This window comes from Rattus rattus, chromosome 4, assembly GCF_011064425.1.
Source record: "Rattus rattus isolate New Zealand chromosome 4, Rrattus_CSIRO_v1, whole genome shotgun sequence".
In the NCBI taxonomy this organism is placed as follows: Eukaryota; Metazoa; Chordata; class Mammalia; order Rodentia; family Muridae; genus Rattus; species Rattus rattus.
In genome coordinates, this window is record NC_046157.1 from 4699716 (window position 1) to 4769760 (window position 70045).

General features: G+C 41.5%; 1 long non-coding RNA gene across 1 annotated transcript; it reads right to left on the reverse strand.

The window, feature by feature from the left end:
• Positions 1-36635: 36635 nt before the first annotated feature.
• Positions 36636-43777, reverse strand: LOC116897798. Its single transcript, XR_004387627.1, has 2 exons — positions 43241-43777; positions 36636-37081 (listed from the first exon to the last, which is right to left on the reverse strand). It is a non-coding gene; the product is annotated as an uncharacterized LOC116897798 (long non-coding RNA).
• Between the last annotated feature and the right edge of the window lie 26268 nt (positions 43778-70045).

Consider the following 70045-nt stretch of genomic DNA (forward strand, 5'->3'; position numbering starts at 1 on the left):
TTCCTGGCCCAAGAGGAATCTGCCTAGTGCCCTCTGGATACAGGAACCTAGAAGTAGAGAGGGGCAGGACTCTTCGAGTTTCTGCCTGAGCCCAGAGCTGAAACCCAGTCGCCTAGAGCTCTGACACACCTGAAAGCAGAGGTAAGACCTTCAGGACACACAAACCCAGGAGCAGCACTCTTTTCCCAGATCCGGCTGAAAGAAAACAGGTCTAAAGGAGGGCTGATACACAGGCTTACAGGAGGGTCAAGAAGCTGTCAGAAACAATTTTCTAGACAGATACTGGGTACTAAAGTTAAATCAGGAACAGATAAACCATCTAAACAACCCCATAACTCCTAAAGAAATAGAAGCAGTTATTAAGTCTCCCAATCAAAAAGAGCCCAGGACCAGATGGGTTTTGTGCAGAATTCTATCAGATCTTCATAGAAAGACCTCATAACAATACTGTCCAAACTATTCCACAGAATAGAAACAGACAGAGCACTACCCAATTCCTTCTATGCTGAAGGGACTTGCAACCCCATCAGAACAACAATACCAACCAACCAGAGTTCCCAGGCACTAAACCACTACCCAAAGACTACACATGGAAAGAATCATGGCTCCAGCTGCAGAATGACCCTGTTGGGCACCAATGGAAGTAAAAGCCCTTGGTGCTGCCAAGGCTGGACCCTCCTAACGTAGGGGAATGTCAGGGTTGGGGGAGGAAGAGGGTTGGCTGTGGAAGGGGAACACCCTTATAGAAGAAGGGGGGAGATGGAATAGGGAGCTTATGGCCAGGAAACCGGGAAAGGGAATAACATTTGAAATGTAAATTTAAAACATCCAATAATTGATTAATTAATTATCCAATTAAATTAATTTTAATTAATTAATTAAAAATTTATGAAATCCCATTTGTCTATAGTTGATCTGAGAGCCTGAGCCATTTGGTGTTCTGTTCAGGAAATTTTCCCCTGTGCCATTGTTTAGATGCACTTTCCCACTTTCTCTTCTATTAAATTCAGTGTATCTGGTTTTACGTGAAGGTCCTTGATCCACTTGGACTTGAGCTTTGTATAAGGAAATAAATATGCATCAATTTACATTCTTCTGCATGCTGACTGCCCCTGGAGCCAGCACCATTTGTTGAATATGCACTCTTTTTTCCACCGGGCAGTTTTGTCTTCTTCATCAAAGATTAGGTGTGTGGGTTCAATTCTGGGTCTTCAATTCTATTCCATTGACCTACATGTCTGTCTCTGTACCAATACCATGCAGCTTTTTTATCAGTATTGCTCTGTAGTAGAACTTGAGGTCAGGGATGGTGATACCTCCAGAGGATCTCTTATTGTTGAGAATAGTTTTCTGTATTGTGAGGTTTTTCGTTGTTCCAAATGAATTTGAGAATTGCTCTTTCTATCTCTTTTGATTGGGATTGCATTGAATCTGTTGATTGCTTTTGGTAAGATGGCCATTTTTACTATGTTAATCTTGCTGATTCATGTTTATGGGAGATCTTTTCATCTTCCAAGGTCTTAGATTTCTTTCTTCAGAGACTTGAAGTTCTTATCATACAGATCTTTCACTTGCTTAGTTAGAGTCACACCAAGATATTTTATATTATTTGTGACTATTGGGAAGGGTGTCATTTCCACAATTTCTTTCTCAGCCCATTTATCCTTAAAGTAAAGGAAAGTCACTGATTTGTTTGAGTTAATTTTATATCCAGCCACTTTGCTGAATATATAACAAGGACGTATGCTCCACTATGTTTATAGCAGCCTTGTTTATAATAGCCAGAAGCTGGGAACAACCGAGATGTCCCAAAACAGAGGAATGGATACAGAAAATGTGGTAAATTTGCACAATGGAGTACTACTCAGCGATTAAAAACAATGACTTCATAAAACTCACAGACAAATGGATGGAACTAGAAAATATCATTCTGAATGTGGTAACCCTTTCACAAAGAATACACATGGTGTGTACTCACTGATAACTGGATATTAGGCAAAAAGTTTGGAATACCCATGATACAACTCACAGACCATATGAAGTTCAAGAGGAAGGAACACCAAAGTATGGATGTTTCAGTCCTACTTAGATGGGGTAACAAAAATAATTGTGAGAAGTAGATGGTGGGACCTGGGAAGGAGAGAGAAGAGGAAGGGAAAGGGAGGGTGGGATCAGATGTGGGAGATAGGGGAGATGTACAGAGGGAAAGAAAATTGAATATACATGTATAGCCGTGGGGGATGGGGAACTGGAGGTAGCCACCAGAAAGTCCCAGATGCCAGGAAATTAAGAGGCTTCCAGGACCCAAAGAATATGGCATTAGCTGAAATACCCACCAAAGGGGAGAGATAACATGTAGAGACCATATCCAGAGGTTAGGTATGGTCCCCAGTTGAAGGATGGAGCCATCCACCCATCTCAAAACTATTAACCCAGAATTGCTCCTGTCTAAAGGAAATACAGGGACAAACAGTAGAGCAGAGACTAAAGGAAAGGCCATCCAGAGACTGCCCCACCTGGGGATCCATCCCATATGCAAACACCAAACCCAGACACTATTGCTGGTTCCAAGAAGTGCTTGATGACAGGAGCCTGATATAGCTTTCTCCTGAGAGGCTCTGCCAGAGCCTGACAAATACATAGGTGGATGCTTGCAGTCAACCATTGAACTGAGCACTGGTACCCCAATGGAGGAATTAGGGAAAGGACTGCAGGAACTGAATGGGTTTGCAACCCCATAGGAAGAACAACAATATCAACCAACCAGACCCCCAAGAGCTCCCAAGGACTAAACCACCAACCAAAGAGTACACATGAAGGGACCCATAGCTCCAGCTGCATGTGTAGCAGAGAATGGCTTATCTGGCATCAATGGTAAGGGAGGTCCTTGGTTCTGAAGACTCAATGCCCCAGTGTAGGGAAATGCCAGAGTGGGGAGGCAGAAGTGGGTGTGTGGGTGGGGGATCACCCTCATAGAAGCAGTGGGGAGGGGAATATGATGGGGAGGGGTTGCAGAGGGGAAACCGGGAATGGGGATAACATTTAAAATGTAAATAAATAAAATATCCAATAAAAAATATTGACATAAAACTACCCAGAATAAACATCTTTTTATTTGTTTGTTTGGTTGGTTGGTTGACTTTGTGAATTCCTGGAACTCACTTTATGACCAGGCTGTCCTTGACCTCACAGAGAGCCACCTGTTTCTACCTCCCAAAGGCTGCAATTAAAGATATGCCCCACCACACCTGGTGCAAATATCCTTTTATCTGAGGTTGCCAGGATGGTCCATATCTAGGGTGGGGCTTCCCAATCCAATAGCCTATCAAAAAAATGCCTCATAGATGGACCCAGCAGCTTACGTCTTAAATGAATTCTGATCCAGTCAAGCTGACAAGCGAGAATACACGTCACAGAGGGAAGTAGTAGAAAACATGTAACAAAGAGTAGAGGGAGGGAAAAAACTAAGGACATATAAAAGAAGACATACAGAGGCCCACTGTACAATCTAATTTTAAAATGTAATTTTTTTTTAAAAAGTAATTTGAACAGAGGTGCCCTGAATAGGTGGGTAATGATATCCCCAGAAGGTACCAAACGAAAGCTGCAGTACCAGGAGTGGGTCCTGGTGCATGTTGTTGGTCCTAGAGGCCTAAGAGATCCCCAAAGTAACATAGTCTACTCCCATTATTTTTAGTTGCCTACCAGAATTGTATGTGGGAGAGCCGAGTGATGCAAACAATCCACACTTTGGTTTCGTGACGTAGATAAATCAAACTGGAACAGAGATGGGAGCTTCTTTTATGCTAGCTAGCTTTCATAGTGTTGGAAGATGCTACCCAGTCCTCAAGGGAAGAAAGCATAGTAACAGTCCGGTTCAGCTGTCAACTCTGTGTGTGCGTAACCGTTCTGCCGAGCAAGTCGTGTCCACTGGTGCAATTGGATTTAAGGCCTTTTTTGATGAGAGAGTACTCCTAGTACTAAATCTAGTCAAAAACCCACAGTCGGGGGAGCCTGAGAAACCAACAACTAAGATGTACAGGTTGTGGAACTGTTTTCTAAATACTTGAAATTATACCTATAAATTAGTGCTGCACTCAGTCTTAGAAAAACTCCTTTTTGCAACCCTTTGGCAGAGGTTGGTACAAAGAGTCTTAATTGCTCAAGGTACTGGTAGTAAATGATTATTGAGAGCTCAGCCCCAAACAGAACATCGGTATCACCAAGAAAGTAGAAGTAATGTAGGATCCGAAGGATTCAGCCAGGACTACTGTAATCCTGCAGTCATGATCTCACTGCATCTGTGACTACCTTCACAAGACCTGAACAAGAAAAGCCCTTGAATGTCCAAAGAATGACCTACCATAGCTGTACTGTTAGCCTCTAATGAGTGAATTGACTAAGTATACAACAAGCAAAAGTAAAAAGACAAACAAAATGTAGCAGATGGATAACTTGCTATCATCAAGTTGGACATTTCTGACATCTAGCAGAAATCAAATGGAGAAGCTGAGGCAACAGCTGAAGTTTCTGATTGAAGGTCTCAGCGACAGTAGAACGCTAGTTACCCTTGTGGGAGGCCTCTGCAGGAAATGATGAAGCTGGCCTGGTCTAACTACCTTGAGAAGCATGCATCAGGGGTTTTAAAGGTTTGAGTTCACAGTTCCTGAGGCACGGTGTGCCTTTCAGTTCCTGAGAAACTGAGACACTTCCTCATGCAGTGAAGCATTGAGGCCACCTGTGTATCTGTGTCCCTTAAACATCAGCAAAACATGTTAAAGTTTGGCAGCATAATTAGTCCTGGACACTGATTTGACATGCCCTGTCTATCTTGCAACTATGATTGTATTCTGTTTTGATTAAGTGTACAGAGAGTCTGATTGCTTGGAATAAACTTGTCTCAACCCCAGTCTTGCTGAGACCCCTCCAAATTGGCCTGGTTTTAATTCCCACCAACCATATCAGGAGACCCTGGTTTGGTAGGTAAGTGCTGGCTCTAATAGGTGGTACCTAAAGAGATACAAGAACTAGGAAGTAGCAGAGAGCAGAAGAACATTAAACTGGGCGCTTACAACATCCTACTAGCAATGATGGCAGACGCTGTGCTAGTCTTGCTGAAGTTACTGAGAGATTGCCGGGCAGAGCAAAATCAATACCGTCTCCATGGGTGAACTTCTCACCACAACTTTTTTTTTTAATTTTTTACAATTTTTATCTTGCTAGAAAACTAACAAATTCACTTTTAATTTTTTAAAAGCTAAGTTTCCATCTCAGAGTAATTAATACCACCCTTTCTTTTTTATTAATAATTAACCAATTAATTAATTTATACACCAAACATTTTTATACCATTGAATAAACATTAGTAACCTTGGTAAATATTTTGCCTTCTAGTTGCTATAAAGGTCACGGAGTTTTTAACCATCTTTGTGATTCTTTATCAGTGTCCAGAGCCAGCTTTTAGAAGCCACTTGAGTCAAACACACTCAAGTCTGAGACAAGGGGCCGTCTTTTTCTCAGTCTACTTTCAACAGGAACATGAACAGTACATGAAAAGTTACTGTAAGTCTTACAGCTCTCAGCAGGGACAACGGGGAGGGAGGTTTCAGCAGGTGGTCTGCTGAGGAGTCCTGGGAATTGGATTTGGAAGAGCAGAGAGCTGAACAGCTTCCATTAACTTTCTACCTGCTTCCCTGGTGAGAGTCAACCATACCGTTTTTAAGACCTTTTGTAAATCCTGGGGACTTTCTCTGTGTTTCTCCTGTTCAGTTTGTGTTGTTTGGGTTTTTGATTTTGTTTTGTTTTGTTTTGTTTTGTTTGTTTTCTTGTATCTCTGACTGAAGTAGCTCTGTGCCTTCAGAGATCCTAATACCTAATTACATACATATCTCACAAAACACTATGGTAATAGCGTCAAATTAGGTGATCAGTTTCCTTATGTCATAGTGTTACCTCATAGCCTTCTCGATCAAGATAACTGTGGCACACAGGAGGTATTCAGAAGGCAGGCAAGAAAGTGAAGCTCTTCTGTTGAAACCCAAACCAGCCATAAAGTGAGGTCACTGTGAACGTCAAGGACAGAGGCATTTTCCTCCTGCACTGAGCATCCTGCCATTTTTCTATTTATCAATTCCTTTCTTACTCTATGCTATGCTATGAATCCTCTGAAAACTAGGAACCATTGTAAACTGGGAAGGGCTACGCTGCTTCTTAGCCAAGTAACATTCAAAACTATGCAAACGATGATAAATAGGACTCGGTGAAGCAAAAGGCTGGCATTGGTCTTTGGAACCAGAACCAAAAATTGGAGATCAATATTCAGGTCAAATTTACTGTTTGGAACCCTCTTGCCCTTGTCTGTGCTTGAGTAGGAAGGAATGGAGGAGTAGGTATAAGCCATAGCTGGAAGGGGACAGACTAACTGGCCTGACAGCTACTCCTTCACAGGAGACAAACAGGGTGGGGGAAAACAACGTTTCCTAGTTTACCAGAAATTAACCAAGGAACAGAAAATAGAAAAGAGAACTGAGGCCCAAACAATATAACTTTCTCTCTCTCTCTCTCTCTCTCTCTCTCTCTCTCTCTGATTCAGAGGCAGTCGGGTGTAAAACTCACTGGGACTTAAAAGAAGGAAGTGAAGTACCATGAAATTCTGAAGGTTGGCTGAAGGTTGGCTGTTAATGGGAAGAAGTTTGCTAAAAATGATGATCATTATTCTGAAATGCAAGTGAGTCACAGGGGTACTCCAAGTTTAACTACATGAACTCGCGAAAGGAAAATCCACAAAGAGAAGTAGAGGTTTCTCTCTCTTCATCAGTGTGCCCCACTATCCTACCACGAACATTTAGAATGAACCAGTACCCAAACTAGAAATCCTACAGATGTTTCTTGAAAATAGATGTTAGGGCACCGAACTCAGTAGAGACCAAAAACCAAAACCAAACCAACCATACAAACAAACAACAACATTTTCCCATTTTGCAGGCTCATGAGAGAAGCAGAAATAACTTATTTTCATATGTTGTAGTATTCTAAACTTGAGAAACTCGGAGATTTAGAGAAATCACAAAAAGGCAACAGGGAAAGCAGCCTAGCTCAGGAGTGCTTCTGCTGAAGATAGGCGATCAGACAGAAAGCCTAAGAATGAGTAGGAATCTACAAGGGCTGGGAGGGGCGTGTGAAGAATGGCGTCAGAGAAGCTCAGGGAAGGCATCTTCTCAGTGCAATGAGCAACTCCCTCAGAGGCACACATTTGTAAGTGTGTTTGCATTCATGCATATCAGACATAGATCAAGGTGAAAGAGCTCAAGGAACTGGTGACATAAAGTGTACTATTGAAACTTTGAAAAGGTGTGTTAAAAAGGTGTGTTCTAGTCTTCCTGGAAGGCAAAAAGAAAAAAAAAAGGCCATAAAGTCTCTGGAGAGAAGGTTTAATTAAGGTAATTCACACCCTAGTCTTCACAGATGGGCTCCGACTCCAGGTAGCCTTTCAATTTCAAAGCTGGTGTTGACCTCCAGATCGTAGAAGACAGGTGTAAATCAGGACATACACTTGGCTACTGTGTAAGTTCTTAGCCAGCTGCAGTTCATAAAGTCATGAGCAATACATGCGTGAAGGGTCATGCAGATGTGAAACATGTCTTAAAGGAACAGAAATGATAGATGTGGGAAAAAAGCGTTCATGTTGAAGACTGGGGCTGTGAGTCTTTTCAATTGTGGCTTTTTAGATGTCCTGAATCCATGCTTTCATTTCTCCACTGGACAATGACAATTATAAAATCTGCCCCTAACCTTTATAGTTAGGGAATATATAGAGAGAAATTCTATAGTTTTTGGTCTGATCAGAATTCTTTGAACATTGGCATGGTTTGAATGTGCTTGGCCCAGAGAGTGGCATGATTTGGAGGTGTGACCTTGTTGGAATAGGCTTGGCCTTGTTGAAGAACTGTGGGCAAAGGTTTTTAAGAGCCTCATCCTAGCTGCTTGGAAGCCAGTCTTCTAGTGGCCTTCAGAATAGAATTCTCAGCTTCTCCTGCACCGTGCCTGCTTGGGCACTGCTGTAATGACAATGGATTGAACCTTTGAACCTTAAGCAACCCGCAATTAAGTGTTGTCCTTTATTAGAACTGCCACGGTCATGGTGTCCGTTTAAAGCAGTAAATCCCTAACTGAAACAGCATTGATCGCATATGACAAGCAACATTCGTTAAAAAGCCAGACGAACCCTAAACTAGGACAGTGAATCAGTAACCCAGGCACGTCAGCAATCCAATCAGCTTTTCTCTGCAATGTTTATTAAGGACTTCCCATGTATGCATCATGGTCATAATAGATACTTGCTTGCTAATACACTGTTCACACGTAGTATTTCTGAATGCTGCTGAGTTGCCAGTAAGCATGAACTATGCCAATGGAAAATTTTATTTTCCATCCAATCCTACCTCATGAGATGTATGGAGCGAGCACAGTGAATCAGAGAGCAGAAAAGTTAGAAGTCATGTAGTTCTTATAAACTAGGATGTAGGATGAGTTAACATTGAATAAATCTCTTGCCTCCTACATCCTGCTCAACAGAATTGTAAGAATTCTTTAGAGTCTCTCGAAGAGTGTTGTTACATAAAAGGTAATGTTTATTAGCTAGTGTAACACCAATGCTAAATGCATACACAACATTACTGCTCATTATTGTAGTTAGATGAGATCTCACATCTCAACTACAAGCACTGAGAGAACAACCAGAAATGACCAAGAGGATTTTAATCTGAAAAGCCCACCCACAGTGACCTCTCCAAACAGTGCCACCAACTGGGTACCAATTGTTTAAATGCTCAAGACCATGAGGGGTATTTCTCCTTCAAGCCACCACATTGCACTTCCTGACCCCAACGGCCATAGTTACGTCATAATGAAAATATATTTAGTCCAACTTCGAAAGTCTCCATAATCTCTCACAGTTTCAACACTGCCTAAAATCTCGGTGTCTTCTGAAACTCAAGGTAATCTCTTAACTATAACTTCCTGTAACATCAAAAAAAGCAAATTGCACACCCCCAAGATAAAATGGTGGAGATTACACATTACCATTCCAAAAGGACCCAGAGAGGATATGGGGACATAGTGAGGAAATACTTGGCCAAAGCAAGACAGAGCTCAGCAGGACAAATGCCAGACCCTGTAGCTCCATATTCAATGTTTGCGATTTAAATTTCATGGGATTTGAATGGTTCCCCTGCAGCTTTGCTGCCTGAAGCATACATCTCTCTCTTGGGCTGTCTCCGCCTTCTGAACAGTAATAATCTATGCTGTTTGGAGGATTTCCTGGATGCTTATCAATGACAGTTGTCAGACCTAGTATTGGGAATTTTGCTAGATAATCTATGCCTCCTGGACAGAGCATTGTAGCCACAGTAACTGACCCTGGGCTCCAACCTCATAGGTAGCAATGAGTAGCCTAGTAAGAGCACCAGTGGAAGGAGAAGCCCTTGGTCCTGCCAAGACTGAACCCCCAGTGAACGTGAGTGTTGGGGGGAGGGTGGGGAGGGGAAGCCCGAGGGGGAGGGGTTAGGGGGATGTTGGCCCGGAAACTGGGAACGGGAATAACAATCAAAATGTAAAAAAGAAATACTCAAGTTAATAAAGATAAAAAAAAACCCTACACATATATTATATGTACGTTTACATACACACTATATATAATTTTAGATAAATAGAAAACACGTGGGTCCCCTATGGCTTTTCCCCACTTCCTGAGTGTGATTTATTCCTTCCTCTTTCTTTGCGTTGGTTTGCCCCACCACCACCACCGAACTCACTTGAATCTTTCCTTTTTGTAGTCAACGGAAGAAAACCTACATAGAGCAAGGTGCATGGGGTTTTCTGTTTATGGACCCTTATTAACCACACATAAGACACTTACTGCCACCTTGTGATGAAACTGAAGTAATACAAGGGAGGGAAAGGGATTGTCCCAAAGTCCCATTCAAGGAAGAAAACAAATCTCTTTAGTACCAAGTAAAAATGACATCTTAATAAAAATAAAATCGCTCCCCCTTTTGTGGTCCTTCCCCCTGCATTAAATGGAAGAGCTCTAGCTTACTGCAGAAACAGAAACAGGTAAAGCCATAAATAGCAAATGAGAGAAAGCTGGTGAAAGAGAGGAAGACCACCCTCTGAATCACAATAAGACCTACAGCAGCTGCCGGAACACAAAACAAGCATAGACTCCAATCCCCGGGGCACCAGCCCACTACCTGCTTCTATTGATATCCTCACATCCTACCCAATTTCTGTTTCAAGGCCACAAGGACCTAGACATCCTGGTAGGCAGACGCTGATGTGTGCCCATAAATGAACCCTGAGAGGGTATGGGCACCAGCTGTCATGAAGGATCTGATCTCAGGGAGAAAGACTCAGGATTCTGGGACATCCACAGGGGGATGTGAGGAGCAGCCACCACTATTTGCCTCTTGATGTCAATGTTTCCTCTCTCCTTCCCAAATAACAGTTTTTAATCTGGGAAATGATAAAACTCCAAGACTTCACACTTTTGATATATAAAAGTCTAAAAAAAATAGTAATAAGAGCAAAAATAATCCAGCCGTGATGTCCTAAGCCTATAAACTTAGTTCTACATATAAGCAAAAGGAAGTTCTTCTAGGAGTACTATTTCTTCATGTTTCTATCTAAGTACATGTGATGAGAGTATATTCTTTATTATTTTACTATAATTATGTTTCTTTTTTCACTTTTGCGTTATTCTGGGAAATCCATACGCCTAAATGTACTTTGTCTCTATTTTTAAGTACTTTCCAAAGGATTAGAAATATTATGAGTGATGGAGATTTGGAAACGATTGCTTCAAAGAATAAATATCTATCAAAAGAAATAGAAAGGGAGATCGGAGAGATGGCCCAGTGGTTAGGAGCACTGCTGCTCTTAACTCGAATTCAGTTCCCAGCACCTACGTGAGGTGGCTCATGACCACCTGTAACTCCAGCTTTAGCACCCAGCACCTCTGGCCTTTGCAGGCACCTGTGTTCATATGCACTCACCTATAGACACACATAAACATGCAAAGAAACAGAAAAAGATTACTCATCATAATTGAGCAAAAGGTTTTTATGGGAAATGTTGATAAATGACAAATTTACTCACTGCCCTCTTTGCCTTAACCACTCCCCATGTAGCAGTTAGGAACTTCAGTGCTTGCTTTCATAGATATCCCCTTGATGGTTGCTCCAGCAAACATTATACGACAGATTTCTGAAGTAGGGCGTAAGCAGAGTTAGTAAATGTTTTTAGAAATCTTTAACAAAGTTAAACCAATATTACTTATTCTCCTCCTATCTGCTTTAGATCATAGACCGAGACTTAACAAGTAAAGAAACAAGATATTCAAAAGGCATGCTAGCCTGATTGAGCTCTGGTCCAGTACCAAAAATGTCTTATTATGAGCTTTTTTTTAAAAAATAGTATTGAATACATTCTCTCATATCCTGATGCCATGTTCAATATTGTTGACAATACAGGGACAAAATGAAATTCAAAGCAAACTGTCAATGGGATGTCTCTGAGTCTAAAGCCTAGAGCGGTTTCATGCACCATGTGCTCATATTTCGCAAGCAAACCTTGAGCTTATGAAAACCTTCATCAGTTACTTTTCTGTTGCTACAATAAAATACCATGCAAAGGCAGCTTAAAAAAGGAAGAATGGCCTCAGAGTTTCAGTGAGATTGGAATCTACGATGACTCAGGTAGTGGGAGGAATTGGAAGCTGAGAGGACACGCTGCAGCCACGACTGACAAAGCACAGACAGCCAATGAAGTAAGATGACAGTCGAAACTCTCAAAGCCGAGCCACCTCCCCAGCTGACGACACCAGCCAGAATCAAGTCTCGAAGTGCCCTAGCCTGTTTAGGACTCGTCTCATTTAATCAGCCACGTAGCCCTGGCTCACCAACGGCATGCATAGTTGATGGCATTCAGGGATTAGGCCAGTTTGGGTAGGAAGTTATCTCCTCGTTCTGATTTTGGAAAGCACACGGTTACAGCTGTCGAGAAAATTTCACCCAAATCAGTAGGATGAGAGGTTTGATGAAAGCTGATATGAAGGGGGTATTAGGGAAAACATTCTTCGATGAGGGGAAGGGAGCTGGAGAACAATTCAGAAGGAAAGAGAAATGAGAAACAATAAGAGTTAGAAATGTTGTTTTGAAAAAGGGAAGAGATCAGGGACTAGACAAGGCTGCCCACTCTCTCCCTACCTATTCGATATAGTAATCAATGTCCTAGCCAGAGCAATCAGACAACAAAAGGAGGTCAAAGGGATACAAATTGGAAAAGAAGAAGTCAAAATATTACAATTTGCAGATGATATGATAGTGTACTTAAGTGATTCCAAAAGGTCCACCAGAGAACTACTAAGCCTGGTAAACAACTTCAGCAAAGTGGCTGGATATAAAATTAATTCAAACAAATCAGTAGCCTTCCTTTACTCAAAGGATAAACAGGCTGAGAAAGAAATTAGGGAAACAACACCCTTCACAATAGTCACAAATAATATAAAATACCTCAGGGTAACTCTAACCAAGCAAGTGAAAGATCTGTACAACAAGAACTTCAAGTCTCTGAAGAAATAAATTGAGGAAGATCTCAGATGATGGAAGGATCTCCCATGCTCATGGATTGGCAAAATTAATATTGTAAAAATGGCCATTTGCCAAAAGCAATCTACAGATTCAGGGCAATCCCCGTCAAAATTCCGATTTAATTCCTCATTGAGATAGAAAGAGCAATCTGCAAATTCATTTGGAATAACAAAAAACTGAAGATACCAAAAACTATCCTCAACAATAAAAGAATTTCTGGGGAATCACCATCCCTGACTTCAATCAGTATTACAGAGCAATAGTGTTAAAAACTGTATGGTATTGGTACAGAGACAAGCAGGTAGATCAGTGGAATAGAATTGAAGACCCAGAAATGAACCCACACACCTATAGTCACTTGATCTTTGACAAAGGAGCTAAAACCATCCAAAATGGCAAGATAGCATTTTCAACAAATGGTGCTGGTTCAACTGGAGGCCAGCATGAAGAAGAATGCAAATTGATCCATTCTTATAGCCTTGTAAGAAGCTCAAATGGAAAACAGACCTCCAAATAAAACCAGATACACTCAAACTAATAGAAGAAAAAGTGGGGAAGAGCCTCGAACACATGGGCACAAGGGAAACTTTCCTGAACAGAACACCAATGCCTTATGCTCTAAGATCAAGAACCAATAAATGGGACCTCATAAAATTGCAAAGCTTCTGTAAGGCAAAGGACACTGATGTTAGGACAAAACAGCAACCAACAGATTGGGAAAAGATCTTTATGATTCCTGTATCAGAGAGAGGGCTAATATCCAATATAAACAAAGAACTCAAGAAGTAAGACTCCAGAGAATCTAATAACCCTATTAAAAAATGGGGGACATAGCTAAATGAAGAATTCTCAGCTGAGAATCAAATGGCTGAGAAGTACCTAAAGAAATGCTCAACATTCTTAGTCATCAGGGAAATGCAAATCAAAACAACCCTGAGATTCTACCTCACACCAGTCAGAATGGCTAAGATAAAAAAACTCAGGTGACAGCAGATACTGGTGAAGATGTGGAGAAAGAGAAACACTCCTCCATTGTTGGTGGGATTACAAACTGGTACAACCACTCTGGAAATCAGTCTGGAGTTTCCTCAGATAATCAGATATTGCATACCTGAGGACCCAGCTATACCTGTCCTGGGCATATACCCAAAAGATGCTTCAACATGTAACAAAGACACATGCTCCACTATGTTCATAGCAGCCTTATTTATAATAGCCAGAAGCTGGAAAGAACCCAGGTGCCCTTCAACAGAGGAATGGATACAGAAAATGTGGTATGCAATGGAGTACTACTCAGCTATCAAAAATAATGACTTTATGAAATTCATAGGCAAATGGATGGAACTAGAAAATATCATCCTGAGTGAGGTAACCCAATCACAGAAAAACACACATGGTATGCACTCACTGATAAATGGATATTAGCCCAAAAGCTCGAATTACCCAAGATACAATCCACAGACCACATGAAACTCAAAAACAAGGACCACCAAAATGTGGATGCTTCAGTCCTTCTTAGAAGGGGAAACCAAAATATTCATAGGAGGAGATACAGTAACATAGTTTGGAGCAGAGACTGAAGGAATGGCCATTCAGAGCCTGAACCACCTGGGGATTCAGCCCATATACATACAGCCACCAAACCCAGACAATATTGCTGATGCCAAGAAGTACATGCTGACAGGAAACCTGATATAGCTGTCTCCTGAGAGGCTCTGCCAGAGCATGACATATACAGAAGCGAATGCTCGCAGCCAACCATTGAACTGAAAATGGGGTCCCCATTGGAGGAGTTAGAGAAAGGATTGAAGGAGCTGAAGGGGTTTGCAACCCCATAAGAACAACAATACCAACCAACCAGAGCTCCCAGGGACTAAACCACTATCCAAAGTGTACGCATGGACAGACCCATGGCTCTAGCTGCATATGTAGCAGAGGATGGCCTTGTTGGGCACCAATGGGAGGAGAAGCCCTTGGTCCTGCCAAGGTTGGATTCCGCCAGTGTAGGGGAATGTCAGGGCAGGGAGGCGGGAAGGAGGGGGTGGGTGGGTATGGGAACACCCTCATAGAAGAAGGGGGAGGGGTGATTGGATAGGGGGTTTGTGGATGGGAAACCCGCAAAAGGGATAACATTTGAATTGTAAATTTTTTTAAAAATAAAAAAAAATGGAAGAAAAAAATGTGACTTTGTTTATACTTACTGTTACAGAATAAAATTGATACAAACTATATTGTCTATGGTGCAACTACTACCAAGATGCCTTTGAAGCTTCTATAGAGCAAAGGAAATTGCCAACTGTGTTACAAGGAAATAGAGAATCTTTGCCATCTATACATCTGACTGAGAATTGATATGCAGGATATATCATCCCTTAGATTTTTAAGGAAATTAAAATTAAAATTACTTTGTTATTTTGTGTTATCCCAATCGGGATGGTCAAAATGAAGAAAACACTTGGCAACAAAAGCTAGCTGGGATATAGAGAAAGGGAGACCTTATACAACCCCACCGGGAATCAGTGTGGAGAATTCTCAAAAAGGGAAAAATAGATCTACCATATGACCCAGATATACCTCCCCTTGGCATATGCCCAAAGGATTCAAAGTCCTACGCCAAAGATACTTGAGGGCACTGAGCCTTGCTATCAACAGTAGCTAGGGGCTAGAAGTAACATAAATGTCCTTCTGCTGATGAAAGGATAGTGAAAATGTGCTCCACACACACCACGGAATACTCTTTGGCCATAAAGAAAAATGAAATTTGCAGGTAAGGAGATGAAACTAGGACATGTTATATTGAGGTAACACACGTGCAGAAAGACAAACAGCACATGTACTCTCTCAGATGCAGTTCCCAGCTCCGAATCTTCAGATGTATGCATATAACCTGGAGTAACCACAGAAACCAGGAAAATAAGAAGGACCATGGAAGAGAGAGGAAGCTCTAGAGGGGAAGAGCAGAATGAGGGTGATATGAAGGGGGTTTAGGGAAAACATTTTCCAAGTGGGGGAAGAGGGAGCTAGAGAACAATACAGAAGGAAAGAGAAGTGAGAAACAGTAAGGATGCCTGGAAACTCATTAGGAATCATAATGTTGTATTTACCTAAAATGAAACATAATATATTTCTCTTCCACCCTCTCTGTGTTTCTCTCTCTAGGTGTGTAAATGTCTGTGTGTTGTGTTTGTATGTATGGTTGTGTGTTTGTGTCCGTGTGTCTGTATGTCTGTGTGTCTGTGTCTGTGTGTCTGTGTGTGTGCATGTGTCTCTGTGTGTGTCTGTGTGTGTATGTGTGTGTGTCTGTGTGTGTGTGTGTGTGTGTGTGTGTGTGTGTGTGTGTGTGTGTGTCTGTGTGTGTGTGTGTGTCTGTGTGTGTTTTTGTGTCTGTGTGTGTGTCTGTGTGTGTCTGTGTGTGTGTCTGTGTGTGTCTGTGTGTGTGTGTGTGTGTGTGCGTGTGTGTGTATGAGATGACTCACATCACCTGGGATGATAATATTCCTCACAAGAGGGTAATAACAGCCATGAAAAATCTCCTTCTGAGTCATTGGTCAGAGGAGTCTAAGAGATTCTTCCAAACAACTGCTAAGATAGGGAATGTTTTAGCCTTCCCCAAGGATGAGCCACCTCTGATTGGTTATTCAAACCAAGCAGTCAGCCAAAGAAATATACATACAAGTAATACTGAATGGTCTCAGTAGGTGATATTTTTATTCATTTTTATGTAACAGAAATGGTTAAAAAAAGAAGAGAATATGAATTTGAAAGTTAGAAGGATGTGAGACCTAAAAGAGATAGAAGGAATTAGAGAGACAAGAAAAATTATTCCATTTTAATGAAACTTTTTTAAAGATTGCTTTGTTGTTGTTGTTTTTCTATCAGATATAAAAGCTGAAAAGAGTAAGTGACCATTGATGTCACTATTACATGCTTGGTTTGGTCTAAATATTGCAATTCAGGATTTGATGTGTAATATTTAGAGTCAAGTGATTCTCACACAATAAGTAAGGAGGAACACTTAAGTGATAAGTTTCCAGGATAAAATTTAGACTCAAAACTTGTTTTTCTTTTTATTTTTTTGTTGCTGTTGTTGTTGGATAATTTTTTATTTACATTTCAAATGTTATTCCCTTTCCCAGTTTCCTGTCCATAAGCCCCCTATTCTTTCTCCCTCCCCTTCTTCTAAAAGGGTGTTCCCCCTCCCTACCCACCCCCTTTACTACCACTCCCCATACATAATCCCCTACACTGGGGATCTAACCTTGGCAGGACCAAGGGCTTCTCCTTCCATTGGTGCCCAGCAAGGCCATCCTCTGCTACATATGCTGTTGGACCAATGGTTCATTCCATATATAGTCTTTGGGTAGTGGTTTAGTCCCTGGAAGTTCTGGTTGGTTGGCATTGTTGTTCTTATGGGATTGCAAACCCCTTCAGCTCTTTCAATCCTTTCTCTAATTCCTCCAACCGGGGTCCCGTTCTCAGTTCAGAGGTTTGCTACTAGCATTGACCTCTGTATTGGACATGTTCTGGCTTTGTCTCTCAGGAGAGATCTATATTCGGTTCCTGTCAGCATGAACTTCTTAGTTTCATCAATCTTATCTAGTTTTGGTGGCCGTATATATATGGGCCACATGTGGGGCAGGCCCTGAATGGCTGTTCCTTCAGTCTCTGCTCTAAACTTTGCCTCCATATCCTCTCCTATGGGTACTTTTGTTCCCCCTTTTAAGAAGAAGCAGTTTGGTCATCCTTCTTGAGCTTCATGTGGCCTGTGGATTGCATCTTGAGTAATTCGAGCTTTTGGGCAATATTCGCTTATCAGTGAGTGCACATATGGTAATATGTGGTTTTCTGTAACTGGTTTACCTCACTCAGGATGATATTTTCTACTTCATTCCATTTGCCTATGAATTTCATGAAGTCATTGTTTTTGATACTGAGTAATATTCCATTGTGTAGATGTACCACATTTTCTGTATCCATTCCTCTGTTGAAGGGCATGTGGGTTCTTTCCAGCTTCTGGCTATTATAAATAAGGCTGCGATGAACATAGTGGAACATGTGTCTATGTTGTATTGAAGCATCTTTTGGGTATATGCTCATGTGAGGTAAAGCTTCTCAGGTAGTTCAATGTCCAATTTTCTGAGGAACCTCCAAACTGATTTCCAGAGTGGTTGTACCAGTTTGCAATCCCACCAACAATGGAGGAGTGTTCCTCTTTTTCCACATCCTTGCCAGCATCTGCTATCACCTGAGTTTTTTATTTTAGCCATTCTGACTGGTGTGAGCTGGAATCGCAGGGTTATTTTGTTTTGCATTTCCGGGATGACTAGAGGTGTTGAACATTTCTTTAGGTGCTTCTGGGCCATTCCATATTCCTCAGCTGAGAATTGTTTGTTTAGCTCTGTACCCCATTTTTAATAGGATTATTTGGCTCTCTGGAGTCTAACTTCTTGGGTTCTTTGTATATTTTGGATATTAGCCCTCTATCAAATGTAGGATTGGTAAAGATCTTTTCCCAATCTGTTGGTTGCTGTTTTGTCCTAATGACAGTGTCCTTTGCCTAACAGAAGCTTTGCAGTTTTATGAGGTCCCATTTGTCGATTCTTGATCTTAGAGCATAAGCCATTAGTGTTTGTTCAGGAAATTTTTCCCAGTGCCCATATATTCGAGACTCTTCCCCACTTTTTCTTGTATTAGTTCGGGTGTATCTGGTTTGATGTGAGGTCCTTGATCCACTTGGACTTAAGCTTTGTACAGGCAATAAGAATGGATCGATTTGCATTCTTCTCCTTGCTGACCTCCAGTTGAACCAGCACCATTTGTTGAAAATGCTATCTATTTTCCACTGGATGTGTTGGGAGCGATGCCCTTAAAACCCTCCATTATTGATGTTAATATTATGGTTAGAGTTAAGTATGACTGGGTTCATGGAAAGTCCCCAGCCAGTTGCAGAAGTACAAATCTGGTGGTCAGGATGCCCAGTAATATGACAAACCTGTAACCTTTCTGAGAAACCAACATCCTGTTGACATCAGCTGACCACTGTCAGCTGTGTCCTTGACTTGCATAAATGTTTCCCACTTCCCCCCTCTCTCTACCCCTGTTATGATATAAATTCAGCCTTGAGAAAAAATAAAATTGTCGCCTTGATCAGACTCTTGTCTTGGTGTCCTTCTTCGTGTCTCTTGTCTCCCATTCTCTTCCACCCTCGCTGACTGTCATGCAGGATGGGACAACTGGACGAGACATGGATGGTTTTAGCTCCTTTATCAAAGATCAAGTGACCATAGGTTAGTGGGTTCATTTCTGGGTCTTCAATTATATTCCATTGATCTATCTGCCTGTCTCTGTACCAATACCATACAGTTTTTATCTCTATTTCTCTATAATACTGCTCGAGGATGATTCCCCCAGAAGTTCTTTTATTGTTGAGGATAGATTTCGCTCTCCTGGGTTTTTTGTTATTCCAAATGAACTTGCAAATTGCTCTTTCTAACTCGATGAAGAATTGAGTTGGAATTTTGATGGGGATTGCATTGAATCTGCATTTTGCTTTTGTCAAAATGGCCCTTTTTACTATATTAATCCTGCCAATCCATGAGCATGGAAGATCTTTCCAACTTCCAAGATCTTCTTCAATTTCTTTCTTCAGGGACTTGAAGTTCTTGTCATACAGATCTTTCACTTTCTTGGTTAAAATCACACCGAGGTATTTTTGACAGCAGAGACAGGCAGATCTCTGAGTTCAAGGCCAGCCTGGTCTGCAAAGTGAGTTTTAGGGTAGCCACGGCTACACAGAGCAACCCTGTGCAGCCTTGTGTCATAGCAAAACCAAAAAAAAGTCAGAGATCCTCTTGTTCTCATAGTCAGGATTTCCATAATATTATAAGTTAATAGCTATAATATATATGCAGAAGACCTGTTGCCCTGTGCTTGTAAGCCCTATGCTTGCTGTTTCACTCTCTGTGAGTTCATAAACAACTCTCTTAGTTGATTCAGAGGGCCTTGTTCTCCTGGCATCCTCTTACAATATTTTCAGCCTTCTCTTTTGTAAGATTCCCTGAGATATAGGGGTGGAATTTGATGGAGAACTCCAATTTAGCCTCTCTCTCTCTCTCTCTCTCTCTCTCTCTCTCTCTCTCTCCATAATGTCTGGCTAGGAGTCTCTTCATCTGTTCCCATCAGTGGCTGAAAGAAGTCTTTCTGATGATGGCTGAATAAGGCACTGATCTATGAATGAAGCAGAGTATCATTAGGAGTCATTTTATTAATTCCTTTATTTTTTAAGACCAATAGTGTTTGGTTTTATAGAAGACCTCTAGGATATCTAGTCTCTGGTTCTTGGTTACCCACACATTGTCAGGTATTGGTTCATTCTTGAGGAGTGGACCTTAAGTCAAATCAGACATTGGGTGGCTATTCCCATAAAGTCTGTGCCATCATTTTCCTAGCATATTTTGCAAGCAGGACAGATTATAGGTCAAAGGTTTTGTGGCTGGGTCTCTTTCAGTAGCCTTCAGAGTACTTTCCTGCATCAAAGAGACTAGAACACAAAGGCTCCAAAGAGACACAAGCTCAGCTTCTCTGTGTTCTATGAGTTGTGTGGATGTTTTTAGCGATGGGGTTTCACTCTCAGTGAGCAGAGAGCAACCCTTTGTCTTAACAACAGCCTGGGTTGTTTGTAGATTTCTATGTGATTTCCATGACAACCAACTCAACTGAATGCAACTCAGTTCAATTTGGAAGAGTACAGATTTTTAAAGTATGTCTTCATGATTCTCTGTATTTCTTTAGTGTCTGTTGCTATTTTTCCTTTTAATTTCTGAATTTGTTAATTTAGATATTCTCTCTATGTCTTTTAGCTAGTTGAATAAGGGCTTATCTATCTTGTTTTATTTCAAAGAACCAACCCTTCATTTCATTGTTGCTTTTTGTTGTTCATTGTCTCTAGTCTACTGATGTCAGCCCACGGTTTATTTCTTGCTATTTCTTCCTCTTGGGTGTGACTGTTTCTTTTCTAGAGCTTTCAGGTGTGCTGTTAAATCGCTACTATGAGGGGTTTTTTTTTTTTCCATTTTTTTTTATGTAGACGCTTAATGGCTATGAACTTTCTCCTTAGTATCACTTTCATTGTGTCCCATAAGTTTGTGTATGCTGTGTAATAATTTTCATTGAATTCTTGAAAGTCTCTTTTTTTCTTTATTATTGTCTTGACTCATTTTTCATTCAATAGAATTGTTCAGTTTTCTTGACGTTGTAAGCTTGCTGTTGTTTCTGTTGTTTCTGTTTAATCTGTGGTGGCCTGATAAGATGAAGAGAGTTGTTTACTTTTTTTTAAAAAGATTTATTTATTATATGTAAGTACACTGTAGCTGTCTTCAGACACACAAGAAGAGGGCATCAGATCTCATTACAGATGGTTGTGAGCCACCATGTGGTTACTGGGATTTGAACTCAGGACCTCTGGAAGAGCAGTCAGTGCTCTTAACCACTGAGTCAGATCTCCAGCCCGAGTTGTTTACTTTTATCTGTGGAGACTTGCTTTATGTTCAAGTATGTGGTCAATTTTGGAGAAAGTTCCATTAGCTGCTGAGAAGAAGATATATTCTTTTGTGTTTGGGTGAAATAGTCTGTAAATATCTAGTAGGTCCATCTGGCTTATAATGTCTGTTAGCTCCAATATTTCTGTTTAGATTTAGCTGAATGGCCTGTCCGTTGGTGATAGTAGAGTATTAAAGTCTCCTCACTCTATCAGTGTTGGAGGGTCAATATGTAATTTAAATTGCAGTAGTGTTTCTTTTACAAATTTGGGTGCCTTTGTGTTTAACATTTAGATGTTAAGAACTGAAAAGTCCTCTTGGCTAACTTTTCTTTTGATGAGTATGTAGAGCTCTTATTTCTTTTGATGAGTTTTGGCTTGAAGTCTACTGTGTTAGATATTAAATAGCTACACCAGCTTGCTTCTTGAGTTCATTTACTTGGACTATCTTTTTCCAACCCTTTACTCTGAGACAATATTTGTCCTTGGTATTGAAGTATGTTTCTTAAAGGCAGTGGAAAGATGGATCTGGTTTTCATATCCATTCTCAGTCCGTATCTTTTTATCAGGGAATTGAGACTATTGATACTGAGAGATATCAAGAAAAAGTGATTGCTGATCCCTGTTATTTTGATAATGTTTGTGGTAATGGTGGTGGTGGTGGTTGTGTGTGCATGCATGTGTGCCTGTATGTGTTTGTGTGTGTGTGTGTGTGTTTCTTTCTTTCTATTTTATTTTGCTGGTGTGAGATCATTTATTTCCTGTGTTTTCATTGGTGTAGCTAACATCAATAGATTGGAGTTTTCTTCTAACACCTTCTGTAGGGCTAGAAGCAAATCAAGGCTCTCAAAACCTTGAGAAGTCAAATGTAATTCTAATAGGTCTTCCTTGATATATTATTTGTGTTTTTTTTCCATGCAGCTTTTAATATTCTTTCTTGTTCTGTATGTTTAATACTTTGGTCATTATGTGGTAAAGGAACTTTCTTTTCTGGTCTAATCTATTTGATGGTCTGTATGCTTCATGTACATTTATAAGCATCTCCTTCTTTAGGTTAGGAAATTTTTCTTCTATGATTTTTGTTGAAAATATTTTTGAGCCCATAAGCTGAGATTTTTGGCCTTCCTCTATTTCTATTATTTTTGGTTGGCTTTGGCCTTTTCATAGTGGCCCAGATTTTCTGGATATTTTTTGTCAGGAGCTTTTTAGATTTAACATTTTGTCTAACCAATGTATTAATTTCTTCTCTCATGTCTTCAATGCCTAAGTTTCTCTCTTCCATCTCTTGTATTCTGCTAGTGAAGCTTGCCTTTGTAGTTCCTGTTCTAATCCTAAATTTTTTTACTAAAACTCAAAACACACATTGAACCCCACACAAAAATAGTGGGAGACTTCAACGCCCCACTCTTTCCAATGGACAGGTCATTGAAACAGAAATTAAACAGAGACATAGAGAAACTAACAGAGGTTATGAACCAAGTGGATTTAATAGATATCTACAGAACATTTCATCTTAAAACAAAATAACACACCTTCTTCATAGCACCTCATGGTACCTTCTCCAAAATTGACCATATAATTGGTCACAAAACAACCCTCAACTAATACAAGAAGATTGAAATAATCCCATGCATCCTATTAAACCACCATGGCCTAAAGCTGGTCTTCAATAACAGTAAAAGCAACAGAAAACCCACATACATGTGGAAACTGAACATCTACTCAATGATAATTTGGTCAGGGATGAAATAAAGAAATAATTTAAAGACTTTTTAAAAATTAATGAAAATGTTGGCACATCATACCCAAACTTATGGGGCACAATGAAAGTAATGCTAAGAGGAAAATATAGCACTAAATGCACTGGTAAAGAAACTGGACAGATCTTACACTCGCAACTTGACAGCACACCTGAGCGATCTAGAACAAAAAGAAGCAAACTCACCCAAGAGAAGTAGAGAGCAGGAAATCATCAAACTCAGGACTAAAATCAACCAAACAGAAACAAAGAGAGTAATACAAAGAGTCAGCAAAACCAAAAGCTGGTTCTTTGAAAGAATCAAGAAGATAGATAAACCCCTAGCCAAACTAAATAAAGGGCCCAGAGGCAGTGTCCAAGTTAACAAAATCAGAAATGAAAAGGGAGACATAACAACAGAAACAGAAGAAATTCAAAAAATCATCAGATCCTACTACAAAAGCCTATACTCAACTAAATGGAAAATCTAGATGAAATGGAATATTTTATAGACAGATACCATATACCAAAGTTAAATCAAGAACAAGTAAACTTTCTAAACAGGCCCATATCCCACAAGAAAATAGAAGTCATTAAAAACCTCCCAACCAAAAAAGAGCCCAGGGCCAAATGGATACAGTTCAGACCAGACCTTCAAAGAGACCTGATACAAATATTCCTCAAATTATTCCATAAAAAAGAAATAGAAGAAACACTACCTAATACATTCCATGAAGCCACAATTACTCTGATACCTAAACCACCCAAGGACCCTACCAAAAAAAGAGAACTTCAGACCAATCTCGCTTATGAATATCAGTGCAAAAATACTCAATAAAATTCTTGCAAACTGAATCCAAGAAAACATCAAAACCATCATTCACCATGATCAAGTAGGCTTCGTCCCAGGGATGCAAGGTTGGTTCAATACATGAAAATCCATTAACGTGATCCACCATATAAACAAACTCGAAGAAGAAAATCATATGATCATCTCCTTAAATGCAGAAAAAGCATTTGATAAAATACAACACTCCTTCATGTTAAAAGTATTGGAGTGATCAGGAATTCAAGGCCCATACCTAAACATAATAAAAAGGAATTTGCTGCAAACCAACAGCCAATACCAAATTAAATGGAGAGATATTTGAAGCAATCCCACTAAAATCCAGGACAAGACAAGGATGCCTATCTCTCCATATCTATTCAATATAGTACTCAAAGTGCTAGCTAGAACAGTAAGACAACAAAAAAGAGATCAAAGATATAAATTGGTAAAGAAGAAATAAAAGTATCACTATTTGCAGATGACATGATAGTATACCTAAGGGAATTCAAAAATTCTACCAGAGAACTTTTATAGCTGATAAACAGCTTCAGCAAAGTGGCTGAATACAAATTAACTCAAATAAATCAGTAGCCTTCCTCTATACAAATGATAAGCAGGCTAAGAAAGAAATTAAGGAAACAACTCTTTTCACAATAGCTACAGATTATATAAAATATCTTGGGGTAGCTCTAACCAGATAAGTGAAAGATCTTTATGATAAGAACTTCAAGTTTCTCAAGAAGGAAATTGAAGAAGAGCTCAGAAAATGGAGAGATCTCCAATGCTCATGGATTGGCATGATTAACATAGTAAAAATAGTCATCATAACAAAGGCAATCTACAGATCTAATGCAATTCCCATCAAAATTCCAATACAATTCTTCAAAGCCATGGAAAGAGAAAATCTCAAATTCATCTGGAAAGGCAAAAAGTCCAGAATAGTGAAAACAGGTCTTAACAATAAAAGAATGGCTGGGTGAATCACTATCCCTGACCTTAAGCTCTACTACAGAGCAATAGTGATTTAAAAAAAAAAAACTGCATGATATTGGTACATAGACAGACAGGTTGATCAGTGGAATAGAATTGAAGACCCCAAAATAAAACCACACACTTATACACACTTGATCTTTGACAAAGAAGCCAAAAATATACAGGGGGGGGCATCTTCAATAAATGGTGCTGGTCTAACTGGCTGTCTGTAGGTAGAAAAATGAGCCCGCCTGCAGCAGCTCTCTGCTCCCAGAACCCGTGGGAGAGAGACCTCACCGCCTGGTCAGGTGGGCACTCCTGAGGCTGCAGAGCTGAAGAGACCACCAACACTGCCCACCCCTGCCCACATCCCTGGCCCAAGAGGAAACTGTATAAGGCCTCTGGGCTCCCGTGGGAGAGGGCCCAGGAGCGGCAGGACCCCTGCCTGAGACACCACCGGAACCTGAAGGAAACAGACTGGATAAACAGTTCTCTGCACCCAAATCCCGTGGGAGGGAGAGCTAAACCTTCAGAGAGGCAGACACGCCTGGGAAACCAGAAGAGACTGCTCTCTGCACACACATCTCGGCCGCCAGAGGAAAACACCGGAGGCCATCTGGAACCCTGGTGCACGGAGGCTCCCAGAAGGGGCGGCGCAGATCTTCCTGGTTGCTGCCACCGCGGAGAGCCCGTGGGCAGCACCCCTCGAGCGAACTTGAGCCTCAGGACCACAGGTAAGACCAACTTTTCTGCTGCAAGTGACCTGCCTGGTGAACTCAAGACACAGGCCCACAGGAACAGCTGAAGACCTGTAGAGGGGAAAAACTACACGCACGAAAGCAGAACACTCTGTCCCCATAACTGGCTGAAAGAAAACAGTAAAACAGGTCTACAGCACTCCTGACACATAGGCTTATAGGACAGTCTAGCCACTGACAGAAATAGCAGAACAAAGTAACACTAGAGATAATCTGATGGCGAGAGGCAAGTGCAGGAACACAAGCAACAGAAACCAAGACTACATGGCACCATCGGAGCCCAATTCTCCCATCAAAACAAACATGGAATATCCAAACACACCAGAAAAGCAAGATCTAATTTCAAAATCATATTTGATCATGATGCTGGAGGACTTCAAGAAAGACGTGAAGAACTCCCTTAGAGAAACACAGGAAAACATTAATAAACAAGTAGAAGCCTACAGAGAGGAATCGCAAAAATGCCTGAAAGAATTCCAGGAAAACATAAATAAACAAGTAGAAGCCCATAGAGAGGAGACACAAAAATCCCTGAAAGAATTCCAGGAAAACACAATCAAACAGTTGAAGGAATTAAAAATGGAAATAGAAGCAATCAAGAAAGAACACATGGAAACAACCCTGGATATAGAAAACAAAAAGAAGAGACAAGGAGCTGTAGATACAAGCTTCACCAACAGAATACAAGAGATGGAAAGAGAATCTCAGGAGCAGAAGATTCCATAGAAATCATTGACTCAACTGTCAAAGATAATGTAAGCGAAAAAAGCTACTGGTCCAAAACATACAGGAAATCCAGGACTCAATGAGAAGATCAAACCTAAGGATAATAGGTATAGAAGAGAGTGAAGACTCCCAGCTCAAAGGACCAGTAAATATCTTCAACAAAATCATAGAAGAAAACTTCCTAACCTAAAAAAGAGATACCCATAGGCATACAAGAAGCCTACAGAACTCCAAATAGATTGGACCAGAAAAGAAACACCTCCGTCACATACAATAGTCAAAACACCAAGCGCACAAAATAAAGAAAGAATATTAAAAGCAGTAAGGAAAAAGGTCAAGTAACATATAAAGGCAGACCTATCAGAATCACACCAGACTTTTAGCCAGAAACTATGAAGGCCAGAAGATCCTGGACTGATGTCATACAACCCTAAGAGAACACAAATGCCAGCCCAGGTTACTGTATCCTGCAAAACTCTCAATTAACATAGATGGAGAAACCAAGATATTCCATGACAAAACCAAATTTACACAATGTCTTTCTACAAATCCAGCACTACAAAGGATAATAAATGGTAAAGCCCAACATAAGGAGGCAAGCTATACCCTAGAAGAGGCAAGAAACTAATCATCTTGGCAACAAAACAAAGAGAAGAAAAGCACACAAACATATCCTCACATCCAAATATGAATATAACAGGAAGCAATAATCACTATTCCTTAATATCTCTCAACATCAATGGCCTCAACTCCCCAATAAAAAGACATAGATTAACGAACTGGATACGCAACGAGGACCCTGCATTCTGCTGCCTACAGGAAACACACCTCAGAGACAAAGACAGACACTACCTCAGAGTGAAAGGCTGGGAAACAACTTTCCAAGCAAATGGTCGGATGAAGCAAGCTGGAGTAGCCATTCTAATATCAAATAAAATCAATTTTCAACTAGAAGTCATCAAAAAAGATAAGGAAGGACACTTTATATTCATCAAAGGAAAAATCCACCAAGATGAACTCTCAATCCTAAATATCTATGCCCCAAATACAAGGGCACCTACATACGTAAAAGAAACCTTACTAAAGCTCAAAACACATTGCACCTCACACAATAATAGTAGGAGATTTCAACACGCCACTCTCATCAATGGACAGATCATGGAAACAGAAATTAAACAGAGACGTAGACAGACTAAGAGAAGTCATGAGCCAAATGGACTTAACAGATATTTATAGAACGTTCTACCCTAAAGCAAAAGGATATACCTTCTTCTCAGCTCCTCATGGTACTTTCTCCAAAATTGACCATATAATTAGTCAAAAAACGGGCCTCAACAGGTACAGAAAGATAGAAATAATCCCATGCTTGCTATCGGACCACCACGGCCTAAAGCTGGTCTTCAATAACAATAAGGGAAGAATGCTCACATATACGTGGAAATTGAACAATGCTCTACTCAATGATAACCTGGTCAAGGAAGAAATAAAGAAAGAAATTAAAAACTTTTTAGAATTTAATGAAAATGAAGTTACAACATACCCAAACTTATGGGACACAATGAAAGCTGTGCTAAAGAGGAAAACTCATAGCGCTGAGTGCCTGCAGAAAGAAACAGGAAAGAGCATATGTCAGCAGCTTGACAGCACACCTAAAAGCTCTAGAACAAAAAGAAGCAAATACACCCAGGAGGAGTAGAAGGCAGGAAATAATCAAACTCAGAGCTGAAATCAACCAAGTAGAAACAAAAAGGACCATAGAAAGAATCAACAGAACCAAAAGTTGGTTCTTTGAGAAAATCAACAAGATAGATAAACCCCTAGCCAGACTAACGAGAGGACACAGAGAGTGTGTCCAAATTAACAAAATCAGAAATGAAAAGGGAGACATAACTACAGATCCAGAGGAAATTCAAAAAATCATCAGATCTTACTATAAAAGCATATATTCAACAAAACTTGAAAATCTACAGGAAATGGACAATTTCCTAGACAGATACCAGGTACCGAAGTTAAATCAGGAACAGATAAACCAGTTAAACAACCCCATAACTCCTAAGGAAATAGAAGCAGTCATTAAAGGTCTCCCAACCAAAAAGAGCCCAGGTCCAGACGGATTTAGTGCAGAATTCTATCAGACCTTCATAGAAGACCTCATACCGATATTATCCAAACTATTCCTCAAAATTGAAACAGATGGAGCACTACCGAATTCCTTCTATGAAGCCACAATTACTCTTATACCTAAACCACACAAAGATCCAACAAAGAAAGAGAACTTCAGACCAATTTCCCTTATGAACATCGACGCAAAAATACTCATCAAAATTCTGGCAAACCAATCCAAGAGCACATCAAAACAATCATCCACCATGATCAAGTAGGCTTCATCCCAGGCATGCAGGGATGGTTTAATATACGGAAAACCATCAACGTGATCCATTATATAAACAAACTGAAAGAACAAAACCACATGATCATTTCATTAGATGCTGAGAAAGCATTTGACAAAATTCAACACCCCTTCATGATAAAAGTCCTGGAAAGAATAGGAATCCAAGGCCCATACCTAAACATAGTAAAAGCCATATACAGCAAACCAGTGGCTAACATTAAACTAAATGGAGAGAAACTTGAAGCAATCCCACTAAAATCAGGGACTAGACAAGGCTGCCCACTCTCTCCCTACTTATTCAATATAGTTCTTGAAGTTCTAGCCAGAGCAATCAGACAACAAAAGGAGGTCAAGGGGATACAGATTGGAAAAGAAGAAGTCAAAATATCACTATTTGCAGATGATATGATAGTATATTTAAGTGATCCCAAAAGTTCCACCAGAGAACTACTAAAGCTGATAAACAACTTCAGCAAAGTGGCTGGGTATAAAATTAACTCAAATAAATCAGTAGCCTTCCTCTACACAAAAGAGAAACAAGCCGAGAAAGAAATTAGGAAACGACACCCTTCATAATAGACCCAAATAATATAAAGTACCTGGGTGTGACTTTTTAACCAAGCAAGTAAAAAGATCTGTACAATAAGAACTTCAAGACACTGAAGAAAGAAATTGAAGAAGACCTCAGAAGGTGGAAAGATCTCCCATGCTCATGGATTGGCAGGATTAATATAGTAAAAATGGCCATTTTACCAAAAGCGATCTACAGATTCAATGCAATCCCCATCAAAATACCAATCCAATTCTTCAAAGAGTTAGACAGAACAATTTGCAAATTCATCTGGAATAACAAAAAACCCAGGATAGCTAAAACTATCCTCAACAATAAAAAGGACTTCAGGGGAAATCACTATCCCTGAACTCAAGCAGTATTACAGAGCAATAGTGATAAAAACTGCATGGTATTGGTACAGAGACAGACAGATAGACCAATGGAACAGAATTGAAGACCCAGAAATGAACCCACACACCTATGGTCACTTGATTTTTGACAAAGGAGCCAAATCCATCCAATGGAAATAAGATAGCATTTTCAGCAATTGGTGCTGGTTCAACTGGAGGTCAACATGTAGAAGAATGCAGATCGATCCATGCTTATCACCCTGTACAAAGCTTAAGTCCAAGTGGATCAAGGACCTCCACATCAAACCAGACACACTCAAACTAATAGAAGAAAAACTAGGGAAGCATCTGGAACACATGGGCACTGGAAAAAATTTCCTGAACAAAACACCAATGGCTTATGCTCTAAGATCAAGAATCGACAAATGGGATCTCATAAAACTGCAAAGCTTCTGTAAGGCAAAGGACACTGTGGTTAGGACAAAACGGCAACCAACAGATTGGGAAAAGATCTTTACCAATGGTACAACAGATAGAGGCCTTATATCCAAAATATACAAAGAACTCAAAAAGTTAGACCATGAGGGAAGACAAATAACCCTATTAAAAATGGGGTTCAGAGCTAAACAAAGAATTCACAGCTGAATGCCGAATGGCTGAGAAACACCCTAAAGAAATGTTCAACATCTTTAGTCATCAGGAAATGCAAATCAAAACAACCCTGAGATTTCACCTCACACCAGTGAGAATGGCTAAGATCAAAACTCAGGTGACAGCAAATGCTGGCGAGGATGTGGAGAAAGAGGAACACTCCTCCATTGTTGGTGGGATTGCAGACTGGTACAACCATTCTGGAAATCAGTCTGGAGGTTCCTCAGAAAATTGGACATTGAACTGCCTGAGGATCCAGCTATACCTCTCTTGGGCATATACCCAAAAGATGCCCCAACATATAAAAAAGACACGTGCTCCACTATGTTCATGAGCCTTATTTATAATAGCCAGAAGCTGAAAAGAACCCAGATGCCCTTCAACAGAGGAATGGATACAGAAAATGTGGTACATCTACACAATGGAATATTACTCAGCTATCAAAAACAACGACTTTATGAAATTCATAGGCAAATGGTTGGAACTGGAAAATATCATCCTGAGTGAGCTAACCCAATCACAGAAAGACATACATGGTATGCACTCATTGATAAGTGGCTATTAGCCCAAATGCTTGAATTACCCTAGATGCCTAGAACAAATGAAACTCAAGACGGATGATCAAAATGTGAATGCTTCACTCCTTCTTTAAAAGGGGAACAAGAATACCCTTGGCAGGGAAGAGAGAGGCAAAGATTAAAATAGACGCAGAAGGAACACCCATTCAGAGCCTGCCCCACATGTGGCCCATATATACAGCCACCCAATTAAACAAGATGGATGAAGCAAAGAAGTGCAGAAGTGTAGTTCGCTCCTGAGAGACACAGCCAGAATACAGCAAATACAGAGGTGAATGCCAGCAGCAAACCACTGAACTGAGAATAGGACCCCCGTTGAAGGAATCAGAGAAAGAACTGGAAGAGCTTGAAGGGGCTCGAGACCCCATATGTACAACAATGCCAAGCAACCAGAGCTTCCAGGGACTAAGCCACTACCTAAAGACTATACCCTGGACTCTGACCTCATAGGTAACAATGAATATCCTAGTTAGAGCACCAGTGGAAGGGGAAGCCCTGGGTCCTGCTAAGACTGAACCCCCAGTGAACTAGACTGTTGGGGGGAGGACGGCAATGGGGGGAGGGTGGGGAAGAGAACAACCATAAGGAAGGAGAGGGGGGCGGAGGTTGTTTGCCCGGAAACCGGGAAAGGGAATAACACTCGAAATGTATATAAGAAATATTCAAGTTAATAAAAAAAAAAAAAAAGGAAAAATGAAAATAGATCCGTAGTTGTCACTATGCACAAAGCTCAAGTCCAAGTGGACCAAGGATCTTAACATAAAACTAGACACACTGAATCTAATAGAAGAGACAGTGGGAAAAAGTCTTGAACTTATTATTGGTACAGGATAAAATTTCCTAAACAAAACTCCAATGCTCTAAGAATTGATAAATGGGACCTCATGAAACTGGAAAGCTTCTGTAAGGCAAAGGACACTATCAATAAGACAAATTGGCAACCTATACATTGGGAAAAAATCTTCACTAACTCCACATCCAATAGAGGGCTAATATCCAAACTATATAAAGAACTCATGAAGCTAACCACCAAAAAAACAAGAAACAAAAAACAAAAACAAAAACATAAGCAAAAAAAAAAACCCAAAACAAAACAAAACCAAAAAACCCAATAAAAAAAAATGGGGTATAGAACTAAACTGAGAATTCCCAACAGAGGACTCTCGAATGGCTGAGAAGCACCTAAAGAACTGTTCAAAGTCCTTAGTGAGCAGAAAAATGCAAATCAAAGTGACCCAGAGACTCTACCTTACACCAGTCAGAAAGGTTAAGATCAAAATCTCAGGTGACAGCACATGTTAGTGAGGAAAGAGGAACACTCTTCCACTGCTGGTAGAATTACAAACTGGTACAACTACTCTGGAAATCAATCTGGAGGTTCCTCAGAAAACTGGAAATAGACCTACCTAAAAACCCATAAATACCACTCTTGGGAATATACCCCAAAGATGCTCTACCATGCCGTGGGGACACATGTTCCACTATATTCATAGCAGTCTTATTTGTGATAGTCAGAAGCTGGAAATAACCCAGATGTCCCACAATAGAATAATGGAATAATGGATGGGGTTGGGGGTGAGGGGAACATGATCTGGTATTGGTTGGAGGGATAAAAAAAAGAAGCCCTGAGGGCCAGCAGATAGAATGGAAATAGGTGACCTCAGATGGAAGTAGGTTGGGAGGACCATCTAGAATGTACCAGGTACCAAATACCCAGGAAGTGACAGGCTCTCAGGACTCAAAGCAGGGGACCCTAGGCGAAATGCCCTGCAGTGGGGAGAGAGAACTTATTGAGCCCACCTCCAGCAGAAAGACAGGGCATCCATCAGGTGAGGAATGGGATTGCTATCCGACAGTCAAAACTCTGACCTGTGGTGGTTTGTCCTGGAGTTCCGGAGTTTGCCAGTGCCATGTTAAGTCATATGATATCTCAAGCAGGGGAATTTAACAAAGAAACAGGGAAGTAGCCTGGGCTAGCAGGCTGTAGGTCCCAGGCTGTGTGATAAGTAATGGCAACTCAGAGAGTTAGAGATTAAAAGCTGCTTTTTAAAGAAAGTTGTTTAGAAAATCTTTCAGGATACATATCTTTTTAACGTGGGCTCCACAGGAATTTTGGGTTGAAATCCTAATTAGACAAACTACTTCTTAATTACAGGTATTATTAAAAGGTGATTAAGTTTGTTTTTAGAAAGAAGAGAGTAAAGAGATTACCTGAATCAGGTGGGGATTTTCATCCACAGTTCAGAACTTAGATAGGGAAAAATTGGTCACTAACTCCAAATAGAGAGTTGTGATGAATGTCTGTAACACCGGGCAGAGTGAATGCAGACATATAGAAGTTATTAAGGTTAAAGAAAAATCTGTGGCTCCGGGTAGAGAGCTTAACAGATGGATCTATTTTGGGCTGAAGTCCTGAGTTTTAAGTGGCATATTGGTTTTAGAATTGATAGAAGGTGTTTAAGTTTGTTTTAAGGAGAATAAAGAAATTGCCCGAATCACATGGGGATTTTCATCTATGGTTCGGAACTTAGATAGGAAAAAAATTGCTCACTAACTCCAAGTAGAGAGTTGTGATAAATGTCTGTAACACCAGGGAGAGTGAATGCAGACATATATTATAGAAGTTATCAAGGTTAAATTAAAATCTGTGGCTCCAGGTAGTGAGCTTAACAGATGGATATATTTTGGACTAAAATCCTGGTTTAATATGTTGCTTATTGATATTGGAATTGATATAAGGTATTTGGTTTGTTTTATGAATTACCCTGCTAAAGGCCATATGGCTCGTTGATGCCGGCTAGCAAGGGTTTGTGGTTACTTTTTATATTTACCACAACAGGAAGCTCAGATTCTCTTAACATGGGCTCCATAGGAATTTTGGGTTAATTTCCTGATATCACAGAGTACAAAGGTCTATCAGGCTCATCGTTTAGCTTACTTCCTTTTTTAAAAGTTGTTTAATCTTCATAATGGGTGTGACTTTGAGTTTTATGGTTATATTATTACTCTGGGAGAGAGTGCAAGATATAAGCTTTTCTGTTTACAGACTAAGGAACACAGCATTGTGGGAGAAAGATTTTGTCTTTGTGTTTTTAAAAAGTGTGATTAGGCTCTAGAAACCTCACAGAGTCATGCTGATCAGATTTGATAGAAGTAGGCCGCCTGAAAAAATTAATTCAGGAGAATCAAACAAAAAGATATCTGTATTCTAAACTTTTGTCTTGAGAGCTGTATTTTACAGAGTGTGCCTACTTGGATTCCTGGTCTCAAGAACTTTCAGCTGTGTCCAGTCAGGACATATCAGCTACAGCATTTGCTTCATTCTTCCTACCCCCTATCACCAAGGATATCTCAACGCCCATATACAGCTTGAAGAAGTTATAGAGGAGTCGTCGCCCCAATTCCCTGGACTTTCGGGGGCTGAAAGTGGTTATTCTACAGTTGTTTTTATGAGGAATTTAAAATTGGTTGTAATTTAACAGGGAGGAATTAGCTAGATTGAGTTATACATCTCATTTGTTAACTAAGCTAAAATCATTGCTTTGATATAGAATTTATTTGTTAAAAGTTTAAAAGTACAAGGTTTAGAGCCAGTCCTTCTACTGATGCCATTACAAACTTCTGAGTTGATTACACATGTGAGTTAAGGACCAAATAGCAAACATATTGCTGACTTTGTGAGAGTACTTTCAAGATATTATTAAGATATAAAGACAACAGTCCAGATTGTCTTACATAGATAGATGGTTTTCAAAAACATCAGAAATCCACAAAATTTGAGATTTAAAGTTATTTATCTTTTATTGAGACATCTGCTCCTAACAGTTACCCTTTGGTGGATTTAATCAAGAATTTGAACACCTCTACCTCCAGGTGAGGCAATACTTTGTGGCTAGGCAGCCACTAGACAAAACTGCCTGTTTCATCTACAGACTAATACTGTCCAGAAAAGGACAAAGTATATAGAATAGTTGACTGATAAACTCTGCCAAGACAGGGTGATCAGCCCTTCAAAATCTACATTTCAAGAGTCTGTCAGTTGATTTTGGGCCAGAAGGCTAAAGACTTGTGCTCACATGTTGCTAACAGGGGACTGTGCTAGTGGAGATTTGTCTCTACAACATGCCTCAGTTCCAGAAGCCGTGTTAGGCTTCCTGTATGTATAGATATTTGGGCATTCTCAGATTTCTGATGGAGTTGAAGACTGATTATAGTCTCATAGCCTATCAGGCTGTTTAACTCTGAATATACCTATTTATCAGATAGTATATAAGCTAGCCAAGATATAATATAGATTTTAATCCTTTCTTAAGCTGGAATGGATAATTAAATGTTCTGTTTAACTGATATTGTGATGAACTGGGTGTTGAATACATCATATGGTTTATAAATTATAGAATGGTAATAATTGTACTCAATTTATATATAAGTGAAAAGGCTTTTTAACTGGACAAAAAGGGGGAAATGTTGTGGTTTGCCCTGGAGTTATCTGTATTTTGATGCTAATTCCACTGCCCTAAGGACAGCTGCCTAGTCAGGTACTCAGGAATCAGGTGACTTCACCAGAACCTTCTCCCCATTGAATTTGTAAAATACAGGTGAGGGGCAGGTACAGGATAGAAGGAGGCCTGTCATTGGAGGAGAAGGAAGGATGGGCGGGAGAGAAGTTTGAAGGAAGAGGAGGAGACTGGAACAGAAAGGAAAAGAAAAGAGGGAGAGAGAGAAGCTGTGGCAAGACAATATGGTGGGTGACATTAAGATTCCATGCTGTACCTTTTCAGGTTGTTACAAACGTTCTTAAGGGATGGATGGTACTGGGCATTGTGTGTTTAAGTGGGCAATTATATCTTACCAATTGGGTCAAAGATAATTGTGTTGTGTGTTCTTTTATGTGACAATTTGAGTGTAGCAAAGTGTGTGGCGACAAGAGACACTGGGCTACCGAGGATTTGGATTATGTTTCTGCCAAGATATCTAGCAGACATCTTGGGGCACTGCAGTGTTGGACTTAGTGAGCTAAAGACAACAATACATTTTTATTCTTTATATGTTTACAACAACACTGACCCATATTTCTTCCTGTCTGAAATAAATGCAAGAATGGAAAGGGAGAAGACCCTGAGGAAAAGAAGGTCCAGCGAGAGGCCCAAAGGGAGATCCAGCTCAAGGGGAGGCCCCAAAACCCGACACCATTACTGAGGCTATGGGGTGTTCACAAAAAGGGACCTATCCTGGCTGCCCTTTAAAAGCCAACAAGCAGCTGAAAGAGTCAGATGCAGATATGTGCACCCAACCAATGGACAGAAGCTGCTGACCTCTGTGGTTCAATTAGGGGAAAACTGGAGGAAGCTGAGGAGTTGAGCAACTCTGTAAGAGGACCAACAGTCTCAATTAACCTGGACCCCCGAGATCTCTCAGACACTGGATCATCAACCAAGCAGCATACACCAGCTGAGATGAGGCCCCTAACACATATACAGCAGAGGACTCCCAGGTCTGGGTTCAGTCAGAGAAAATGCACCTAACCCTCAAGAGACTAGAATCCCCAATAAATTCAGAGGTCTGGTGGGGTGGATGGGTTGGCACATCCTTGTGGAGACACTGGAGGTAGGGGAGCAGGGAGGAGGTATGGTATGTGGAACTGTCCAGATGGCGGACCAGGAGGGGAATAAAATCTGGAGTGTAAAAATAAATAAACAAACAAATAAATAAATAAATAAATAAATAATTTAAAATAATTTAAAGTGAAAATGTGATTAATAAAGACATTTGGGTATCAACCTTTACACATGCCCATATGGGTGAGCTGTGTACATTTTACACACACACACACACACACACACACACACACAAAGAGGGTGCAGGGAGGGCAGGCAGGGAGAAAGAATGAAAACATGAAACTCCCTTAGTTTACATAATGTGTGCTCTTTATCTTTTATTTTTATACTAACAAAATTTTGTTGAATACAAGCAGACTGCACAAATATTAAGTGTATAATTGCTAAATCTAGACAAATATTGACACAATCATGGCATGATACACATTAGAAATGAAACACTCCCGCCCTCACACGAAGTCCCTGATGGCTTCGGAGTACTCCACAGGAACCTCAGCATGTGGCCCCACGTGGCCCCAGAGCTCAGCCCTGGCAGAGCACATGCAAGCCCTGAACATTTATTCTCTTTATGCTCACCAGGACCAGGAGGAGACCCCACATAGCTCTCTTAGTTGATGGCAGGGAAAGACCAGGCAGCTGTCGAAATTCTATGACGGTTTGCAGACTGCAGCACAGCAGACATCAGGAATATGCCCAGCTTTGGAGAGCAAGGAGGTGCTGTTTATTGGAAGTGCTTAGGTAAGAGAAAAGACCAATTAATCAAGTTATTAAATGCTTCTCATAGAGTGCGAATCTTTTGTTTTTAACAAAATCTTAAATGTTCAATTTTACCAATAAAGACTTGGGAGCCAAATGCTGGAGCAAAAGCCTGCTAGTTCAGAGAAGCAGGGAAAGCATCCAGCTGACCCTTCCTCATCAGCCGACATCCCAAAAAGTTGTGCTTCTCCTCTCTGTCATGCTGTTTGTCACAGAGCTGACTAACACACCTTCCTGAACTCCCTTACCACTGAAACTGAAAAGGGCATTCTGACCATTTCTATAACCTTTGATAATTCTGATACTGGGTGTGGGAGCCATCACCAGTGTTAATTTCAAATGAAAACCCATCAAAGACCTAGAAAATATTAAGAAAATATGTAAAACATCCAATCTCTCCAAATTAAAAAAAAAGTCCTGTTTTAGTGCTAGCATTCAGGGTGCTCTGCCTGCATTTTAAACTCTCTCCAAAGGCTTCTCAAACACTAGAATTTTTTTAAAATTTTTTTTAAAGATTTACCTTTAAAGAGAGCAAGTGTGTGTGTGTGTGTGTGTGTGTGTGTATGTGTGTGTGTGTGTGTGTGTGTGTGTGTGTGTGTGTGTGTGTGTGTGTGTGTGTGTGAATGCAGGTCTCCACAGAGTCAGAGGTCTTGGGGATGGGCATGAATGTAACTGGTTGTAACCCGGTGGATGTGAGTGCTGAAACACAAGTCATCCTCTGCCAGATCAGTGTGTAGTCTTAATTAAACCTGAGCCATTTCTTGAAGACCTGAACATTAAAATGCAGACTATAGGTAACTCTGTACATTTCTTTCATATGTGTAGATATTTCATGAAGTTTCTACAGTATAGGTTTTCACATGGTTTTTCAAAAGGCCTTTAGTGTTATTGGTCCCTCCCCACATTTGATCCTTTACCCTGTTCTCCCATCCCCCACCCTAAATAATCCTCCCATTCTAGTTTCCCATTTGTTTCTCCATAACACTACATTCTATTTCCCCTTCCTTGGGAGGTCTTCCTCTCTCCCTTTATCCCTTCCAACGTCACTGTTCTAGCAAGTTTTATGTCAACTTGACACAAGCTAGTCATCTAAGAAGAGGGAACCTCGATTGGAAAGAAATGCTCCTATAAGACTGGGCTATAAGCAGACAAGCCTTTAGAGCATTTTCTTAATTACCGATTGATGAGGGAGGCCCACCCCTGGGCTGGTGGTCCTGGGTTCAAATAGAAAGCAGGATGAGCAAACAATGAGGAGCAGGCCAGTAAGCAGCACCCCTCCATGGCTTCTGCATCATCTTCTAAGTTCCTGCCTAGTTTCTGTCTTGGCTTCCCTCAGTGTATGTGAACCATCTAGGATAATTCCATTTCCTGTTATGAACAGAGCAGCAATGAACATGAATGAGTGTCGGACCTTCCTGGGTCCCCTACAGTGTTTGCCCCCGGCTGAAGCCCTGCTGATGCATGTAGAAGCCTTTTGTTCCTAACAAAGGAAGGCCCTGGCCCTGAAGCTGCACACCTGGGTGGTACACCTGGGCAATAATCGGTTCCTGTCTTTTGTTTCTGAGAGCTTAAGCCGGTTTTCCCACTGTGCTTCCTGAATTTTCCACCTGGTGTACTTGGGGTATATATTCGGTGGATAAAGCAAACGATTTTGCATTCTCGTGACACGAATGACCCGAGTATGTGTTTCTTTTTAAACCCATAGGCTTGCGCCCGGCTTTCAGTACCTCGTCGGTGTGGGCACCAACAAATGAGAAAGTATCTCTGCAATAAGATGGAGACTCCTTGGCATGTATGCCTAACTAGACATCATGCCACCAGGTAAAACTTACAGTGCTAGGAATGGGTCTGTCTAGCACTAAGGAGACCTGTGGAGAGCCTTACAAGCTACAGTCATGGTTATTGGTTGACCTCCACACCCCGATGGCACGATCCTATTGCTGAAGATAACATTGACTGATGTCATTGGACGCAAAGTCAATCTGGTTCTCAACTAGAAACTTCACCCCTACTGACTAGCATTTCATTGCTCTGGAAGATACCCTGCATGCTATAGGAGGAGAAAGTGGCTGTGAATATCGCCCAGCTACAAACCCTGAAACCTACAACGACCTGCCTACAGTGCAATTGTGGCACAGATGTTAGGGGAGGAGTCAGCCACTTTTTGTTTGAATTTAAGGTGTGAGTGAAAGGTAAAAGTTTAAAATTGCCCCCTAGACAAAAGTTGAAGCCAAAAGAAAGAAAAATAGTCAGGCCCTGGAACGGACTGTTCCAGCTGACCACAGAAAGAGTAATTGCACGAGCTGGTTCAGATAATAGCAGGACTAAACAATCATGAGAAACAGGAGGTTCTTCCTTGTGATTCGGTATAGTTTTTCCTTTAAATACCCCTTCTCCCAGCCATTCCAGGTCGAACTCCTCTACCCCTGCGTGGGATACGAGTCTCGACCCCAGCGCTCTGGTTTCTGTCGTCCTTATCAATAAACCTCTTGTTGATTGCATCAAGATCAGTCTCTCGTGAGTTCTTTAGGGGGTCACGTCATCCTAAGACTTGAGTGAGGGTCTCCCCGCTCCGGGAGTCTTTCATAAGATGGAGCCCACACCTGACACTGCTAAAGTGACAAAGAACCAGGGATTAGATAAATCATGGGCCTAAGGGAAATTCCACTTTTATTAATCTCTTAAAAAACATAACAATAAAATTATTTTTAATGACACATTGTTATACTCATAGATCAGTGTTTTGCTCAGCCCCCATCAGAGAATCTTCTTGCAAAAGGTAGGAATTAACAGAGACCTACACCTGCGCAGTGTGCTGAGAGCGAGACGTTGGAGCACTTAGTCCTAAATGTGATTTCTCTACCAAGCCCCTCCCCCACAGAGATCTGTGCAGAAGAGACGGAAAGATTATAAAAGCCAGAGGCAGTGGATGAGTCCAAGGAAACAGTGACTCCCAGTCCAAGAGGTCTAATGAGTCCAAGCCAGATGGGACCCCAGCACTGAATGGGGAAGTGGACACCAGGTTGCAACAGATGACTTCTGGGAGAGGGAAAATCAGTTTTCTCTGGTAAAGTGCCACTGGGATCAGCCACACCCTAGAGCAGTCCACATGCCTAGGAGTAATTGACCAACACAAAATCAGTTTTGTTAGCCTGCAGGCGATTACACTAGGCTCCTCCCAAGGACCTAGCAACTGTTTATGTCATCACCTTCCTGGGCAGGTATAGGCAGAATATTAAAGACTGATCAAGGGTTGGGGATTTAGCTCAGCGGTAGAGCGCTTGCCTACCGAGCGCAAGGCCCTGGGTTTGGTCCCCAGCTCCGAAAAAAAAAAAAAACAAACAAACAAATAAAGACTGATCAACACCCCAGTTCATGTACTCTGTGTTCCCACAGGTTCCTGGCTGGTGTCTTCCTCCCTCCCTCCCCACCTCCCCCACACCACACACTTTCACTCTCTCCTCCTTTCTGTCTTCTGCCCCTCTGGCCCCATTTCTCTGCCCTAGCACCTTTCCTGCCTTCTGTCTGCCTCTACCCCTTCTCCAGGTCCTCACTCCCTTCACTTCTCCCAAACAAACCTCCTTTATACCAGATCTGTTGCATAGTGTGATTTCTCAGGGGGCACCTTGGCATGGGATCAACCATCACCACCACCACCCGTATTTTATTTCATAGCAAGCTTCGTGAGTGTTTATAGTAATAGTACTAGTAGTAGTACTTGTTGTGGTTAGATTTTTGTTTCATTTAATTTTGTTGGGGATTTTTTTGTCTTATTGGGTTTCTGTTTTGATTTTTGATTTTTGTTGTTTGTTCTTGAGTGGGAGAATACATGAGGTTGGGAGGATAGGGTAGAGAGGTAGAGAGGATACCGGGATAGTTAGGAAGGGGAAACATGATCAAAATACATTGTATAAAGTTTCTTGAATGAAAAAATAAAATACAACAGAGTCTCCTCTGGGCTGTGTTGCCCGGCTTCAGTGGCAGAGGATGCGCTTAGTCCTGATGAGACTTCGTGTGCCATGGTGTGTTGGTGGGGAGCGGGGTGGGGGGGGGATGCTCCCCTTCTCCTCAGAGAAGGGAAGTGGAGAATGGGAGAGGGGGAGGGGTGGGACTGGGAGGAGAGGAGGGAGGGGGCTACGAATGACATGTAAAGTGAATAAGTAAATTAATGAATGAAAATATAAAATAAAATGCAGATTCCAGTTTACTGGGAATCCAATTTACTGGCAAATATTCTGCATTTCTAACATTAAAATAAATGTTAATGCTGTTGATTCCGCTTGGAATAAAGCACACACTGGTTCCTAGTCTCTATACAGGTCTCTGCTCTTTCTCGTTGTGTACGGAATTGAGCTCAGCAGAGAAGCTGTTTGGGGCTGTCTACTAGACTGTCCCGTATATTATTCAATAAAAATCATTTTCTAGCTGTACACAGATATTTCTGGGAACTGAAGCCTCAGGCAATGTAAGCTTTGGGCCTAACATTTCTTCTGTGACCATTTTAGGGTTAACAGCCTGAGGAATTTATCAGTCTTAGCTCTGACTAACACCCTAAGACGTTTCTCTCAAACAAACTCTACAGTTCTTAGTACAAGTGAATTTTAGTAAACTTAGGGCAAAGATTGAATTCCAGACCTATAAAGATTTTGTGTGGTATATAGTTGAGCACATGTGTAGGAAAGCAAAGTGTGATTGTGTAGCAAATACATTGTGACGCTTGCGTCTGAAAATGTAACCCACAGCCTTACACAAGTACAGAGGCTTATGCAGCACCTGCAGGACTGACTTCTGTCAGAAAGCAACACTGGAGTTTACCAGAGAAGTACATTTCTCCTTTTAATAATGCACTCCATTCAAAGAAACAGACTTCAAGCGTCAGTGAAGAAACTGGAGCAACAGAAGCACTGGGCTTAATCTTTTTCTTTCCAAGACCAAAGAGAAATAAATGTAACGTAAACATTTTCAGAGCATAGAGGGGGGAAAAAGGCCTCCCAATAGGGAGGCCCTCCAAGGGACTCAGACTCAGGAGGGAGAACCACCACAGCAGGGAGGCCCTCCACAGAGCAGAACCCGGGAAAACAAGCCAGAGCTTCAGTTAAGAGTATCTGCCTTGGGGTTGGGGATTTAGCTCAGCGGTAGAGCGCTTGCCTAGCGAGCACAAGGCCCTGGGTTTGGTCCCCAGCTCCGGAAAAAAAAAAAAAAAGAGTATCTGCCTTGCTAGCTTCCAAGTCCGTGAGAGAGACACAGAGAGGTCTCTCCTTGGAGCCCACGCAGGGGGAAGTGCTACCCTTCCTACTCACCCCATCAGTGTGTTACTAGGTCACATGTCTAACAAGAACCCTTCCAGACCCAAAGCTTTCCTTCGGCCCATCAAGATCATCACGTGCATTCTTATTTTCATTATATAAGAGTAACACATTCCAGTTCCTTCTTAAATAGAAAGTATAACTGAACAAAAATTTTAAAACACTATTCTTTTACCCCGATGAACCAGTTATCACACTGATAGGTGATATTCAATATGCATGTAGATAGGCACTCACGTCTGCGCTTTGAAAGTGAGCCTTCACGGCTGCAATATTCTATCTTATAACCTGGTTCTTTCAGCTGATAATCTATTTTTATTGTGAAACTATCTAAATAAGTGACTATTTCCAGGGTTATAATAGTTAAACTGGTGCTTCTTTAAAACTCTTTTTAAAACTCCTTAACATAGCTGTAAAATAATTCTTTTAATTTAATTCTAAAATTTCTTAGTGTTGGCATTTTGTCTAGGCTCCGCCCCACAGTTACCTGGCAACAGCTTGGTGTACCTGACTCACTAAAAAGGGGGCTCTTTGCCCCCTCCTCACTCTCTTCTCTTCTTACCCCTTCTTCTCTTCCCTCTCTGCTACTACCCCCTCAACTCCCCTCCCATTCCCTAAATAAACTCTATTCTATACTTGTGGCTCGTACTTCAGGGGGATGATGCCTCAGCATGGGCCGCGCAGAGGCACCCCCCTTCCCCCACACCATACTGCACCTCCACATATCCCTGGCTTCCTTTTTTTTTTTTTTTTATAAAGCACAACACTTAATTAAGCTATTATTCTAGTAGCCATGAGAATAAATGGAAAAAATGCAAACGCACCGTTACCTTCATTTGCCCTGTACTCCAGGCTGGTGCAGCTCCCCAAGAATCGATGATAGGCCCGCATTTCTGCCTCTGCTATCCGCACCACCGTGTACGGTGAGTATCTGGGGTCTGGTTCCTCACACTGCCTGCACAGAACAGAGATGGAGTTCCAGGACGTGAGGCCACCTTCCCCGGCCTCCATCCTGCTCTGGGCACTCACTGCATTCACAGAATGCTTAAACCCCCTCCTACCTAATCTCTCTGAAGATCACTCAAGGTCTCTTCTTTGCCGAGAGCTGATCCTGGGGATTAGTGGGTGCTGGCAGATTAGGCTTCCACAGACTTCCAGAATTCGTTTTGGAAACAGAAGGGAAGCTGAAGGATGAAGACCGCATCGCGTCATGAGATAACAAGCCACTGGTTAAATAACAATTAAATATCATTAAATTAAATTTTAAAACATGGATAAAATTTTGAAAGAATATTCTTTGGAGGAATATTTCCGCTAGGTCAGTTTCATTCAGTTTTTCTCCCAAGCTCTCCAGGCTGCCTGCTGCCTCGGGGAATTTACCATCTGAGGAGGCCCCAAGCTGACACAGCAAATGGTAAACCCAGCTGCTCCCAGGGAACAGCTGCGTGTCAGTTTCCAAGTGAAGGATGCTCTGCCCTGCTGTGGTATGCAAGACCCGCCCTAGAACCACAAGAAAAACGACTTCGACTTCGTGTTGCAGAGCTTAGCTGGTCAAAGACGCAGGAAAGAGGCTGCCTTTTCCCCGAGGCATTTCATTCTGTTTTTACTGATTAATGTTGTGTTCTAAATAAATCTGTTGTGGCATTGCCCTCACTAAGGGGTCCAGGCAATCCAGTCTGAGTTCTTAAATAGCCTATAAAGGAACAGTACACTCTCTTAAATCGGTTGTATTAGTAAAAATAATTGTAAAATTTGAGGGTTAGCAGTATCTTAAAAAAGGAAAAATTTTTAATAAATCGCAAACCATAAACTACACATTGGCTATCAGTATACAAATTGAAAGCTTGATTTTAACATTTTAAAAACAGCGGCTACAGCGTGTAATTCAATAATCTGTGCTGAAGCATGGGGAAACTCAAGAGAATAAACTAAATAAATGATCTAATTACATATGCTGCCTTCTCATTAGATGAGCCATCTATAAATACAGTAAGCACATTTTCTATGGGCTACATGCATAAATTTACAGAAAATACAAAAGCATGCATAGAGGAAAATTATTAATTTTGCCTGAAAAGTTTGCACATGCCATATATCAGTATTCTCTAATAACCAATTTAATTGCTGTTTGGAATAAGGTATGTTTCATCAAGTTCTTTTTCAAAATACTTCCATGACTCTATCCTACAATCCTGTATTAACACAACAACAGCTTCATAATAGGGCATTAAAACTTTCTTTGGAGATGAAGAAAGATGAGGTTACATCAATGGTCCCTTTTGCCAAAGGACTGCTGTGGGTACAAATAACCAACGATTGATCATAGTCTATATAATTCATGTATTATTGTTGACACATAGCTTTCTCTACTTTCTGTAAAGCTATTCCTCCCTCATCAGTTAATTTTCTAGGGGAATTAGTATTTGTATCTCTCTAAGGAATATCAAACAGAGACTTAAGTTCTCCTGTGGTGAACTTAAGGTGAGGTCTTAAGCCTGTTAGCATCCCCTAACAGCTTTTGAAAATAATATAAAGTATCTTGAATTTTCTGTGCCACAATTTGTTTAAGATATACCTGATGTATCAAACATTGTAAAGGATATTGTCTTTGAATCTTTTCTGGAGCAACAACCACTCCCCAAAATTTTAAAGCTTGTTGTATAAGAGCAAAAGCTTTTAGTAAAACTCCTTCAGAGGGATCAGCTAATAAAATACCATCCATATAATGAATAATATACACTGAGGAATTCAAAGTCCTAACTTCTTGTATTGAAACAGTGACAAATTTACATAATGTAGGGCCATTAGCCATTCCTTTGCAAAACTTTCCAATAATAACACTTCATGGGCTCTCCAAAATTATAAGCAAGCTCACTAAATGTAAACCTTTCACAATCACCAGGATGTAAAGAAACAGCATAAAAACAATCCTCCAAATCTATAATGATTTTATATGCATTTCTTGAAATGGCAGTTGGAGTAAGCAAACAGGCTGTAACACTCTCACAAGTTCCATAGCCTCATCCACCCTTTGTAAATCCTGAAACAATCTCCACCTGTTTGATTTTTACTTAATTACAAATACGTGTGAGTTAGAATCCTGAGCCTGTGATGGAACTACAAACTGCAGCCAATGGAACACTGGCTATTTAAGCACAATCTTTAAGTTTCCCTTGCAACACCAGAGCACAACCACAACTTTGGAAAGCAAAACTCAACCTCCAACAAACAATCTAGTCTCTCCAAAATCAACAAGTGTATCACTCCCATGTTACAAAGTTTGGCTGCCAATTCCTGCACACTAAAGGGCGATGGTGCAGCCTCCAATACCTCAAAGAGATACTTCTCTAAATCTTATCTTTTATAAATCTGGTTTCCAGGATAAGAACAAAATATTACCCAAGTTAGAGGTATCTTTAGAGACCTGTTTCCCTGGGTTGACTCATGCCACGTGTTGTCTAGAATGGCTCCATCTAAATTACCAGTTTTAAACCAACTTTCTGTTACCAGTGTTACAAATTTTTAACCATACCCAATAACTTAAAAGCCAATAATCTATAAACAACACATGTAGAGCATAATTATACATTTAAAACCAATCAGGAACCAAAAAATGAAGTGGCTACACATATCTTTAATATTTAGACCAAACACAATTCTTACTTTTTCTAGCTGTAAATTTTAAAGGGAGCACTTTGACATCTGCTAAACCCAGTAATCACAGTCAGAGATTTTTCTAAGAGAAACAATCATCAGATCCCTTTCCACAGAAGCTGAGAAGATGCTGGCCCTTTTAAAATCCACTTGTGTGACAGCCCCTTGGGGGGCTTCTCCAGCCGAACTAGACTCCTAGCTATAGGTGCAGGGCTCCAAAGACCCATTGAAACTGGTTTTTATTTATTTTTTTAAACAAGTTAAAACTAAATCAAGGGGTGAACAACCAACAAATAAAGTTTTAACCATTTTTTTGCTTTTGAACATGAAACACAGAACAACATTCAAGCAATGAAACAAGAAACAGACATAAACTGACAGACGTGGACAGCTTGCTGCACCAAGGACAGACAAATAGACATAGAGGGAGAGAACTAGATGGTGTCCCACCAAGGGGACCCAGATATCCTACCTAAGGGACCCAGAACCAGGAATAAGCACTTCTCCAATAGGAGCCAGCAAGGAAGCAGGACATCTCCCAACCTCCTTCTGTCCCTAGGAGAGCTCCGAAAAAGCTTACGCTCATTTTCCTTCTCTTTTCCAGAGAGTTGAGGAGGACTGTTTTTCTCAAACCCATTCTCTCTCTTGTCTAAGGTGTCAACTGTCTCTATTCAGGGTCCAAAGACTAAAAGCATCTATGAGAATTGACTTTGCTTCTCTAGATTTTAGCATAACTCTAAAAGAACACATACACAAAAACTAGAAAAGACCTTCACGTACAGAGTGGCCCTCTGATCTCCCAAAGAAAGCCTCCCTGTGTTCCCAGCAGCAACTGCCACCAAGCTCACGCCTAAGCCAAAGACTCCCAGCTGGACCAGTCAGAGCTCCCCCTTCTTTCCCCCTTAGCTCCAGGCTAGATCCAGCCCCGCAGGCCTCCACTCTGTTCTCAGCTCTTCTGCAGTATTCCAGGGATGCCTGGATGCCCAAGAGCCTGAGAACCAGATGGGCTGGGCCTCCTTACAAGTCCAGGACACGCCCACCCCCACCCCACCGGAGCCAGCTCCAGCTGGGCCCCTGGGAGTCTTTGGCTCAGGCAGTAGGCTTAAGTTTGGTGGCAGTCGCTGCTAGAAACACAGGGAGGCGCCCCTTCAGAGATTAGATGGACACCTTATAGGTAAAGGCCTTTTCTGTGGCTCCCCATGGCGGATCCTGATGAAAAGAGACAGGCCATGGTTTTAAGGCATTTATTGCCATGACGGAAAGTGGATGAGTAAAACCATCTCAGGGTGGGCCTGAGATTAAATACCTTTTGCAGGGAGGAGTGTCTGGGAAGGAAAGTTTTATTGGCTAAGCCTCCAGGGCTTATAAAGGAGATCTGTCTTGAGCCTATGTGACCTGTGGTCACATCCTCTACCTGTGGAGGGACTTGGGGCATTGCTCTTACGTGACTGATGGCCACAAAACTATGGAGGTCTGCAGGCTAGTGATGGGCCTGGTTTCCTGGGAGTCAGGCAAAACTACCGCTGTCTCTTCATGGCCACTGGGATTCAAGCCTCCTCAACCAGGAACCAGGGTGCCTTTCGCTGTCCCACAGTCTCTATTTATAAGAAATATTGGTCTGCAGCTTTGTTGTATATCATCGTCTCTATTTATAAGAAATATTGGTCTGCAGCTTTGTTGTATATCATCGTCTGGTATGGAGATTAGGATAATACAGAGAATGATTTAGTAGCTATTCCTGCCTCTTCTGTTCAATGGTGGTGATGTGGTAGTGGTAGAATAGAATTGCTATTCATTCATCTTTGAATATTTGTCACAATTCTCCAGTAAATCCTCCCATTTCTGAGCTTTTCTGTGGGACTGATTCTGTTTATTCACTTGCTTGCTTGCTTGTGATTTTTGTTTTTAAACTAGTAATTCAGTTTCTTCACCCGTTATATTTCTGTTTCGATCTCATCTTTTTCCATCAATATCGTAGTACATTTTCTCCTGCTATATAGACTACCATACACTGAGTAATTAATATTAAAATTTGATTTGGCTTACACTTCTGAAGTCTTAGAAGACCAGGATCCAGGTCTGGTGAAGACTTCCTTGTTTAGTTATCTAACAACGCAATGGAGGAAAAAGGAAGCGATCAAACTGACAGTCTCAAGCCCTTGCCCATCAGATTAATCTATTCATGGCAGTGGAATCTTTATGACCTAAACACCTCCATCAGACCACACCCCCATCAGACCACACCTCCATCATTCCTCACCTCCATCCACACCTCCATCAGACCACACCTCCATCAGACCACACCTCCATCAGACCACACCTCCATCAGACCACACCTCCATCAGACCACACCTCCATCCTCACCTCCATCAGACCACACCTCCATCAGACCACACCTCCACACCATCCCTTCAGACCACACCTCCATCATTCCTCACCTCCATCAGACCACACCTCCATCAGACCACACCTCCATCATTCCTCACCTCCATCAGACCACACCTCCATCAGACCACACCTCCATCAGACCACACCTCCATCAGACCACAACCCCCTCTAGAGACTCAGATTCTAGGACCTGCTGTGGACCACACATTCAAATCCTTTCTCATTCTTTCACTTGTATGATGGGGCGAAGGGCAGGAGTGGGGAGGAGTCTGTCCTGCCTCTTTCACAGTTAATGAGATTGCAAGCAGGTGTTGCAAAGCACACAAACACCGCTGGAAGTTCCTGAGGATCCAATATTACAGCAAATGTATTCACCACGATCATGCTATTTTATAAGGATTCTCCATTATGATTAAACAATGACAATTTCCAAAACCAAAGTAATCCTTTTCCTAAAACTGAAGTAGCCTGTTACATTAGTACATTCTTGTCCTCTCCACCTTCTGGATCCAGTAAGGTTGGCCCCAAGAGATGTTTATCCACCACCTGTCATTCTCTAACTCACCATTCCCTGTTTACTCCCAGCAATGGCAAACCTTGAGCCAAAAGAGAAAACGTCCAACCTCTGATTCCCCTCCCTTTTCCTAGCCCATAACGTTTTCCTAAGCAGAGAGTGGATTCTGATTCTTGTATCAGAAACCCCTCTGTGGGTTTTTCTCTCAAATAAAATCCTGTATTGTCATTGAGTCAAGTCACCCGCTGCCAGTCTGTCTTTTCTCCCAGGTGACCTTACAGAATGCATATGTAAATAGTCTGCGGTACTATATATGAAAGAATGGAAGGAATGGGGTTGGACAAGAAAACACATAGTTTATGTTCCATGGGCAGCCTGATGTTTGAGAAGGAAGTTTGTCTTCCAGCTATGCAAGAGTATCTTACATCTGGAGAACTTGGAGGGACCTTAATAGTCATCCAACTCAATTTCCCCATTTACAGATAGCAGACTGTACTCTAAGGAAGATCCATTGGCCTGCCCCAGGACTTGTGGCAAAAAGTATGACTGGTCACTTAAGTGGCTGAACAATTAAAATTCAGACATTGTTTCTACTCACTGATTATTTTTTACATAAAGTCCTTTTTAAAAGATTTATTTATTTATTTAATGCATATGAGTACACTGTAGCTGTCTTCAGACACACCAGAAGAGGGCATCAGATCCCATTACAGATGGTTATGAGCCACCATGTGGTTGCCAGGAGTTGAACTCAGAACCTCTGGAAGAGCAGCCAGTGCTCTTAACCACTGAGCCATCTCTCCAGCCCTTACATAAAGTCTTTGATTTGGGTGAAGAATGACAAATTTTATTTTTTAACTTGCCATTATGTCCAAGCAGGGCCACAAATCTAGATGGTCATAGCCCATTCTGTCATTTCCTCACATTACAATTTCTGTTTTTTAATGTAAATGATTTTAATAAAAATTTATAACAAATTATTTTGATAATGTTCCTGTCTTTTACACTATAATTATTTCTCATTTATTGGTTCAAATATTTACTAATGTCTAAAGCATTTAACTATAAAGCACCAGTGACTAGGTAGTGTTTGAGTAAAGAGAGCTAATAACAATATTCAGATTTTGTATATGTGCTAGCTCTTAGAAAAATCATATCCACTATTACCAGAGAGTAACTAAGCTCTGAATCACCAATAAACTCCTGAAACAATTCTATATTTACAACCATGTGTCGAGAAAAAATTCTCCTTATATTTATTTTTTTAATGAAAATAGTGGGTTTTTTATACAATATACTCTGATTATGGTTTCTCTTTCCCCATTACCTCCCAGGTCCTCCTCACTTCCTCAGTTATCCAAATCCACATCCTTTCTTTCTCTCTCTCATTACAATACAACCATCTAAAATAATAATAATAATAATAATAATAATAATGAGATAGAATTAAAACAAACAAACTAGAATGGAACAAACAAATAGAAAAGAAGAAAAACTTATAAAAACAAGATTGGAAACCATAATATATTAGCAAAAGATTTGTGTGGTAAAAACAAACAAATAGACAAACAAACAAAAAACATCCAGACAAATCATCCTGGCGGGGGGATTGGGACCCTCCCCAAAACAGCACTGTTTCATTTATTTCATGGTGGTCATCTAATTCTGGGCATGGAGCCTGCCCTTAAACATGGTTTGTTTCTTTAGTGCATTCCATCCCCACCAGCTCTTAAAATCTTTCTGTCTTCTCCTTTTTCAGAGGGGAGGGATTTGATGGAGACATCCTATTTAGAATTGAATATCCCAAAGCCTTTCTGCACATTGTCCAATTATGAGTCTCTGTATTTGTTCCTATCTACCGCAGAAGGAAGCTTCTCTGATGATAGCTGACCAGAGCGCTGATCTATGGGTATTGCAGGATGTCACTAGGAGTCATTTGATTGCTACATTCCCTTCGTAGATCAATAGTATTTGGTTTTCTCCGAGGTCCAATGGCCTATCTCATCTCAGATTCTGGGCTACCTGAGCAGTGTCAGGCAAAAGTTTCATTTTGTGGAGTGGGGCTTAACTAAAATTAAATAGTGGTTGGTTACTCCTACAACTCTGTGCCACTATTGTAAGAGCATGTCTTACAGACAGGTCATCATTGTCAACAGCAGGGTTTATAGCTGGGTTGGGAGTTACCTTTCTCCTCTGGTAGTATGCAGCATACCTTCCAGTACCATGAACAGGAGTTAGTAGGGAGGAGGAATCTAGGTAGGCAGCAGGCTGACTTCTCCATGTTCAATGAATTGCATAGGAGTTGTCTTTAGCAATGAGGACTTATATCTGTTTGCGAAGAGCAATCAATCAATAGCCTTTGCAATGGCTGGGTCTGTTTGGAGATTTACATGGGGCCCCTTTGGCCAACAACTCAATTGCTATAACCCATTCCCAGCACTGGAAGTTTCATTAGGTGGTGAGAGATATACAGCTGAGGTTTTGTCTCTTACATTATTTGTTGATTGCATTTAGATTTTGCTCATATATTTAAGAAGATTCTACTCTAGTAGGTTTCCATATGACTCCTAAAATGTCCCTTAGGTTTAACTGTCCCTAATCTACTCTCCTCTTCCCTCTTCCTCCCTGTTTGATCCTCCTGTCCCAGTGCCATTCATAACTATCTATTCTATTTGCCATCCCTAGGGAGATCCCTCTCTACCCAGTCCCTTATTCTATACTTAACTTCTGTGATCATATTGATTGTAGATCGTTTATCAAAAATTTAGGCACTAGCATTCACATATACGTAAATATAGACTATATGTGTCTTTTTGGAGTCTGAATTTCTCCACTCAGAATAATTTCATTGACCTGTGAATTTCATGATTTTGTTTCTTTAGTGCCTGAATTAATATACAATCCTTTCCTTATCTATTCATCTGTTGATTGACATCTAGGCTATTTCTAACTTCTGGCTATTATGAATAGAATAGTAATGAACATGGTTGAGCATCTCTGTAGTGGGATGTAGTGTGCTTTGGGTATATGACCATGAGTGGTATGGATGGATCTGGAGGCAGATCTATTTCCAGCTTCCTAAGGAACTGTCACATTGACTTCCATAGCAACTAGTAAGTCTGCACTCTCCTCATCAGAAATAGGTGAGTGTTTCCCTTACCCCACAGCCTCGGCAACACTGTCATTTGTTTTATTGATCTTGGCCTTTCCAATTGGTATAAAATAAAAATTTAAAGTAGTTTTGATTTGCATTTCCCTGATGACTAAAGATATTGAACATTACCTTAAGTGTTTCTCAGCCATTTGTGTTTCCTCTTTTGAGAAGTCTCTATCTAGATCTTTACCTCATTTTTTTTTTTTTTTCGGAGCTGGGGACCGAACCCAAGGCCTTGTGCTTGCTAGGCAAGTGCTCTACCACTGAGCTAAATCCCCACCCCCACCTCATTTTTTTAGTTGGGTTATTTGCTTTCTTGATGTCCAGTTCATTGAGTTCCTCGTATATTTTAGGTTTTAGCCCTCTATTAGATATATAGGTAAAAAAATCTCACTTTGTCCTTGTCACTTTTTCCAAATGGTAGTATGTTGTGGTTTTCCCTGAAGTTATCTGTGTTTTGATGCTAATTCCACTCTCCCAAGGACAGCTGCCTAGTCAGTACTCAGAACTCAGGTGACTCCACCAGAACCACTTCCCCATTGAATTTGTAAAATACAGGTGAGGGGCAGGTACAGGATAGAAGGAGGCCTGTCATTGGAGGAGAAGGAAGGATGGGCGGGAGAGAAGTTTGAAGGAAGAGGAGGAGACTGGGAGAAGGGAGAGACAGGAGAGAGGACAGGGTGAGAAGCCATGGCAGGTGATGTTAAGATTCTGCTCTGTGTATTTACAGGTTGTTATTAATGTTCCTAAGGTATGGATGGTACCGGGCTTTGTATGTTTAAGTGGGCAATTATATCTTACCAATTGGATCCAAGATTATTGTGTTGTGTGTTCTTTTGTGTGAGGGTTTGAGTGTAGGAAAGTGTGCAGCTGGGATGTTTCCACCAAGATAATCTAGCAGATATCTGGGCACCGCGGTGCAGTACCTAGCGGGGTAAAAGACCACAATACTTTTTTATTTATATATTTTTACTAAACAGTAGTATCCTCTGCCATACAGAAGCTTTTTAGTTTCATGGTGTCCCATTTATTAATTGTTATTCTCAGTGCCTGTCTCAGTTAGGGTCTTATTGCTATAAAGGAACACCATGGAATGCCATAGCAACTCTCATAAAGGAAAAAATTCCATTGGAGCTGCCTTACAATTCAGAGGTTTAATCCATTATCTTCATGGTGGGAAGCATGGCAGCGTGCAGACAGCCATGGTGCTGGAGCAGCCGGGAGTTCTATGTCTTGATCCACAGGCAGCAGAAGGAGAGACTGTGCTCCAAAACGGCATAGCTTGAGCATAGGAGATGCCATTCTTCTCTAGAGAAGCTCTAGAGAAAGGCTGGGGTGGTGTCCTGATGCCTGACCCCACATCAGGCTGTAGTGACCGTGGAGTAGGGTGAGAGGACGGAATGTCAGGGGTTCTTGTGCAGCTGTCAGTCAGTCTGCATTAACCAGATAAAGCCCTGGGAGTCCAGTGTACATGTTATACATACATGAGACTGAACACTCAGGATTGCTCTCAAGTTTAACCTGTATAGGCCTTTCCCCTTTGTCCACTATGGCTCTGTCCTTTTCAAATATGCTGGTGCTTCCTTCTGCAGGATTCTGACACGGCTTCCACGAAGTCCCTCCTCCCCATCCGCCCAGATTAGGTCCTGCCAGGACAGACTCCACGTCCAGGGCAAAGAACCCATCCTTCTTGCTGACACTTGTCTGCCCTCCCAGAGATGGGTTCCTGGCATGGATGCACTACAAAGCTAACAGAACTAAGAAAAAAAAGCCAAAACCAAAGGCCAGTCTGGTAATGAGGCCCCAAATGCATTCTGCAATCGTCAGGCCCTATCACGGGCCCTGAGGTCAGTGCCAAGAATCCCATCACGTTCTTCCACGTGTAAAAACAAAAAACAAACATCGAAAACAAAACAAACAAACCCACCACGTTCTGAACATGGGATGTACAAAAGTCACTCACCCCAACGAGTTGAAGACATTTTGAAATGCTTCTATGACCAATAGTAGTTTTGGTCAAGAGATCTCTTGACCACCTGTGATGTGAGGTTCGTGAAGAAGCCCATCCTAAGCCGGTCTCTCCTCTCACCAGGTCTGGGCACACTGCAGTCTGTTGGAGAAGGTTCTGAAACAGAGTAACATTTTAGTAACAACCCCTTGGGAGAATTCAGAAAAGGATTAAAGAGACAGAAATAGGGAGCCTTGTTTCATTTCCATCGTGGCTACTCAAAGAACCACACACGGTATTTCAGAAACCTGTGTCTTGTCAGTGACACTAGATGTGGAGAAATATTGGCCTAAAGGGGTCTAGTGTGATTCTCAACCTCCCTAATGCTGCAACCCTTTAATACAGTTCCTCGTGTTGTGGTGACCCCAACCGTAAAAGTATCTTCTTGCTACTTCATCACTGTAATTCTGCTGCTGTTACAAGCCATAATGTAAATATCTGATACGCAGGGTGTCTGATGTGCAAACCCTGTGAGAGGGTCAGTGGACGCCCCAAGAGGAACATGATCCACAGGTTGAGAACCACTGGTCTAGAGCCTCTTTTAATGCTCTGTAGCCCCATCTTCCTGAATAAGACCAGGGCTTCATGTGTGGGAATATTAACAGTGGGGGGAAGAAGAAACAAAAAGTTAACAGGGAGTGAAGGGACAAGCTTATGTATAGGAATAAGAAATAAGCGAAAGGGAGAGTAAATAACACAGTCAGAGCTCTGTTCTCCCTTCCTACGTCTGAATACCCACAGCTGTCGGGGGCTTCCACTCAGAACTGCTTTGACTCCTTGTAAGACTCAGTAGCAAACACCTGGTTCCAAATCCATTTCCACCCACACCTCTGGATGCTGCTGTTTGCAGTCTCCCACCCAGGTGATGAGGAAGGGAGGTGATCTCAGGTTCCTTTGTAGCCATGGAGTCCATGATGCTAACTAAGAAGAAATGACCATACAGCATCCAATAGTCCACTCCATTTCACTGCTCTGAAATACTGACATCATTTCCCCCACTCTCCCTCCTTCCCTGCCTTGTTTTTTCCTTTCCAATCATGGTATTTTCCAGCCCTGTGGCTATCAAACAGGAGAAACCATCCATAGAGGTATCCTTTCTCGTCTCCAGGTAGTCAGTTAATCAATCAGTCAAATCTTTGGGATAGTTTCAGTAGTCAGGGTCAGATATAGCAACTACCAGCATCAGATAGGAATCGACACGTTCTCAATGCTTGACAGTAAGTACCACCCTGAAGCAGTTTGTGTCAGCTGGCAAGGATACACCCCTCTCCTACCCTAAAAGTCCTTCAATTCTATGGTTTACAACCGTAGTCACTAATGCACAGCAACCACCCCTCTTCAGCCCTACTTCATCATTTAATTCATAGCAATCTTCTTTTTAGAGTTTTACTTATTACTCATTCTTTGTGAATTTCGTTCACATATACACCGTCTCATGCCACATCCCTCTCCCAAACTCATGTTTCTTCTTATAGGCCATTGTCTTAGTTATTTTTCTATTGCTGTAACAAAAACACCACAACCAAGGCAACTTATAAAAGAAGTGACGTTAATTTCAGACTTGGTGAACTGAGCTTGTAATGGCAGATCAAAGGCATGGTGGAATGGTGGTGTGGGGGCAGGAACATCTGAGATCTTAGAAAAGCTGACTACCTGCAAGAGTCTTCAACTGCTCAGTGCCTCAGCCTAGGGTTTTTGTGAGCCACGGCCCATCTATCCTCCATTTTGACTGGCTTAATTATGGGCAAGCAACCATAGCCACTATCTTACAGCAATCTCATGCGTCTTTCTCTTCTTCCAGAATCACGATGTGTGGATTGGGCCTGATGAGGCCACTGGGCTTGCGTGGAAAACACTTTGACCTGCTGAGCGATCTGACAACCCCACACCCCTTTTGCTGTTTTGGTGGTTAAAACAGTCCCATCCCCTTGTCACATCTTCAGTGCTTTCTTCACAGCTCTTGAGTTCTGTCTTTGCGGCTTCTGTGAAAATAATCAATTCTTTCTTTGGATGTGTTAATTTCAAATATTTTTTTTTTTTTTTGGTTCTTTTTTTCGGAGCTGGGGACCGAACCCAGGGCCTTGCGCTTCCTAGGCAAGCGCTCTACCACTGAGCTAAATCCCCAACCCCGTTAATTTCAAATATTAAGGGTACTTATGGGGGTTGGGATTTAGCTCAGTGGTAGAGCGCTGCCTAGCAAGCAAGGCCCTGGGTTCGGTCCCCAGCTAAAAAAAAAAAAAAAAAAAAGAGTTGAAGAAGGATACTTATGGTACAAATTTCAGGAGAGCTTATAATAAAAATTAACTTTCTTATTTCTTTCTCTAAACCATCACTTTTACTTGCTAGATAAAATATTCGAAAATACATTGATATATTTGTTTGTAGATTTTTCCTTCCAGTTTATAACAGAACTTAGAGCATAGTGTTGTCATATGGACCCTAACAGAATTTCATCAATAATACAATAAGAGACCAATAAGATCATATTGAAACTGAAGATCTTCCTACTCATGACATTGTAGCATAATATATATATACAGATATACAGATATATACATATATACATATATACATGATATATACATATCATGATATATATATACATATATCATTATATAACTGCAATGTGCTATTCATGTGCTTTTAGTAATACTGGTAGGCTTAGGGTTTTACTGCTGTGAACAGAAACCATGACCAAGGCATGGTATCTTAAATAGAACAATATTTAATTGGAGCTGGCTTATAGGTTCTGAGGGTCAGTCCATCCATCAAAGAAACTAGTTTATTACTGTAAAATCCAGTATTATGCAAATTCTCGGGACATGATTCATTGCAAGAATAGAATTAGAATGGACCCTAGCCCCGCTGCTGTTAGTGCTCCTGCTCTCCTTTGAAACCATGGGACAGCTTACCACTTCCTGGATTTTTCTTACCTTCAAGTCTATGCTGGACATTCCTGGCTCCCGATAGAAAGACCCCATACACTCTGTTCACATCTTCCAAGGGTTTTTGCTAAGCCCAAAGTTTCAAACTGTTTCACATACTTCCCACAACTCAGTCCCAAAGCCAGGTTTAATCAACTCCATGACCCTACTTCCAGGACCAATTTCTGGCTCTTTTCTTTTCTGTTGCCATAATAAAATGCCCCACAAAAGAAACATATTTTGTCTAACAGTTCCAGAGGGGATAGAATGATCATGCAAGAATGAGGCCAGTCCGTCACACTACATTATCAGGAAGTGGGGTCACCTCAGTGATGCACTTCATTTCAGCAAGGTTCTACCACATAAATGTGCCATAGCCTTCTGTAAACCAAAAATGCTTATAGAACAAGTATGTTTAAAACGTATTTTTATGTGACTCTGCTATGTATTTGTATTTTAAGCTAAGTGATGTTAGGTTGTAGACATGAATCAAGAGGCTGAGGGGCGTATTTAACACACCAAAATGGTTCTCCCAGGAGCTGGATGAGCTTCCCCTCCCCCAGAAACTCTTTCCTATATAATCCAGACATTTTGCACCCCCTCTCTCCCTCCCTCTCTCTCATTCTCTTTGCCTCTCCTACTCCTCTTTGCATTTTTTCTCTCTCTGTCATGCTCTTTATCTCTTTCTCTTCTCCTCCCCTTTGTCTCCCTCATCATGTAAATTTCCTTGGGAACAGTGAGCTCGCCCAAGAGCTGTTTCCAAATAAACCTTTATACTTTAATCTGCCTTGAATCGGATCATTTCATCTGTGGGCAATAATTTATCAAGTATTACTACAAGAGTCCAAACATTTTTTAATTTAAAGTTTATAAAATAAAATTTTTACAGCACGTGAAAGCTAATTATCACAAAAGACAGAAAAGATTTAAAAATAATTTACTATGCTGCCCCTCCATTTGTCTGCCACTTGGTGGCATGGGCAAAGGAGAGAGTCCCCTCTCACCAATCACCCCTTGCTGCCTGGGCCAGGCAGGAGATTAACTTCGGGCGGTCACGAGAGCAGAAAAGCTTTCCCCCTCACCAGCTGCAGCTTTCAAAAAAGCAGGCCCTGCATCTTGCCTGGGCAGCACAGTAGATCTGACCCTGGTGGCAGAGTTGGGGCTGAGCCAGCCCCCAGGGCGAGCGAGTGTGCTGATTCTGCCCCTTGACTGCTGCAGTGTTGGGTGAACTATCCACCTCGGTGCTGCTGGAGAATTCACCCTGTGAGTGAGGGAACTTTGTGGGCCTCTGCCAGCTCAGGCCCAGGTCCAGGCCTTTGAGTTGGTCTACCCTAATGCCTACCCCATCTATGAACTGCTAGAGTGCGTGAAGGGGCTGGTCCTTCAGATCCAAAGCTGTAGGATCTCCATAACACACAAAAGCATATGTGGTAGGACACACTGTGACACACTACAGCTTCCAGAATGAGATCCCCCACCTCTCCTGTCCCCATCCCAGGAAGGTAGCAAGAAAGAGAGTGAGTATGAAGGGACTGGGAGATGAATGGGATTGGGGTACATGATGTGAAATTCACACCAAAAAATCAATGAAAAGTTAAATAATAATACTTTACTGTGGCCATGTGTACAGCATGTAGAAGGTCTCCAGTAGTGTACAAGAGGCTCTAGGCCTCCACATTCAGCTCCCACTCACTCCCTGATTTACCCAGAGTAGCAATCCTGCCAGCACCTTGCTTACTTTACTAAGTGCCTTTACAGATATGCTTTCTTAAATCCTTTGTACTGTGTTTACACTGTGTCTGTTCTGTGGCTAGTCTGTGTCTTTTCTATGCATAATTTTGAGTTACAATTGCATACAATACTCAGGGCAATAACAAGTTGTACACATTCTTACTCTAGGCATAGTAGACTACACCATTTACCTAGATGTGTAGCAGACCATATGGCATGTAGGTTGTATAATTGATTTCCTTAGATACTTTGAGTACTGACTTAAGATATGCATAGCTATTAAAATACAATGTTTTATCTTTTTTCGGTTTTTAAAATGTTTAGCAATTTTCTTTCTTTCTTCCTTCCTTCCTTCCTTTCTTTCTTTCTTTCTTTTTTTATAAAGGACAACATTTAAGTGGGGCTGCCTTACAGGTTCAGAGGTTCAGTCCATTATCATCAAGGTGGGAGCATGGCAGCATCCAGGCAGGCATGGTGCAGGAGGAGCTGAGAGTTCTACATCTTCATTTGGGAATATTAGGAGCAAAACTTTTAATTCGTTTGCTTACATTTTTAAAATGCTTTATGTGTTTATTAATTTTTAAAGTTAGCATTGGAAACGATGGGTTTCATTATGCCATTTTCATGTATATGTCACTATACTTTTTTCTGTATGTCCCCTTCTCCCTCTGTCCTTCTCTGTACCCCTTCTCAATCAGTCCCTCCCTACCCCAGACAGCGCTCCCTGTGCTTTCAGGTCCCTCGTGTCCCATAACTCTCTGTTCCTCCAGTTCTTTAGATCTCTTCCTCCCCTTCTCACCCTCTTCTGTCTAGTGTTCGCACAACCCTTGTTCAAGCATGCTTGCGTACACAATAACTTTAATCTGGGTCCCGTATATGGGACAAAGTGTGTAATATTTGTCTTTCCGAGCTTGGCTTACTTCACTCCACATAATGATTTCCAGTTCCCTCCATCTTTCTGCAAAATACTGTGATTTCATCTCTCTTCATGGCTGAGTAACGCTCCTTTATACGTTTGCCACATTTCTATATTCATTCTGTTGATGGACGTCTCGTCTGCCTCCACTAGTCTGTCTCGCTATTGGGTCTAGCGCAGCAATGAACACAGATGTGGATGTACTCCTGTGCTGTGTTCACTTAGTCTTCACTCTGTATCCAACGGTGAGAGGGTTGGCTCATAACAGGAGTTCTATTTTGAGGCAAGTTCTCCGTGTGTATCTGCGTCACCTGTAGACCACAGAGCTCTGCGACGCTGGGATTGTTCTGGGCGGCCACGCTCAGCTATTTTTAGTTCTTTTGCGAAACCTTAGTACTGATTGTTTCTATGATGTAAGCTTTTTATTCTGACAGCCCTGGCCCTGTTTCTTCGCCTCAGAAGCTTAGAGGATCAAGGCCCTCCCTGTCCCCAAAACACCTGAGATAGACTCAGGAGCAACCCTACCACAACCCACATGCCTGATGGGAAACAGAACTGGACCAAAATCTTTGCCAAATGGTTTTAGCGGTAACGAACCACATCCTAAAAACCTTTTGGGCCCTTTCTTTGTTCTGATCTGGAAGATGGCCCGAGAAAAAACAAGAGGTCGCTATAGGAACTGAGAGATTGACAAGAGCAGAAACTGAGACTCCACCTCCCTCGGGTGAGCAAGGTGCTGTTTGACCACATGGCCCTGCAGAAGCCGAACAGCAGGTGGCAGTAGAGAGACGGGCGTTCAAGGAGCCTGATGCCACCGCCAAAAGTCTTGGGCGTGATCTGCAAAGCTGGGCAGTGATGGTATGGACTAAGGTCCCTGGAGAAAGAGCAGGACAAGAAAATACAATCCTCTTGTCAGGAATCTGCCTCCAGGCCACCCATCAGAGGGACTACACCTCTCCACTCTCCACAGAAGCTATTTTGCTACCGTAAAGAAGAGTTTCCCTTTTTGTATCCTATTTATTCATCCATTATCTTTATTTAAGGGTTCGCACATTCTTATTTTATTCTCTGAATTGCAATCCAGCAATAGTTCTAAAGTCTCCATAACAGGTCTGGTGGTAAACTGCGGAACTCCAGCTACGGGGTGTTGGGAGCGCAGGGGAGGCTGAGGCAAGAAAATTGAAAATTCCAGACCTGCAGGTCTATATAGAGTGAGTTCAAGCCCGGACTAGATAAGTTATCAGGACCCTGTGTGAATAAAAGTAATGGCTGGGGAATTTGTCTCGGTGGCAGAGCGTTTGCTCAGCTTGTACAAGGCCTTAGATTTGATTCTCAGCACCACCAAAGAGAGAGGAAAGGAAAAAAGAGGAGGAAGAGAACTGAACTGAGGAAGATAGAAGAATATTTCCTGGGGGAGGGGGACAGCAGAGGAGTCGTGGTAGAGTGGAATAGGAAGGGGACCAGCAAATCAGCCTGTAAGCATCACTCTCTTCCAGTCTGTTTCCTGGAGAAACAGTTTCCTGGAGAGCTCGGTACAGCTCTCTCTGAGGTTGACAGAGTCAGTTCTTGGGGTTGACTTCAGCAGAGAGCCAGCAGGCTTGTTTATTTTATCCAATGCTTGGGTGAGGGATGCCTACAGGAAGCCTAAATCCCTGGATAATGAAGTTCATAAATATGAAGAGTAGGTCTGAAGCACTCACACTTTAGACTTCCTTCTTCTTGCATTTCATATGGTCTGTGAATTATATAGTAGGTATTCCGAGATTTTCTCCTAATATCCACTTATCGGTGAGTATACACCACGTGTGTTCTTTCGTGAATAGGTTAACTCACTCAGGATGATATTTTCTAGTTCCATCTATTTGCCTGCGATTTTCATGAAGTTACTGTTTTTTTTTTAACATTTTAAAAATATTTATTTATTTATTATTTATAAGTACAGAGTAGCTGTCTTCAGGCACACCAGCAGAGGGCATCAGATCCCATTACAGATGGTTGTGAGCCACCATGTGGTTGCTGGGATTTGAACTCAGGACCTCTGGAAGAGCAGTCAGTGCTCTTAACCACTGAGCCATCTCTCCAGCCCGAAGTCATTGTTTTTGATAGCTGAGTAGTACTCTGTTGTGTAGATGTACCACATTTTCTGTATCCATTCCTCTGTTGAGGGACATCTGGGTTCTTTCCAGTTAGTGTTCGGAGCTCCCTCATAGAAGCAGGGAGAGAGGGGATGGGATAGGAGGTTTGGGGAGGGGAAACAGGGAAGGTGGAAAACATTTGAAATGTTTGAAATGTAAATAAAAAAATAATCAATAAAAAATTAACAATCAAAAGAAAAGTAGAGGATCTGACTCCCTCTTCTGGCCTCCACAGGCACTGTGCACGTACGATACACAGACATCGGTGCAAACAAAACTCAAACACATAAAAAGAAAACTAAAATAAAATTACAGGGAAATGTCTAAAAGGATGAGGAGTAGCATAAACCCCATAAAACGGTCCTGTTCAGAACCTTTTGGATTATTCTCTCTGCACCTGTGGAGTTTTTATTTCCAAGGAGATGAGATCTAGGTTTACAGATGTGGCTCACTGGTCTGACTCTCAACAGCTGGCAACACCAGCTTGCTTTCTCTCAGGGTGCGTGAGGATCAGTGCCCTTCACTTTGACTGCCGTTGGGTTCAAATGCTGTGTGTAACACAGGCACTGCTTTGCTGTGTTTGTGCTGTGCATGCTGCACGTGTAGTGGTGTAAGCTCATTGGGACACAAAACTGCTTTAACACAGCTGTAGGCTCATTCAAGCCCGAACATCACAGTTTCCTACTGAGTATATTTGCTTTGAATGAATGATAATCAGTTAATACGTGTGAAAGTTTTGCTTCTTTCACATCTATACATCCCAGAATAAAAATGATAACCTATTATAATATTAGTACATCCCAGAATAATAATGATAACCTATTATAATATTATTATTGTTATTATTATTGTTATTATTGTTATTATTATTATTATCTTTTGCTTTTAATTTTACCTAGCTAGTATCTTCAGGACACTGAGTGTCCCACCCTTGAAAATACACAGTAATTAAGTAAAAATAAGATACATAAAAGGCATTGTTGTCTTAGGGTTTTATTGCTGTGGGGAGACACCATGACTAAGGCAACTCTTATAAAGGAAAGCATTTACTTGGGGCTGGTTTACAGTTTCAGGGATTCAGTTCATTATTGTCACGGTAGGGAGCATGGCAGAATGCAGGCAGACATGGTGTTGGAGAAGGAGCTGAGAGTTCTAGCAGAAAGACTGTGGGCCACACTGGGTATAACTTGATCATAGGGCACCACAAAGCCACCCCCAACAATGACACACTTCCTCCAATAAGGCCACACATACTCCAACGAGGCCATACTTTCTAGTAGAGCCACTCCCTATGAGCCAAGCATTCAAACATATGAGTCTATGGGGGAGAAGGGGTCCTGTTCAAACCACCACATCTGTCTTTAAGTAGTGTGATTATTTTAAGCTTGAAAGTGATTTTATGCTGTGTTCTTTGTAGACTAGAATTGCAAAACAGCTATGGATAATCCAGTATTTTAAACCATGTGCTTCAAAGACATATGTTAGCGTCTTTACTGCTACAGCATAATATAGAATTTTTAAGAACAGAAATTTTATTAATCCTCTGATAATTTCTCGTATGTGTGCAACATATTTTGGTCATATTCACCTCCATTCTGCCCCTTAGGTCATCTCAGACTAATCCCATCCCTCCTAAGTATATGACATCTTTTATTATCTTTTATTTTGAAGGTCCAAGAAGTCCAATTGTATTGCCCATGGATTCATAGGTGTGGTGTTGTCCATGAGATCATGGTCAATCTATCTTGAACTAGATCTTTAAAGAAAACTAATTCTCTCTCCCCCAGAAGCCATCAACCATCGATAGCTCTCCAGCCAGGTAAGGACTCATAAGCCCATCCCCTCCCATGCTGGAATAGTGGCTGGCTTGATCCTATGCAGGCAACCACAGCTGCTGTGTGTTCATGAGAGCAGGGTCCTGTCATGTCCAGAAGACACTGTTTTGGTCTAGTCCTACCTGACCTCTGATTCTTACTTTCCACTTTCTCTTTCAGAACGGTCCCTAAGCTTCAGGAAAGCTATTCGGATGTGTCTGGGAGCTGCATTAATCTGTGGGTATAGAGATATGAATTTAGAAGGCAGTTTGATACTATGCTCATTTAGCAAGACAAACCCTGGGGTTATGATCTCTTCAACCATGTGTTCTTGGCCAGATTTACTAATTCAGGCCTATGTTTTTTCCTATGGAGCAGTTCTGACATCCAATCAGAAAGTGGTTGCTTACCCCCCATAATGTTCACGCCACTGTTGTGCCCATTGATCTGCTACTATGCTGGTCACGATTGCAGTTCACAGTATTCACAGCCGTGTTAAGACTGTTGTCTTGGTTACTGTTCTATGGACGTGAAGAGACACCACGACCAAGACAACTTGAAAAGCTTTTAATTTAAGACTTGCTTACAGCTTCAGAGGGTTAGTTTATGCTCATCAGGACAAGAACATGGTGCCAGGCGGTCAGGCAAGCATAGTGCAGTAGCAGTAGCTGAAAACTTACATTTCAATCTAATAGGCCATTCTCATTCAAACCACCACAGCACATAAACAGAAAAGATTCCTATGTGCTGGATGGATAATCTCTTTTTAAGATTGATGGAAGCCGTGCAATGCTGTCTTACAAGCATGGCCACTTCACTAATACCTCACCCCAGCTATGGTTACCTTCGTCAGGCCTGCACTATCCTGAGCCTATTTCCATTCGGTCACATATAGAGGAGTTCATGATCCTCCTGCCAGGAGCTGTTGGCAGTTAATGGTTGCTGAGGGAAGAGAAGACATTTTCTTCAGTGCTGTAGTCATAGGAAGATACCCATGTGCCTATAAAAAGCCCCTCAGCCACGCTCATTAAAGCAACCCTAATTAGAGTCACTGAAACACACGAATAAACACATCACATGCACACACACACAGAGAGAGAGAGAGAGAGAGAGAGAGAGAGAGAGAGAGAGAGAGAGAGAGAGAGAGAGAAAAGCAGAAAAGTTAGAAAGATGAAGAGAACCAGTGGACGCAGGGTAGGCACAAGAGAGGAAAATGAAAGGTGACTATGATTTAAGAAGCCTTACGCACATATATGAAAGGCCGTAATGATTCCTGTTATCACCTGTAGTGAGTGTGCCCTGATAGAGAGTAAAACAAATTAAGGAAGACATCTTTTAAGTACTTTTGTATTTGTCCTAAGACCTTCAAAGCCAGTGATATGTATACATACTCATTCATTCATGGGGGTCGAATAAGACCGTTGGAAAACACAGATATTTGCGATTCATAACAGTAGCAATATTACAGTTATGAAGTAGTCATGAAAATAATGTTACGGTAAGGGGTCGCCACAGTATAAGGAACTGTATTTAAGAGTGGCAGTATGTTGCATGTAACTCTGCTACCCCACCTTAGCTCTGGGAACAGGTCTAGCATCTTTAAAGCATTTTTTTTTTCATTCAATCTCCCTAGCTTCTCCCTGTGGAGCTAAATATCTCTGTATTTAAATAATAAAGAACATTTAAATAATTTCCATTATACTCCCTTCTACCTTGAAAACAATTAGATGAAATTTTACTTATCCCTATCTTTTGATTACCTGCTTGTAGGAAGCAGGCAGCTTTTACCTGGCTCTCTGCCTCAGAGCAGCCATCCTGTCTCTTTTCACAGCAGGGGATCTCAGCATCTGTGAACTGAGGCTTTCTTTAGGTTTCGGTGCTTAAGTTTCCTGCACACTGGAGACACCACATGACTCACTCTGCTCCACTCACTGAGAAACCAATTCTCTCCTCTTCCTAGACCAGTACCACCGTGTGTGTGCGTGTGTGCGTGTGTGTGTGTGTGTGTGTGTGTGTGTGTGTGTGTGTGTGTGTGTGTGATCAATTTGAGAATTCCTAAATATAGTGGATTCTCGCCTTCCACATTGCCTGCCATCTGTTGCTTGTAGCTTTGCTACCCTACCTAAGGAACAGGCTGTGCTACTAGCCCCACCCAGCTTCCCTTGGATTCACCGATAAAGGACACAGACACACACAGCTGTACTTGCCTTTGACACAATTGCTGGATGCTGCTTATCTCCCACCTGGAATAGCATGCCCTTATCAATATTCCTATTTCTGCACCTCAGTTACATCTAGTCCCTGCTAAACACCCTGATCACCCACCTGTAGGAGCAGCCCGTGTGGCTACTCCATTTGAGATCTCACATGACTGGTCAGCTTGTCTCCATTAGAAGTATGGTGAACTTTGTCCCCCCCTTACATCTGTCTCTTGCCTCTAGGGACCTACAAGTCCTGCCTATTCCTTCTGCCCAGCAATTGGCCCATGGCTTCTTTACTGACAGACCAAGAACCAATCACAGGGAACAGGACCTTAGCATCAGACCCACTCCTACAGTAGTGCTAAGGAGGTTGAGAACCACTGCCCTAAGGAACCCTAATCAATACGTAGGTGTTTGATTATTGAGAGTAGTTACTGAAAAAGCAGCTTTCTTTTCATCACTAGAGTGAAACAGACCAGTAAAAAGTAATTTTTAATTCAGTAGCAACAGCATGACAGTGTTGAGTTTGCTTTCTCATTAAAAGCTGTTTATAAGTTTCTCTATCTTAGTGGGAAGCCCATCCCCTCTAGGAAAGGAATGGTCTGGTGGTGTTTACATTTGAAACACCCGGAGCCCTTAGGACTATTGTTAGAATTGGAGCTTTGGTTTTTTTTTTAAGTGCCTACAATTTGGAAATTTTTTTATTGTATCCTCAGTTTGAAAAACAGTTGTAGCCATGCACTGGAGAAGTTTCTTGTAGTCAGAATCTGTATTTTTTTTATAAGCTAGAGAAAGAGAAAAGGTGGTAGCAATCTCTTCATTATCTGTCCTTTTGCAGCGTACTGTAGAAGATTAACAAAGGCTTTTTGTTTATTTTTGTTTACTTGCATTTAATTTGAGGCTTGCTTATACTTTCAGGAGGTCAGTCCATTATCATTGTGGTGGGGAGCACAGTGGCAGGCAGGCAGACACTAGAGCAGTAGATGAGAGCTTACATCTTGATCTGTAGCTAGGAAGCAGAGAGAGATTGGGCCTGGTGATTGCTTTTGAAACCTCAAAGCCCATCCCAAGTGACACACGTCCTCCAACCAGGCCACACCACCCAATCCTTCCTTAGTAACTAGATAACTAGAAACCAAGCATTCAAACGCATGAGCTTATGGAGGCCATGGTCCTCAAACTACCACACTCAGTTACTTATTTTAAGGCCTGGTAGTGGCAAGGCCTGTGAGCCTATCAGGAAGCTCCGTTAGCTTATTAATTAATTGAGGGCTGGCAGGTAATTAAAACTCAGTTTTGAATTTTTCCTATTTAAAGGACTCAGATAATTAAACATTTTTAAGTTCATATCATTAAAACTAAACACCTTTAAGCGTTAAACTTTCGTTATCAGAGATGTATTATGTCCATCCTTCCCATCCAAGTTATTAAAAAAGCCAGAATGTTTTTAAGGTAAAAGCTACGTTTTTAGCTACCGATGGGCCAGCCAGGCAGCCTCAGGGAGGATCAGGAAGAGATCTGTTTACTGATGTAGCAGGAAGTGAGAGGGCTGCTGAACTGTCTCATGAAAATGGGTGCGAGGACCAGGAGGCCCCACAGTAATTGTGCATCTATGGCGTGCCCAAAAATGAAAGTTTGCAGGTTCGCTTTAATGTTTTCGTTTCAACTTCTTTAAGAAAATTTCTTAACTGTTGTACATGCCTATGATATTTAGGGTACAAAGGAAGTGGAAAAGCAGGCACTTCAGGGAAAGCTGAGCTCTTTCTTTGTGACAGAACTCGAAGTAGAATCAAATTGGTCTTGATAAAGAAAGAGAAATAAGGAAATAAAAGAGTTAGGACTGGAAGAGAACCTTCAGAGCATGGGCCTCTGCTCCTAAGATTGACTTACAAGATCAGACCAGCCTGAGGTGACCAAATTTCACTTCACCTTCGTTATTATCTGTTGTTGTAAAAATATAAAAATAGAAGTATTGTTGTCTTTTACCCCACTAGGTCCGCACCGTGACCCAAGATGTCTGCTAGATATCTTGGCGGAAACACATCCCAACTCCGAGGCAGCCCATTGTCTCCTGACCCTGCACACTTTCCTACACTCAAACCGTCACATAAAAGAACACACAACACAATAACCTTTGACCCAATTGATAAGATATAATTGCCCACTTAAACATACAAAGCCCGGTGCCAACCATCCCTTAGGAACATTGATAACAACCTGTAAATACACAGAGCGGAATCTTGACGTCAGCCTCCATCATCCTGCCACGGCTTCTCTCTCTCTGTCTCTCCTGTCTCCTTCTCTCTCCCCTAGTCTCCTCCTCTTACTTCAAACTTCTCTCCCGCCCACCCTTCCTTCTCATCCAATGACAGGCCTCCTTCTATCTTGTGCCTGTCTCATCTGTGACATCATCCTACAATTATCACCACTACAGACAGACGAAGTGGATTCCTTGGGGGAGAGTCAGAGGCTCCCTATCCCTTTTGGCAACTGAAACATCCAAAATTCACAATCCTCAACAAAGGATCATCCAGCTGTGCTCCTGTGAGGGGGGGCTGCTCTTCCCTCACACCTGGTGCTCAAAAACCGCTTAAAGCAAGTCATTAAAGATTCCTCCCACTGTCTGACGCATTCCTCACATGCACCAAAATGCCTTAGCTTGGATGCATTAATAACGCATCATAGGACCTTAACTGAGTAGCTATGAACATTGTTGGCCCTCTGGTGGAAACACTTAAGAAGTGCAGCCTACCTTCTGTCTGAAAACCCTAAGGCTGAAAGTGCAGTTTGCAGTCATCCCCAGCCCTTCTTTTCATTTGGCATATATATGACTTAGCATATATCACATAGTCGATAATAAGCCTTGGTGGTCAGGACAGTATCTCCATGCTCCATCGTCTCTGTGTGTGTTAATTTTCTCAACCCAGGCAGCATCAATTCACACACAGAGTTCATACAAGATGGCGTTTGTCAAAACTGTTTTCTTTTTTCTTTTTCTTTTTTTTTTCCGGAGCTGAGGACTGAACCCAGGGCCTTGCGCTTTCTAGGCAAGCGCTCTACCACTGAGCTAAATCCCCAACCCCCAAAACTGTTCTCTGAGTCAAGACGCACTACAGACAGAACTTTTATAAAGAATATTTTATTATTTCTGGACATGTAATAGGAATAGAACACTGTGCTGTGAATTTGCAAAATATTACACAGTCTGGAAATCTATATTTTTCTGATATGCAAAAAAAGTTCTCAGTAATAATGGGGTAATTGCTGGGTGTCGGTTTCATAGAACTTTATTGTTTATTATTCATGATTCCCAAAACAGCATTTGTTGAGTGTTTAGTTTGGCCCCTGATGGGTGCTCAATGCTGAAGACACAGAGGCTGACAAGAAGGTCCTCAGGCTTGGGAGCTTTTGTATCAGATAAGGACAGTTCTTGCCCCTGGTACGTTTGGAACATTTACAACATCGGGCAATGAGGTCACCTTTTGAGAATGATCTCATCCAATCCTCATTCAAAGCAAACTGCATACAATCTATTACCCAGATTCTTCTTTGTTGTTTCGTTGTGTTGACTCTTGTGAGACAGTTTCATGTAGCCCAGGCTGGCCCCCAGCTCACTCTCTGTAACTGAGTAGAACCTGGAACTATTCCGTGTGCTTCCATTCTCCTTCTGGAGAATGCAGGCCTGCAACCTCAAAATCACCGGCTTCTTAAACTGTGGGATATGACTCCACAGGTAGATTTTTGGCAACAGTAAAAGGTTTCTGGACACAAGATGACCAAGAAAACTCGAGGTAAACCATAATGAATCTGAGGTGTTCTAGCAATGCTGGTCCTGCAGCCACACTGCAGTCTCGTTTCTAAACACACAACATGTGCACTTTGTACTGCCTGTGTCACACACCACCATGCCCAGAAAACACCTCCTGAGATTCCTCAGCTGAGTACAGACTACGCATTCTGTGCAGTGTTTTCGTGGTACACATTTTCTGATACACATAAACAGAGCAGAACTAACCCTTCAGTATTTTTCTTCCGTCATTCCTCACTTAGCATGTGAGCTTCAGATCATCAAGCTTAGCTCCTGTAGTGGGCTGCGTTAGATTGCCTAGTTTTTAAAATTGCTTTTTTGAGTTATTGGCTTAAATTCCATAAAAAAGAACAACAACAATAACCAGCAACAGCACCACCACAACAAC